The 60,948-nt window shown below is 37.2% G+C and overlaps 3 protein-coding genes across 6 annotated transcripts; all 3 read left to right on the top strand.

Moving 5' to 3' along the window:
- The first annotated feature begins 635 nt into the window (after positions 1–635).
- LOC110628225 (mitogen-activated protein kinase kinase kinase 3) lies at positions 636–5,783 on the top strand. Of its 3 annotated transcripts, none has more exons than XM_021774780.2 (11): positions 638–1,271; positions 2,052–2,435; positions 2,783–2,870; positions 2,988–3,050; positions 3,202–3,362; positions 3,487–3,562; positions 3,758–3,817; positions 4,016–4,123; positions 4,223–4,459; positions 4,950–5,044; positions 5,128–5,783. In XM_021774780.2, the coding sequence occupies exons 1-11, from the start codon at positions 877–879 to the stop codon at positions 5,387–5,389; spliced, it is 1,929 nt and encodes a 642-aa protein (XP_021630472.1). In that variant the 5' UTR covers positions 638–876; the 3' UTR covers positions 5,390–5,783. The 3 variants fall into 3 exon arrangements, with proteins under 3 accessions (XP_043804875.1, XP_021630472.1, XP_021630471.1); XM_021774779.2 differs by having other exon boundaries at positions 4,947–5,044; XM_043948940.1 differs by lacking the exon at positions 5,128–5,783 and having other exon boundaries at positions 636–1,271; positions 4,579–4,969.
- Positions 5,784–6,667: 884 nt separating this feature from the next.
- Positions 6,668–15,879, top strand: LOC110628217 (5' exonuclease Apollo). 2 transcript variants are annotated; one of them, XM_021774763.2, is made up of 4 exons: positions 6,668–7,108; positions 7,206–7,311; positions 8,859–9,070; positions 14,379–15,879. In XM_021774763.2, the coding sequence occupies exons 1-4, from the start codon at positions 6,920–6,922 to the stop codon at positions 15,483–15,485; spliced, it is 1,614 nt and encodes a 537-aa protein (XP_021630455.1). In that variant the 5' UTR covers positions 6,668–6,919; the 3' UTR covers positions 15,486–15,879. The 2 variants fall into 2 exon arrangements, with proteins under 2 accessions (XP_021630455.1, XP_021630456.1); XM_021774764.2 differs by lacking the exon at positions 6,668–7,108 and having other exon boundaries at positions 7,201–7,311; positions 8,817–9,070.
- Positions 15,880–34,710: 18,831 nt separating this feature from the next.
- Positions 34,711–56,281, top strand: LOC110628216 (callose synthase 5). Its single transcript, XM_043948615.1, has 42 exons — positions 34,711–34,911; positions 35,073–35,173; positions 36,163–36,284; positions 36,394–36,490; positions 36,618–36,728; positions 36,839–36,967; positions 37,087–37,179; positions 37,527–37,618; positions 37,732–37,858; positions 37,957–38,094; positions 38,191–38,267; positions 38,368–38,446; positions 38,535–38,660; positions 38,757–38,871; positions 40,494–40,828; positions 42,946–42,998; positions 43,101–43,161; positions 43,251–43,332; positions 43,426–43,475; positions 43,575–43,661; positions 46,487–46,609; positions 46,696–46,786; positions 46,888–46,976; positions 47,551–47,711; positions 48,493–48,616; positions 48,712–48,806; positions 48,907–49,024; positions 49,107–49,258; positions 49,528–49,637; positions 49,738–49,863; positions 49,945–50,013; positions 50,734–50,923; positions 51,021–51,132; positions 51,215–51,334; positions 51,416–51,531; positions 51,625–51,708; positions 52,250–52,362; positions 52,665–52,894; positions 53,769–54,581; positions 55,248–55,298; positions 55,387–55,572; positions 55,817–56,281. Exons 1-42 carry the CDS (start codon positions 34,731–34,733, stop codon positions 56,045–56,047), a joined length of 5,760 nt encoding a protein of 1,919 aa, XP_043804550.1. The 5' UTR covers positions 34,711–34,730; the 3' UTR covers positions 56,048–56,281.
- Positions 56,282–60,948: the final 4,667 nt, after the last annotated feature.

The following is a 60,948-nucleotide window of genomic DNA, read 5'->3' as shown; positions in this document are numbered from 1 at the left end:
GACTGAATTACTTTTCGCTGAATCTATATTTGCGATCGATCCAACCTGCCCCGTATGTCTAGACTTAAAATATTAGATCGATCGGTTAAAGAAATATTTTATGAGTTTTGGGTCAACGTTATTTTTTTGATCTAGTCTCATTCAGAATAAAAAAAATTCGGTGCTCATTACTATTAAGATTTTTTTTATCCAACATGCTATAAAATTAATAAAACAGATTGTAAGTTGAAAAAGTTATACATTTATCTTTTTTTTTTAATGAAAATAATCAAATAAGAATAAAAGATCTAACTTTTCAAATAATAAATTTGAATTTAATTAAAATAATTGAAAAACATAATTAGGTTCATTTAGTTTAATTTTTAAATATAATTATTTTTTATTCATATCATTTAAAATTTTAATATAAATATTTAATTTTAAAATAAATGTTTTTCGTGTACAATTTTTTATTTAATTCAATAATTAGTAAATTCTTTTACTATAAAAATTTAATTATATTAAATCATTTTAAAATTATAATGATATGAGTATTATTATTATTTAAAAAGTTACCACGTCATCGCTCTCCTCTTTATCCAACCACCGCCTGCCGTCCTCCAAATCCTTCCTTAGCTGTTCTTCACTGTAGACTGTGGTCTTCTCTCTCTCTCTTTCTCTCTCTTTCTCTCTCTTTAAAAAATATTTTGTAAGAAGTCTTCATTTTCTCTTGTGAATTTCCTCTCTCTTTCCTCCTCTTATAAATCTCTACACAAAACTCGAGTCGCAATTTTTCTCTCTTGAGAGTGCTCTCTGTACACGCGTTTCTATAGAGGAACGTATCTGCGTCTCCTCTTCTATTCTCTTAATTCTTCCTGAGGTTTTATCGGATAAAAGATGCCTGCTTGGTGGGGGAAAAAGTCCTCCAGGAACAAGGAAGAGAGGCTGCAAGATAACCCAAATGGGAAAAACGATATTACCAAGAAGAAATCCACTAAAGAAAAGCGCAGGAGCCTTGATGAGGCCGTTTCTACCCGGAATTCGCCACGTGGGAGCAAAGATTTCGCGGGTGGGTCTTCCGGGTTTTCGGGTTTCGAGTCGGATTCGGCTTTGAAGAGAGGGCTTCCACTTCCTACGCCGTCTGGGTCTGGGAGTGATCATGGGATTGTTGGGGTTGGGTTGGGATCTGGGTCTGCTTCTGGTTCCATGTCCAGTGTGAGCTCTTCTGGGTCATCCGGTGAGGATCATCCAATTGCAAACGATCATAACAGTAGTCTTTTTGGTGGCTACAGGTGGGTCTTTTTTTTAATCCTTCTAAGTTGTGGGTTTTGTTCTTGGATGTCTTTTGGTGGTTTGGTTTTGGATCAGCAGGTTGTAAGACATATATTTTAAATTGTTGAAGCGATCATAATTGATAATTTTGCGTGAGAAGAAATGGTTTTGAGTTCATATCAATTGTTGTTGTGAGCTATTTTGTAGATGAAAATTAGTTTTTTTTTTTTAAATATCTAATTTTGTTGTTGTGTCAGAGTTTGGTTTCTGTGCTTGCTGTGTTGTCTGTTCTGTCTCATGCCCTCTTTTCTGTGTCTCTGCCCCCTTCTTTAGCTATTTTCCTGTCAGAGTTGCTTGATTTTGTTTCTCCCCCTATTTCCTGTCAAATGCTAGATGTAGGTATTTTACTAGGCTTCAGTGGATCTAGGTTTACTCCCTGCAGCAGTGAAGCCAGGTTTGAAAGAACTTGGTTTTTACCCATTTTGGTTTTCATTTGGGATTAACTATTAAGAGTAAATCTATCAGGTTCTTCTTTGGAAATAGTTTATGTTAATTACATGTGCTTATTGATCGTTACAAGATTAGGAGCTATGACTTTTCAGCTTAAGTGTAAGCTCTTAGCCATTGGCATTTCTGCTTCTTACGCCTGCTACAACTGAAGATGTTTTATTTCTTTTCAAAACCAGCTAACTTTAGAATCTAATTGGTTAAACTACATGACTAAGCATTACAAGAATAGTTTCCTTTTGAATTCTCAAGTGCAACTACTAATTGAAACCCATGTCATCTGTTGATCACAGAGGACATGGTGATATAAGGTTCAATGCGAGGTCAAGGAGCCCTGGTCCAGGATCAAGAAGTCCAGGTCCTGGGTCTAGAAGCCCTGGTCCTGGATCTAGAAGTCCGGGTCCTGCATCAAGGGGGGCCAGCAGGTCTGCATCACCTCTTCATCCACTTCTAGGAGGTATGAATCTAGAGTCTCCAACAGGAAGGCTGGAAGATGGGAAGAGCCAATGTCATCCACTGCCTCTTCCACCGGGTTCTCCTAACAGCCCTTCCTCTTTTTCACCGAGCACAAGGACTCCTGTTGCAACTGAAAATGCAACTGTTCCAATGTCAAAATGGAAGAAAGGAAAGCTACTAGGAAGGGGAACTTTTGGACATGTGTACCTTGGATTTAACAGGTAATGGCAATGATACTTGCAAACTAATTAGCCAAGTAGTGAAGTTTTAGTCATCAATCAGTTCCACTTCCTTGATCATTATTATGGTTGCACATACAGTTTATTTCTTGTCAACTACAGATCACAAATTTTTCTTTTCTTTTGGTACCTATTACAGAACGCAGTTATTCTACTTTACACAAAGTGATGATATCTAAGAAAAGAAAATATTTTAGCAGCTCTTTAGAAGAGATGAAAAAGAGAAGTCAAGAAGTGCAATTATATCAATGCAGACTCTCTCTCTATATATATATTGGTTTTAACTATTATGTATTGCACTTCTCTAAATTTTGTGGCAACTTAAACAGTGAGAGTGGGCAGATGTGTGCAATAAAAGAAGTCAGAGTTGTTTCAGATGATCAGACGTCAAAAGAATGTCTTAAGCAGCTGAACCAGGTAATCTCTTTATGGCATTAGTTTGAGGCGTAAACAAGAATGTAAAAGTTTCCATGTTGTCCTTTCGGTGTTTGGCAGTTGACCGTGCATTTCTAACTGCTTTCCTTTGTCAAACAGGAAATAAACTTGCTTAGTCAGCTTTCACATCCAAACATCGTCCGATATCATGGAAGTGAACTGGTATAATTTACTTACTCTCCTGTATTAACATATGATATGACCGATAGGGATTAATGGAATCCTTATCGTGATGTGTTAAAACTGCCAATCCAAGTGGTTGAGTGAACATTGGACCTGGCTTTGGTAACTATTTTGCTTTCCATTTCCTCAGAGTGAAGAAACACTTTCAGTTTATTTAGAGTATGTCTCTGGTGGCTCCATTCACAAATTACTTCAAGAATATGGTGCCTTCAAGGAACCTGTCATTCAAAATTATACCAGGCAGATCCTTTGTGGGCTTGCTTATTTGCATGGAAGAAATACTGTCCACAGGTACTTATGATTTATACGTTTAATGGTGTTGCTAATTGTAGTTGCTCAATCCTTTCTATCCAAAAATCTGATTTTCTTTTTATTTTTTTTTTATCTTATATACTGTTTGTTCTTGTCCTGACAGGGATATCAAAGGGGCCAACATATTAGTAGATCCTAATGGTGAAATCAAGCTGGCTGACTTTGGCATGGCCAAACATGTACATCTCATATCAATCTGAAGAGTTCAATTCATGAATTTTGCAAAAATAGAATCATAATTCACTTGCTTACAAATTAGAGAGAATAGATAATTTAATCATAAATTTTCTTTCACCAAGTAAAATTCTTATTTTTTTCCTGCCATTCTATTTTGGCTTATTATTGAGATCCTTTTCAATTTGTGTTCTGATCAGATTACATCCTGTTCTTCAATTCTTTCATTCAAGGGAAGTCCTTACTGGATGGCACCTGAGGTATGCTTCCATTTTTCTTTACCCTTAACATGCATATGTGCATAGCCTTTTTTTCCTTGCTAAAATTAATGCATCAACCTGCCCCAACTTTCTTCTTTCCCTACATGCACACGCAGGCTCCTTCTCATTTCTTTTTTGCTTTTCAGTTTTCACTGACCAGCATTTGTTCTCATTCTTTCTTGGATTCTGTGATGTCAGGTGGTAATGAATACAAATGGCTATAGTCTTGCAGTGGATATTTGGAGCTTGGGATGTACAATTCTTGAAATGGCAACATCAAAACCGCCATGGAACCAATATGAAGGGGTGAGCTTTTGAAAATTTTGTAACTTATATCACCTTTGTCATGTGCATCTTTAAAGTCTTTTTAGGACCAAAGTCATTTAATCATGTTCAATTTAACAGGTAGCTGCAATATTCAAAATTGGAAACAGCAAAGATATGCCTGATATACCTGATCACCTGTCAAATGATGCAAAAGGGTTTATAAAGTTGTGCTTGCAGCGGGATCCATCAGCACGTCCTACAGCTTCACAATTGTTGGACCACCCTTTCATTAGAGACCAATCAACAACAAGAATTGCTAACATCAACATAACCAGGGATGCCTTTCCATATACTTTCGATGGAAGCCGCACACCGGTATGGTTTTCTTCTTGCTCTATGTAGTACTAAACATGTTTTAAATTGCAAGATACAAGGTACAGTTTTTGTTTGTAATAAAAATTGAGAGCATTTGCATCACATGGTTATAAAAGCAGAATTTGGACATATTCAAGGAGTAAATGGTGGAAAATTGATTAACATGAAGTCTACTGCGAAGCTTTCTTATGGGTTAACAACTATATTTGATTGAAGAATGTATGTAAATCCAATTGGTCTTGGTGCAGCAATGCAGCACCACTGAGGGTCAGACCGAGTTCTCAAAATTTTTGAACCTTAATATTGTTTGGCAGTATGAAACGCATGGTATTATTTCCAAAGTTTAATTTGCTCACACATAACTCTTGTATGTCAATGGGCTTGTGTCTGTGCGTGCAATCTTTGGAAGTTTAAACCGTGTGCTGCAGTTTGACTAAATAACCTAAAACTGGGTATTGGCTAATTGGTACTTGTTTCACTTCTCAAGCAGCCCGTGTTGGATCTCCACTCCAACAGAACAAGTTTAACTTCATCTGATGGCGATTATGCAATGAAGCAAGTTACCAGAGGATTGAAGAACACAAGGTAAATCACATCTTGCTATTGATACTTCTGTAATGCTCGCCGACTGTATTAGTTTCTTGATCAACTCTGATGGCTGTATGCAGGGACGATGTAAGAATGATCACATCTTTACCAGTATCCCCTTGTTCAAGCCCTTTACGACAGCAAGGACCAGGACACAAGAGTTGTTTCCTTTTACCATCTCACCCAACATTTGCTTTGGTGGGACAAAGTGGTTACAACTTAAGTGACTACTCATTGTATTCAACAAGACCAAACACAACATATGCTCATGATCTTGGCTTTGAAACATCGTTTTTCAAAAGCCAAACACCTGGCACATCTCCAAGAACAAGACCCATTTGAGACTGTAAATACCATCACCAGATACTTTTCATACTCTCTTCAATACCAAAGTTCTCCTCATGGCTTGAATTGAAGAATGAATGGAGTTGGTGGATTCTTTTCCCTGCAGAAACTGAGGGGAGAAACTTTGAGCACATGGGATAGATGCTGAATTGGATTAATCTCATGGATGATATTGTTGTAAAATGGCCTGTGGGTCAATTATGTGTGTAACATTCATAGTAAATTCCATAAAAAAGATCATTGCTTATACCAACACTTGTAGCTACATAATGAAAAATATGTGGTTGAGGCTCCTTATAAACAACAGCAAAGGCAAGGCTGTGTCTGTGTCTGTGTGTGTAATGCTTCCCAACTATGTATGATGAGAATAAAAAGATTGATCGGAGTCCAATCATTTGTGCAACAGCTAGAAGGATGACAAGCTGTTGCCTCTTTTTATTTCCATATCATAGATACGTAGGGCTCTAGGTTTGTTTAAAAAATTTTAATAAATAAATGAATTGAAGGTTTAACATAATTCAAAAAAAAAAAAAAAAAGATTCAAATAGAACAACTTGAAAATTTTAATTTAGTTTTTAAAGTAGCATTACAACTAAAATTAAAATTGTAATTTGTGTTTAGTCTATAATAAATAAGCAAATTATAATCTATGGAAAACTTAAAAAAGTTGTGAATTTTTAGGGCAAAATTAATTAAATTAATGGGGCAATATTAAGAAGAAAAAATAATAATAATAAAAAAAAACCTATGTTTTAAAGGTAGGCATGCTAAATCCGCCCATGCAATGATAAATAAAATTGGAGTGGATTTAGTGGCATATGAAATCTATGGAATGTGAAGAGAAAGCGTGTGATCGTTGGGTGGTTTAGGTTGATGATTTCAATGCCAATTTTTGAAAGGCTGAGCCTGATGAGCTTGATTTTCATTATTATTTCTTTCGTCCATAAAATTACTTTTTGATAAATTATAGTTTATTTATAAAATTATTGAATTTTTAATAATAATTTATTATTTAATTTTTATAATATTAAAAAATTCATTAAAATATCATTATATATTTTAAAATTTATTAATTTATACTTTTGATGTTCAAATTCTAGGCTACTTAGCATATTAGAGTAAATAAATATAGTTAATATTAATAGGGATATATTAAAAACTTAATAAATAAATTGATATCTAAAAAAATGAAAATAAAGTTATCTTTATAAAGTGAGATGAGTATAAAATCACAAAATGTAAAATTTTGCAATGGAGACAACCATACACTTATATCCACGTGTGCTCGGAGGTCATCCATTAGAAGAGAGGTGGGCTACAGATTTTTTGAAGCTATATCTGTTCACAGAGAATAATTATCACAATTATTTTATCGACGAAAATCATCCCCACCGCTAAAAAGATTCCCTCTCGTTCCTAGTTTCTTTGGTTGGAAGCTTTGAGGAGGAAGAGGAAGTTTTGGTTTCTCTCCATTTCCCTCGTTTTCTCACGCTTCCCAATCGACAGACGCAGCGCCAATTGGAAAATATGCCGATAGAAATGCCCAGAGGGTTACCATTTTCTGTGGATACATGGACTCCAAGTTCGAAGAGAAAGCGGCACCATTTCTTGACTCATGCCCACAAAGATCACTGCTCTGGGATCTTAACTCACTCATCTTATCCAATTTACTGTACCCATCTCACTAAATCCCTTGTTATGATCAATTATCCCCAGGTTACCATCTTATACTCTAGGAATACCCATGAGTGAGATTTTGTTATTCTTAATATTATGATTATTATTATTTTTAATTTTTGTTTCCCTTGTGTAGATTGAGGATTCATTATTTGTGGGTATTGAGGTGGGCCAGTCGGTGGTGATTGATGACCCAGATGGGCATTTCTCGGTTACAGCTTTTGATGCGAATCACTGCCCTGGTAATTGATGATTCCCAATTATAAGTATATTGCATTGCTGTTGCTTTAGACATGTCGGTTGGTGTGTTTTGGGATATTATTTTGTGTTTTGAAATAATTTATTTCATCTTGGTACGTTCATTTATGCGTTTGTCCTGAGGTGCTTTAAAGTGGAAACCTTTTATGTATGCTTCTACTGGCTGGTAAAATATTACATGTCTTGTGCATAAAGAGATCCTTATGTGCGTCTATAACTTATGCATTACCTGATATATGTTTTTGATTACTCAGCTTATGAGTTTAATTGATCATCAATTGAACTTTACATGATTTGCTTGGCTGGTTTTGGCCGATTTATGGTTTGAAGTTCTGTGAGATTTGAGAACAAGAATTTGGCTCTTCAAAAAAAGAAATAGCCATTACCTATTTTCTATTTATGAATTGCACTTGGATTTGTTCAGAAATATATGTTACTGATTGAGTGTCATAGAATAGATTGTTGCCATGATAACTTAGAAATTTCTGTTGACTGGTGGAAGTTTAGAAGTAAGTCAAGTGATAATGAAGGAGGGGAAGTGGACAATGTGGGCTTAAGAAGCAAAAAGTGTCTTAGCTGTTGCTAGAAACTATCTTGGTTGTTTCCAGAAGCCTATGTTGATGAGTTTATGAGAAGTCAAATATGGGATGCTTAGGCTTTGACATTTAATCAGTAATTGCTGATAAAAAAATGTTAAATACTTTTTTTTTAAAAAAAAAAAAACTTATTTCTATGTTGTAAACTTGTAATTCTAGTGATAAAGTACTTTGAGTTGCAGCAGCAAGTGCAACTTGCAACACCAACTCTCATAAGTATTATGCAGGCGTATTTCATTGATCTAATCTAACAAAATTTCCTTGACTGCGTAGCATTTTACAAGCTGTGCTTCTTCAGTATGTACTATGTAAAAGACAATTAAAAGCTTTCTACTACCACATAGTTTATTTAAGTGTTTTGGTTTTGCAGGTTGTATGTATTGAAAGAGATATTGGTGTTTCTAATTGTCTATATAAGTCCCTTTTTTTCTCTTCTGAGTTCTGACTGATAGGAAGGATTGATGATCACAGAATGCATTTCATTGGTATCTTAGCTTGCTGATGTCATTGTAACTATGAATATTCTACTATGCTAGAATACAAATACAATTATGATATTTGATTTTAAAATATGCAATCAACTCAACTATCATAATGTTGTTTGTCTTTACACCCTTTTATCCTTGAAACTGATATATCTTTGAGAACAATCTTATATCACAAGGATGTCCTTGATGATATCTTGTGGTGCTTTTATACTGGCGTATAGTTACCCAATTACTAGTATGTTTGATCTTCAAAGTTATCTTCTTTCTGTTCTTTTCTCTCTTCCTCCTTTTTTCTTGGTTGTGTTCGCTGTATGCTTGTTCTGTGTCTGGGATGGGGTTTGTGTTGGTCTTGCTTTGTTCTACTTTTTTATTTTTAACTTACAATTAATTCTGGGACAACTCCAGTCACAGATGATCCATTTTCTGGCGTGGATTTATGAACTTCAGGAGCTGTTATGTTCTTGTTCGAGGGAAAATTTGGAAATGTCCTGCACACAGGAGACTGCAGGCTCACTCCAGAGTGTCTACAGTGTTTTCCTGAGAAGTTTATCAGCAAGAAAGGAAGAGATCCTAGGTGCCAACTCGATTATGCTTTTCTAGACTGTACATTTGGAAGATTCCATCAGAAATTTCCTAGCAAGAATTCAGCAAGCCAACAGGTGCTCTCTCGGTTGCCTTCACCTCATGCTTTTTTATGTTGTGTAAGCTGTTTTCACACGTGGGGCAGTTTTGCTTGGCCTACCACTGATGTCCATATTTCTCGTTTACTTTATAGTCGTCCATTTATCTTGATTAATTTATCAAAGCATTTACATCTTGATATATGTCTTTGTACTTGCTCTCCTTCTATAATGGGTATTTGCTGGAGTAGTTTTAAATAAATTGCTTAGTGACGAATTTTGGGAGGAATTTTTTATTCATTCTCAATTGAATTGATTTTTACAAGGTTAGGTTTGAGTATTTCTTAGTGAGGAATTTTGGGAAGAATTTTTTATTCTATTCCAATGGGAGTTTTTGCTGGTTTGCAATCTAGCATATCGGTTTCTTCTAAAAATTAATGATTCGCTTCTTTGACTTGACAACCTCGATTCGTAGGAAATATTGCAGTTTTCCTAAATATTTAATTTTGAACTCCTGAACTAAAATCTTTTTCAGCCGAGTTATCTCTTCAGTATCATTCCTTGTCATTATTATGTCATCAATATAGGCCATAATAAGATTAATTTTACTATTGTAATATCTTATAAATATGGTATGGTCAGCATTACTCTGTTCATAGATAGAGAAAATCACAGCTCTACTGAATCGATCAAACCAAGCTCTGGGTGACTGTTTCAACCCATACAAAACTTTTTTTAGTTTGCACACTTTTCCATATGTTTTTTCATCAATAAATCTAGGAGGAATTTTCATATAAACTTTCTTCTTTAAGTCATGGAGGAATGCATTATTGTTGGAAATCTCAGTCAAAGTTGACAGCGCAAGATAGCAATCTTCTGATTGAGTTCATTTTGGCAACAGGGACAAATGTCTGATGGTAATCTACTCTATAGGTTTGAGTGTATCCCTTGGCCACTAGTATAGCCTTGAATATTTCAATTGATCCGTTTTACAGTGAACACCCATTTGTTACCAACAAGTTTCTTCCCAGGTGGGAGAGACAAGTTTTTAGGTCTCATTTTTTGCAAATGCTTTCATCTCTTCAATCATTGCTCCCTTCCATTTACGATCTGCAAGAGCTTCTTTCCAATCCTGTGAAATAAATACAACAAGGCAAAAGCTCTATAGAATGGAGACAAAGAATTAAAAGAGAGGAAGTTAGAAATAGAGTGATTTGTGCAAGATCCAACTCCTTTTCTTTGAGCAATTGTTTTATTTAGATCATCAAAGGGCTTAAGGTTTAGGGATGACTCACCAAATGGAGAGAGGAAGATTTATGACGCTGAGTAGGTTGCACAATGACTTTTTCTGCTTTTGTTTTGTCTCTTTTTGAGTATCTCCTTAAATTTGTTTTATCCAAATGCTCAATTTGATCACCAATAGTCTCTCCCTGTATAATAGTCTCTTGATCACTAATAGTCTTCCCTGTATAGTAGTCTCCTCTAGAATAAAACGTTCTAGAGTTATAGGACTAGGAATCATCTCTTCTCTCATTGTCCTCCCCTGAAGAGGTGATGTGGTAGTACTCAAGTAAGATTTAGTCTCTCTAAATGTAACATTCTCTAAATGTAACATTCATACTGATAAAGTATTTTTTAGATGGAGGGTGTTAACACTTGTAATCCTTTCGTGTGAGAGAGTACTCAACAAACACATTTAATAGCCCTTGGATCAAGCTTCCCACCTGTTCTAGCATGAATAAAACACGTATATCTAAACACCTTTTGTAGAACAATATAAGCATTTTTTTCCTTGTAGCTCACTTTTAAAGGCAAAAGTTTTGAGAGGCATTCTATTAATGAGATAAGTTGGGGCTAAGACTGCATCTCCCCAATAGGTTTTTGGAAGAGATCGGGTTATTTTCAATAGGTGTCTATTTTTTCTTTCAACAACACTATTTTGGACACTAGTGTATGGACAACTAGTTTGATATAGTATCCCATTATACTCTAGATAAGTAGAAAAACGGACATCCATGTATTTTGTACCATTATCGGTTCTCAGAACTTTTATCTTAGCATCAAAATGAGTACAAATTATCTTGTAAAAAGATTGAAAGCAAGAAACCACATCACTCTTTACCTTTATCAAATAAGCCCAAATCATGCGAGTGCAACAATAAAAAAAAGTAACAAACCAACGATTACCAAATAGTGAGACCATTTGAGTAAGTCCCAAACGTCAAAATGGATGGTCACAAAAGGGATCATACTTCTACTACTTAGCATACTCATAAGTATCACAAACTAAAGAATCACATTGAGCTTTGGAAAATAAATTAGGATAAAGTTTTTTTAAAACAAAGAAGGATGGGTGTCCTAACCGTCGATGCCCCTGTATGATTTTGTGGTTGATATTCTGATTTCTTTCAAAAAGAATTCGAGGTAATTCAAACTTAGTGTGCAGTCTACCATTGTCAATTCTCTTTCCAGTTTGAAGGTCTTGAATAATATAATAGTCAGAAAAAAATTTTATTTTTTCAGTTAAGTGCTTTGGTGAGAGCACTAACAAATAAAAGATTAATAGGAAAACAAGGAATATGAAGAACAGAGGATAGCTTGATATTTGGAGTACAAACAATAGAGCTAGTTTTAGGTATAGGAGTGGAAGAACCATCTGCGATTCTGACAGTATCTTTTTGTAGACATGGAAGATAATTAAGGAAGCTTTTAGAGAAGCTCGTCATATGTTTATTTGCACCAGAATCAATAATCCATGAAGTAGAATTAAGAGATGAAACAAAAGTATTATTAGAAATCCTTACATTACTCACACAAGTCACTTTCATTTTAAGAAAAAACCATTATTTTTCTGTCAAAAATAGTAGAAAATCATTGTTATTGAAAAAAAGAATTACTGTTCACCAGCGAAAAATGTACGGTTCCAGCAAATCAGAAGCGTGACTTGAAGGCGAGTCTGCCGGAAAGGATCAGTGTCGGAAAAACTACCGGAAAATGTCTCCCATGCCGGAAAAAGATAAACCAAGTCACGGGTTCACACAAGTTAGAGGCGAGTGTGCTGGAAAGGATTGCTGTCGAAAAAGACCACTGAAAAACATTACGCGCTCCGGCAATGGAAAAGATGCAGAATCTTGCGAGGGTGCATGAGCCTCACGTGCGTGGCTTTCCATTGACGGAGGTGGATGGCTGGCCGGCGACGGTTCGGCAACCCTGCTGGTAGTGGCAGTGAGATGAAAAAAGATTCCTAGATAGGGTAGTACTAAAAAAATAGATATGGTATTTTTAGAAACCTTAAGAGAAAAATCAAATTTAAACTCTAAAATTAGAAAAAAAGCTTTGATACTATGATGAATTTTGTGAGGAATTTTTTATTTAATTCTATTTGAATTGATCTTTACAAGGTTTGAGTATTTATATATAAAGAATCAATCTAAATTAGAAATATTTACAATTAGAATAAAATATCTTAAATTAAGCCTAATTAGAATCTCAAAGATTTGACTCCTTCTAATTAGGAACCTTCTATGTTGATCAACACTTAGAGATGAAACCATAGTTGGATCCTGTACACAGGACTAAGCTTTGGTGCTAAATTAGTTGGTGTCTGCTGGATGTGTGTTTTTTCCCCTAATGAACCAAGTTTACCTAGACTTCCCTTAATTGGCGTCACATACTTTTTATTGCAGAATTCTATTAACTGTTCTCAAGTATATATCATTTAACCATTGCAACTAAATTTGTATTTTTTTACAGAAATAATGTGTGCGTGACCTTTAGGGAGCTTTATGATACTACTTCCTGAACTTTTTATAGGTTTGTTATTTGCTCTCTACTTTTAAAATTCTCTCTCTTGCCTTGACTTTTATGCTGTCATCTATAAACATGCATTTACATGTGTTATAAGTTATAGAAAGTAAATATGTTAATATAGGAAGTAAATATTGATAGATAGGTCAGTTGCTTAATCTTAGGGATTTAATAATCATAGGCTTGATTTTCCTTCCTGTTTAGATACTGTCTCTCATGTATAAATAGATTGTAATCTCTATTGTGAGACAATAACAAAATATTATATTTCTACAACATGCGTTGATAGGTTTAGGCAATTATCTATTTAACTTCAGTTAGAACACTATGGTCATCTTCAATACTTAACAAGGTATAACATGAAACCTTATGGTTAGTATCTATTGTGGGATTATGGCTTTTTTTTTTGTTAAGGTTAAAAAAAAAAAATCCAATTCTTTAGATGAGTCGATTGTAACAAAATTTGGAATAACATTCTAAAATTATCAAGTTGCTAACACAATATGTTTTACATAATCATGTTTCATTTTAGCATTTGACGTTTGAGCATAAGTACTAAAATAAGAATTGCTTATTTTTTAAAAAATACTCGTTTAACTCTTAAAATTAAAAAAAAATGATTAGAAGTTTGATATTATCTTCACTGCATTTTCTCTCTCTCTACTCCTCCCTCCCATGAGTATGCTTATGAGAAATTTTTATGAATAGAATATATGCCATGTCGACAATTTGGAATTTATTCTTTCTCTTACAAGTGATAGTATGCCTTCATAATTTGTCTACAATTGACACCAATATGAAATGTTCTGATCGATAAAATTGAAATGATAGGCTATGATTGCAAAAAGGAACAAAGGTTAGGATTGTTTTTTACTCACCAATTCTTAATCATAAAACATCTCTCAACTTCAATTGGCACATGGTTAGGAGAAATTGAATCTCAATTCTTGTTTTATTCTTTAAAGTAAAAAGCAGTGGTTATCAGCATTTTCACTCGTAGCCCATTAGTCCAGATTTACCTCATTGTAGGAGTACAATTTTAATTGCTTAATTCAAATCTTTTATCATTTGCCTTGTTCTGATCCATGCTTAGGCTGAAGGCTTTGACTACCACATTTTTACAACAATATATGTGTGTGTGTGTGTGTGTGTGTTTCTGCTATAATTATCAAATGCATTTTATATGCGTATTACAATGGATTCTAATAAAGGAATTCATGCAACTTCCTGCAATTTGAAGACACTGATTCAGGCACTTAATTTGATGAATAGAACACTTGGAGATCAGATGAAACAGTTTTGCTTGCATTTTATTTTGAAAGGGTTTGATTATGGTCAGCCTTGTTCTTGTACCTATGCCAATGTGTTGCTGTCTTGCATTTGACTATTGTTATGTACTATACAATTACCTTTTTTGTTTATTTTCCATGCATTCGTCTTAATTTCTAGCCTTCAAGGATAGATGTTAAACCTATGCATTATATAGCATTATTTACTAAGAAGCTTGTATAACATTTAAAATTGCATGTTCATGAAGCAGGTTATTAATTGCATTTGGAAGCACCCTGCTGCTGCTTTGGTGTATCTGACCTGTGACCTTCTTGGTCAAGAGGATATATTGGCTCAAGTGTCTCAAACTTTTGGTTCCAAAATATATGTCGACAAAGCTGCCAATCCAGAATGCTTTCAAGCTCTAACAATGACAGTTCCCCAAATAGTCACTCAAGATCCATCTTCACGTTTCCACATGTTTGATGGATTTCCTAAATTGTATGAACGAGCAGCTGCAAAGCTTGCAGAGTCCCAGGCTAATTCCCAGCCAGAGCCTCTGATAATCCGCCCTTCAGCACAGTGGTATGCATCTGGGGAAGAGGATTCATGTGTTGAAAGTCAAAAGAAACTGAGATTTAATGAAGCAGTGAGGGACCAATTTGGCGTTTGGCACGTGTGTTACTCCATGCATTCTTCCAGGGAAGAACTAGAGTGGGCTCTGCAACTCCTTGCACCTAAATGGGTTGTGTCAACAACCCCCAGCTGTTGGGCTATGGAGCTTGATTATGTTAAGAAGTGCTCCACTGGCACACAATTAACTTCGGATGATCCTGTCTGGAAGCTTTTGGACATCACTGTAGAAGCTCCCCCTGCAGCAGATACCTCAACCAGAACCATGGGCCCTTCTCCTATAGTTAAGAGGCCTACACAAATTTATGCAGAATCTCGATCACAATCGGTGAAAATATCTTCTAGTAGACTCCTGAGTTTGTCTCCACCGAGCAATAGGCCGGCAGTTACCTTATTTGGTAGAGCTAGACTTGCTATTAAAGATTCTAATTTGCCATCGGAGGAGCAAGTTTTATCCATAAATAATCAACCTCCACTAGCACTGGCAGTTGAAGAGGATAGTGAAGTGAAAAATGAGAATAAATTGGAGAATAAGCTAGAAATTTGTGTTACTGAAGAACAATGTCAGGAGTCGGTGAAGGAACAAAAGACTGCTTCTTATTCCTCCATTGGATCATCAAGGAACTTCAGTGAAACCTTGAAGAATTTATACAGATCAATGAATGTGCCTGTACCACGGCCTCTTCCCTCATTGGTAGAACTTAGGGGTGCCTATAAAAGAAACAAGAGGAGAATTGAGTTCTAATCATACATTTCTGTGACAACAAAATTAAGCTCTTAGCCCCGAGTTTTGACCAAGAGAAATGGCATAAATATTCCTTATGCCCGGATGGGCTTCTTCCTATTCTTTCCAGCAATATTTATTTAAACCATCTGCTCTTAGTGGGCGTTGGAGGTCAATGGCTGAAAATACGAGGTGACCAGTTACAGAAAATATGGCAGTGCGTTTATGCAAGTGTTGTATGATTCAGCTTTGCTTTCATGATCATGAACAAGGCATTGTCATTTCAGATTCCTCCAATGTAGCCAATACAGCAAACTGTTTGTTGGCTATGCACTCAGATTATTATGTATCATCTTCCTCCCATTTGTTATTTTCTATTCTTCAGAAAATTATATTACCATTGCATTTTCTTTCCCGGCTGGCATTCCTCCCACTGGTCTGAAAAAACTATTTAATTGTTTCAAGTTTTTATAATTAACATATTTTAGTATATTTTTAATATGATAACTCCAATTAAAATACAAAATAGGCCCTTGTGGTATAGGCTACATTTTATTTCAAGAATTTTTCTCTCATGTTTGGGATAAAAAAATTAGTTGATTTTTTTAGTAATCTTTATGTTAAAAATAAAACAAATATTTTTTAAAGAACAATATTTGATTTTGTTTAAATACTTTATTTAAAATAAAGCCCAAATGACACAAGCTTAAGTTATGTAATAAATATAATTCATTATTGGTTAATAAGTATTAATGTATCAATTTTTTTATTTTCCACTACTTTCTAATATAATAAATATAATTATTATTATATTTACTCTCACTATTATGTAATTTTTTGATGTTGTACTATTTTTAATATATTATATTATTAATATTACAATAAAAAATTTATTATATTTTTATTATTAAAAAAATTTATTGTATTTTTTATTTTAATAATAAATAAAATATTAAAAATATATTTATAAAAATTAAATAAACATTATATAAAAAATGTTTGGATAACAAAAAAATATTTTTACCATATAACAATAATTCTATAATAAAAAATCATATAAAAAGTTTTTTCTATCTCACAATATTGTTGTTAATATATTTGATAATTTTATAAAATCATAACTGATGACCGCTGGATTTCTTCACCCCAGAACAGGGGCTTGACCACAGCCAAAGGCCCATGACACAGAGGCCCACGTACTTGATACCCCCCAACAAGCCTGGCTCATTCCAGCTTCCGGGCCGGGCTCGACCAAGCTTCCTCACTCAGTCCAGTCTGATCCCTGACCAGCAGACCCCTCTCAGGCCCAGCGTCCAGCCCAACTCTCGGCCCAGCCCGGGGTCCAGAACAGTACTCACCAGACAGCCTGGCAGATCCGCTCGAACGTACGCATGAGGAGAATCAGAGGCCGTTACGCATGTAACAGGCAGCTGATACCCTAGTACACCCGAATCTGTATGGCAGAGACGCGTGGCCCAATCCTGGAGAGACCTTTACACGTCACCAGCAAGCAAGACAATGTATAAAAGAGGAGTCCCCTCCTCAGAATGTTTTAAGCCTCATTCTGTAACACAAAACCCTTGAAAAACCCTATTCTATTGGATCTCAGATCATCAATTGGCGCCGTCTGTGGGAAAACGAAGGAGATCTTTTCATCACCGGAGTTTTCACTTTCAAAACCCACTGAGATCCACGATGGCAAACCACCAAGACAGTAACCTTAATATTCCAAATGACCAGAGCTCTGCCCAAGATGGGCAGCAGTTCTCCTTTTCTAGTCCTGCAATGGTGAATAACCAAACACCTATTTCTCTTAACCCCTCGCCAAACCCGGCAGGGAATACTCACACCATGACCCTGTCTAACCAAGACATTCAAACCATGGCTCTCCAGCTACAAACCACTGCTCACTGGTTGGGCCAGATAATGCAACAAAGGGGACTTAGCACCCCAGCAAACGCACTCCCAGTAGTGGAGGAACCCAGAACCGATGAACCTCAACCTACCTCTGCCCGCCTCCGCACTAACAACCACGATACCGGAGAAGAGGAAGAACCGGAGGCCCGAATTCATGGGAGAAGGGCAAGAGAGTTGATAGAAAATGAAGAAGTGGACGACTATTCTGCTGAAACAACCAGGGAAACGGGAACTGAAACAGAAGAGGAAGAATGTAGTTTGGGCAAAAGAACCAGCCCAGAGGACGAGAAAATGAACCAAAAGCTGAAAAGGTTGAAGGAGCAGCTCCTAACTGAGCTAGGTAAGAAAGATCAGAGTCAAACCTCCTTGCCTACTTCTTCTCCCTTCTCAAAGTTAATACAGCAGGAGACCGTTCCCAAAAAGTTTATGATGCCGCCGATGGCGGCCTATAATGGGGCTGGAAACCCGAGAGAACATGTCATGAACTATAAGACCTTCATGGAGTTGCAAACTCTGTCAGATGCTCTGATGTGCAAGGTGTTCCCAACAACGCTCTCGGGACCAGCGAGGGCATGGTTCAACAGCCTGGAGGCCGGAAGCATTAAAAGTTTTGGAGACCTTGCCCTCCGCTTCATCAGCCGGTTCGTAGCCGGGGTGCCAGCAGATAGGAAGACAAGCTATCTGGAAACAGTTAGGCAAAAAGCTGGTGAATCTCTCAGAGAGTATGTCGCCCGTTTCAATACGGAGGCCCTGCAGATTCCCGAGCTCGACGAAGGAAGGGCGGTAGAGGCCATGCAAAAGGGAACAACCTCTGCCGAGTTCTTTGGTTCTTTGAGCAGGAAACCTCCGACCTCACTGGCCGAGTTGATGAAGAGGGCGGAAAAGTACATAAGGCAGGATGACGCCTTAGTAACGAGTAGATTTGCCAAAGGGGTGGCAGGAAAAGAGAAAGCCCCGGAGGAAGGAAGGCTGGAGAAACACGAGAAGAAGCGTGGGAAGAGGCCTGAGCCATATAAGCAGGCCTGGGAAAGAAGGGATCAAAGGCCCCCCCCTCCTCCTAGGGCTCATGAACCACGAGTGCTCCCCCCTTGGGTTCCTGAGAAGCCTACTCCCCTCAACGCTTCCAGAGCCGAAGTGCTCATGGCAGTCCAGGATAAGGAGTTCCTCCAGTGGCCTAAACCCATGAGGTCGGAGGCAGATCAGAGGAATCCTGACAAGTATTGTCAGTACCACCGGACACATGGCCACGATACAAATAACTGTTTTCAGTTAATTGCGGAGATTGAAAGATTGATAAAAAGGGGGCATCTCAAAAATTTTGTGAAGAAACCGGAGGGGCAGAGGCCTCCGCCCAGTCCAGCAGCCCAGATGCCCAGAAGAACCGGAGCTGGACCAGTGAATGATGGGTCTAGTGGACTATTAATATGATTGTTGGAGGAACTGGAGGACGGATGAGCCGTCGAGGAAAGAAGAGAAACCGGGAAGGAGAGATCAGCAATGGCGAGGTCATGCAGATCGTTGAACACTCACCCATGGCCATCGTTTTCTCTTCAGAAGATGCACAGGGCATTCAGATGCCCCATGATGACGCGCTTGTTATTGAAGCAGTCATTCATAATTTTCGGGTGAAGAAGGTTCTGGTGGATGATGGGAGTAAGGTCAATTTATTACCATATCGGGTTTTCCAGCAGATGGGAATCCCGGAGGAACAGCTGGTTCGGGACCAGTCACCCATCAAAGGGATCGAAGGAGCACCGGTATTTGTAGAAGGGAAGGTGAAGCTGGCCCTTACCTTGGGAGAAGCACCCAGAGCTCGCACCCATCATGAGGTGTTTTTGGTGGTTAAACTCCCACTGAGTTACAATGCGATTTTAGGGAGGCCGGCGTTGTTTAGCTTTGAAGCTGTCACCAGCATCAGGTATTTAGCACTCAAGTTCCCAACGGAAGAAGGAGTGGGAATGGTTCGGGGCAGCCAAGAAGAAGCAAGGGCGGTATACTTGGCCACAGTAACAGAACCGAGCTCAACTGGAGAAGCACTCGACTCGGAAGTTCTGGAGGTCAGAGATGAAACAAAAGAAGCCCGGACAGAGCCAGTCGGAGAATTGGAGACCTTCCCCTTATCAGAAGCAGATGCAAGCAAGGTTTTCAGTCTTAATGCCAACCTCACCAAAGAACAAAAAGGTGAAGTCATGACTCTGATCCGAGGTCACGCGTCGACCTTCGCATGGAAGCCCTCAGACATGCCAGGAATTGACCCCAAAGTGATGACACACCGATTGAATGTCCTCCCCGAGGCCAGACCAGTGAAGCAAAAGAAGAGAGTAGTAGGAAGAGAAAAACAGCAAGCCACCCGAGAGGAAGTGCAGAAGTTAGAAGAAGCAGGCTTTATTAGGGAAGTAATGTACCCACAATGGTTGGCAAATCCTGTGTTAGTCAAAAAAGCCAATGGCAAATACAGGATGTGCATAGATTTTACCGACCTAAATAAAGCCTGCCCCAAAGATTGTTACCCCCTCCCCGATATTAATAAAATGGTCGATTCAACGGCCGGATTTGATTATATGTCTTCTTTGGATGCTATGTCTGGTTATCACCAAATCCCAATGGAGAAGTCGGATGAGGAGAAAACCTCATTTATAACTGAAGACGAGACTTACTGCTACAAAGCTATGCCTTTCGGATTAAGAAACGCCGGGGCAACTTACCAACGATTAATGAATAAAATCTTTAAGAACCAGATTGGCAGGAATGTAGAAGTGTATGTGGATGACATGGTGGTTAAAAGTTCAACTTTTCAACAACACATAGCAGATCTGAGGGAGATATTTGGGGTGTTAGATCAATACAGAATGAAGTTAAACCCAGCAAAATGTGCTTTTTTCATCAGGGGAGGAAAGTTCTTGGGATACATGGTGAGTGGAAGAGGCATTGAGCCCAATCCGGAGAAAGTAAGAGCCATATTGAATATGCCAGAGCCGACCTGCGTAAGGGACGTCCAGAGATTAACCGGGAGAGTGGTGGCGCTTAACCGATTTATGTCGAAGTCAGCAGAAAAGTGTTTACCATTCTTCAAAAAGTTGAGAAAGGTACCAAACTTCGAATGGACGGAAGACTGCCAAAAAGCTTTCGCGGAACTTAAGAAATATCTTAGCTCGCCTCACGTGCTCAGCAGTCCCATAAAAGGGGAAGAGCTTCTGATATATTTGGCAGCCTCGGAACAGGCAATCAGCGCGGTACTAGTAAGGGTAGAAGGAGGAGAGCAGAAACCTGTTTTCTACATCAGCAAGATACTTAGAGACACTGAGGTCAGGTACTCGAACATTGAAAAATTGGCTTATGCCTTGTTGTTAGCAATCCGGAAATTCAAAGTTTATCTGGAAGGCCACCAAGGAGTTGTGATGACGAACCAACCCTTAAAGAAGATCCTACGTAGGCCGGAAACTTCAGGACGGATGTTAGCATGGTCCGTGGAAATCAGCCCCTACTGTCTGGAATACCGACCTCGGACAGCAATAAAATCTCAAGCGCTGGCTGACTTCATAGCAGAATGCTCATTCAACGAGGAGAAGGAAGAATCATCCTCGGAGATGCCTAGAAAGGAAGGAGAGCGAGAGCTTTCCCAAGAATTTAGCTGGAAGCTATATGTAGACGGAGCATCGGGATCTGAGGGCAGCGGCGCAGGGATAATGCTTAAGGGGCCGGAGGGCTTCAAAGTGTGTTATGCTTTACGGTTAGAATTCAAGGCTTCTAACAATATGGCCGAGTACGAGGCCTTGGTGAATGGGATGTTGGTAGCCTCGGAAGTAGGGGTAACCGACCTCGAAGTAAATAGTGACTCTCAGCTAGTGATCAACCAGGTAACGGGGGTATATCAAGCCAGAGACCCCATCATGCAGAACTATCTCGATAAAGTAAAAGCCATAGAAGCCGAGCTCACAGAGCGGGGAGTTATTGTCAGATTTCAAAGAATACCTCGGGATGAAAACGAGGAGGCAGACCTGCTTAGTCGATTGACCAAAGAAGAGTTAGAACAGCTCCCTGACGAAGTATACATACAGCATATCCGCACACCTGCTTTCCAAAAGACAAACACAGTACTGCAAGTGGATCAGAACCCAACGTGGATGAGCCCCTATCTAAAATATTTGGAGAAGGGCGAACTCCCTGAAGACAAAGACGAAGCCAGAAAGATAGCAGCTCGAGCTGCCAACTACCAAGTAATAAGGGGAACTTTGTACAGAAAAGGGAAGTCCAGCCCATGGCTCCGATGTGTGAGTCCGGAAGAAGCTGCAAAGATAATGGAGGAAATACATAGAGGCCTATGTGGGGCTCATGAGGGAGCAGGGACATTAGCTAACAAAATATTCAGGCAAGGATACTACTGGCCTACTGTTAAGAAAGAAGCAGAAGAGTTTGTCCGAAGGTGCGACGTATGTCAGAGATTTGCTAATGCCATCAGGACCCCTGCCACTCCTCAAGCAAGCATATCCAGTCCATGGCCTTTCTCACAATGGGGAATTGACATCCTGGGACCTTTCCCCAAGACTACGGGGCAAAGGAAATTTGTAGTAGTGGCTGTGGAATACTTCTCGAAATGGCCAGAGGCAGAAGCAATAGCAACAATCACAGCCAGAAAAATGATAGATTTTGTATGGGGGCATGTCATCTGCAGATTTGGCATACCTAGAGTGCTTATCTCAGACAACGGCAGACAATTTGACTGCAGCACCTTCAAAACCTTCACGACGAACATGGGCATATGGCATAAATTCTCCTCCGTGGCCCACCCTCAGACCAATGGTCAAACGGAAGTCACTAACAGAGCAATCCTCCAAGGATTAAAAAAGCGGCTGAACGGTGCAAAGGAAAACTGGGCAGAAGAACTCAATAGTATCCTATGGGCACTCCGAACTACTCCCAGAGCACCCACTAAGGAAACACCGTTCGCACTCGCTTACGGTACAGAGGCCGTAGTTCCAGTTGAATTACAGATTCCCACTCATCGAGTTCAATTTCTCAGTGAGGACACCAATGGGGACAAGTTAAGAAGCAACCTGGATGCTCTTGAGGAAGTTAGGGAAGAAGCACAAGTCCGAACTGCTGCTTATCAACAACGAGCGGCAAGATATTATAATCAAAAGGTCAGAGAAAGAAGCTTAAAGGTGGGAGACCTGACTTTAAGAAACTTGGAAGCTACAGGAAAAAGAGCAGCCGCAGGCAAGCTAGCACCGACCTGGGAAGGTCCCTTCAAGGTGACAAAAGTGGTTAAGCCCGGGGTATACCGAATTGAAGATATGCAAGGAAACCCCGAGCCCCACGCCTGGAACATCCAGCACTTAAAAAGGTACTTCCCTTGAAATATATGTAAAGAAAAATATTGTACTATGAAAGGCACAAATAAATAAAATAACGCCATTCTTTACGCAATGATGTTGTCCCCATTAAGAATGTTACTTCTCTTTGAAAAAGAAAGAACAAAACTAAAAGACCGGGATCCCCAAGATCTCCCGGATACAAGACCAGGATCCCCAAGATCTCCTGGCACTAGACAACCCTACTGAGACCTCCTGGAGGTAGAAGACCGGGATCCCCAAGATCTCCCGGACAGAAGACCAGGATCCCCAAGATCTCCTGGCGAAAGTAGACCTCCTTGAGACATAGAGACCTCCTGGAGGTAGAAGACCGGGATCCCCAAGATCTCCCGGACAGAAGACCAGGATCCCCAAGATCTCCTGGCAAAAGTAGACCTCCTTGAGACATAGAGACCTCCTGGAGGTAGAAGACCGGGATCCCCAAGATCTCCCGGATACAAGACCAGGATCCCCAAGATCTCCTGGCACTAGAAAACCCCACTGAGACCTCCTGGAGGTAGAAGACCGGGATCCCCAAGATCTCCCGGACAGAAGACCAGGATCCCCAAGATCTCCTGGCGAAAGTAGACCTCCTTGAGACATAGAGACCTCCTGGAGGTAGAAGACCGGGATCCCCAAGATCTCCCGGATACAAGACCAGGATCCCCAAGATCTCCTGGCACTAGAAAACCTTACTGAGACATAGAGACCTCGGCGAGGCAGAAGACCAGGATCCCCAAGATCTCCTGGCGAGAGAAGACCTCACTAGCACACAGATACCTCAGTAAAAAAGAGGATTGGGATCCCTTAGAACTCCCAGGAAAACAAAATAAAGAACAGTCGATGGGACCCCGAGGTCACCCCAGCACAACCAGGATTTCGCAAGATCTCCTGAAAACAAAAATAGTTGGCGAAGGACTTAAGAGCCTCCCAAAAATAAAAATTTCCCATACAGGAACAATTTACAACAATATATTTCCGACCTCACAAAAACAGAGAGGCCCGGAGCTGCTAAGAAAATTCAAGGTTCCGACCTAAAAGCTAAAGAAGTGCCAAGGACGAGCTCCCAGCTCGGATAAACTTATCTCAAAAACTCAAGGTACAAAAGAAAAGGTCGAGCTCCTAAACTCGCATCGATATTCTTAAAAGCCCAAAACCAAGCTCCCAGCTCGGATAGGTTCATATTCTCAAAAGATCAAGACATAAAGGCCAAGAAGAAAGGCCGAGCTCCCCCCATAGAAGGACTCATAAATGAAGAAATCCTTAGGAAGATACTAAGGCTGTAATCAAAGCCTAAATCAGTTTATCTGGAACAAGTATACAAAGTCACGGCCAAGAAGGCAGGGCTAAAAAGCAAACATGCAAAGTCGCCAATAAAAAGGTATGAGATTTGCTCTCTCTAACTATCAGCTGAAGAGCTGAGTTCGCAACCTAAGATAAATTCAAAGATACATAAAGAAGACACATGAAGAGCAAGAATAGTAGGGGAAAAGAGGAAACTGATATTTCATTAAGATGATAATTACAAATTATCCCTCCGGCGAGGTGGGAGGATAAATAGTCCTTAAAGGACTTACACCAGTGAGAACACCCTCGCCTACAATATCTCTATTTACAGCCCCCTCCGAAGGAAGCTCGGTGTCCCTTGGGCCAGAGCTCTCAACATTAATGGCAGGGGCAACATCTGACCCAGGGTGAAGGTTTTCTTTCACAGAATCAGGGTCGTCTTCCTCCGACCCTAGCTCGGATCCCTCTGAAGAAGACTCAGCTGGCCGATCTCGGTCCCTCCGGCAATCTCCTCGGGGCAAAGGGAAATCATCCTCCCCGTATAGCACTGACTCGCCATCTGAGTCCACTTCGCGCCTACGAAGCTTGGCCAAAGGAATATCAGGAGCCTGTCTAGCTTCTCTTAAACCGCGATTGTAGCCAGTTACATACATGCGGTAGGCCTTATCAAAGATAGCCTGTTTCATTTCACTAGAAGCTTTATACTCATCAAGATGTTCTTCACAAGCCTCGGCTACAAATTCCTCAAACTCAGAAGAATCTTTGTAGTCCTGAAGATGAGCTTCACAGGCCTGCTCAATTTTACCCTTTAGCTCATCAGACTCCTGATACTCCGCTATGTACTGATCGCGCTTCAGCTGAGCCTTCCCTTCGGCATACTTTACCACCTCAAGCAGGGCTAAACATTTACGTTCCAAAACTCTGACTTCATTTTTCAGCTGTTGTTGGCGAAGGTCGAACTCTTCAGCCGAGGAAGTCAAGTCTCTGATACGGTCAGAGCTTGTGCTCAACTCCTGCTCAAGGACCTGCACCCGAGCTAAAGCCGTCTCTCTCTGAGCCTTTACTTCCTCCAGATGAGTCTGAAGTCCTTCGAGATCAGCCTTTAAGGCATCAAATTGGCGCTGGACTTCAGCTTTCTGGCTAACGGCCTCATCTCTCTCCTTGAGAGCCTCTGTCATAGAGGACAGCTGCTCTAGCACTCCTCTACAGCGAACCTCCAAGGTAGCTGCCCTCTCATCAGCCTCCTGGAGAACATTGCGAATCCGAGACAACTCATCTTCTAAGAACGAGGTATGCTTTGCTGTCTCGGCTGTTTTCTCTTCAGCCTTTCTGAGGGCCTCCAACGCAGAATGCAATTCCACCTGGAGGGACTGGATCTGCTCCCGAGCAGCTACCATATTGCCCCTCGCATCACTGGTGGCAGATATATTCTCCTCCAGACGTGCCTCTTCAATTCGGCGATCTACGGACTCTCGGAGGGAGCGATCACGGACATCCACCTCCATAAAGAGGCCCGTCACCTAACATGAAAACGCAACCATCAAGAAAAAGAAACAAAGCAAACTGAAAGGAGGGGGAAAAATGACTTACCATTAGAAGCATCTCCCTAATGGACGATCCGAGCTCCTCACGAGAGCGAGACTGGAAGGATGCTTGCTCCTTGGTAAAGCTGGCTAAAAGGCCGGTCAGAGCAAGAAGGCGTGGATCCGAGGCCTCTGTGGCTCCACCAAACATTTGCTCCCTAAGAAGGTCGGCAACAGCACTGGCCGGAGACTCGGATGTAATACCCGACGTCTTTAGAGAATCGCCAGGAGAAGGCAATAACGGGTCAGCAACAACACCTTTCCCTTTCCCAATGGGAGGAAGAGCTGGAGAAGATCCTGTTGCAACCCTGGACTTCTTCCGGACAGGAGAAGAGACAGATTTTCCAGAAGAGGCTGGGCGCTTGCCTCCGATCTTTGCTGGAATGCCCTCAGAACCCTCAGGTTCAGTCCTCACAGGGGCAGGGGCACCTTCACCAGAAACCTCTGGACTTTGATCCCCTAGGAGGATGATCTCCATCCCCGTCCCAGAGGTCTCCTTGTCTTCAGCAGGGGACTTAAACTTTCCCCTTGACACCTCCTCAGTAGAATGGGCAGCACCCTGTCCCACTTGTTCAGTAGACTTTGAGCTCAACCCACCACGGCTAGATGGCTGAGCTGATTTAGTGCTGTGAGAGCTCGGCTTGGAAGCTCGAGAAGAAGCTTTACCAGAAGGCCGGCTGACCTTCTCGGAGGAAGCAACCTGAGCTAGCTCTATAGCAATCTCAGTTATAGAACGCCCATCCCTGAAGGCGTCAAAAATTGCGTGCATGTTCTCCCGAGACAGGTCAAGGTTCTTGGGGAATTTGATGCCGTCCATTTTAACCTCAGAAGCTGCAAAAAATAAGAAGTTATACAGAATCAGCATATTACCTGATATTCTTAACAACGAAGAAACAGAGTAGCCGGACAAAGCACTATACCCGTGTCCTGGATATCCCTAAGGTTGGACGCAAACATACACTTCTCGACATCATACTTCCTCTCAACGGAAGTCAGTCGAAGCAGCCCAACCTGCTCAATAAGACTCAATTCGGGCAGATCGTTACAGCCCGAAAAGATCTCCCCCCAACTTAGGTCCACATCCCAGGATCGGCAGGACCCTAGTTTCAGCTCCGCCACAAGGAAATTCTCTATCCACCCCTTTATAGAATCCTTGTAGCCCGTAAGAAGAGATAGCCCATTGCGGGGGGAAAAATAATAGAAGTTCTGCTTCGCCCTAACCAGGCGGAAAAAAGTAACAAACAGACAGGCCGTAGGTGTGAAACCCCAACACAGACAGATAGACTCGAAACAGGACATGAATAAAATGGAATTTGGGGATAACATTCGAGGAGTTACCCCAAAGTATTCAAAGACCTCAACAAAGAAAGGGGAAAAAGGAAACGGTAGACCAAATTCTCTCTGCTTTAGGAAAAACACTATGCTACGACCCTCTTGGGGATCCACTAAACCAGGAGGGGGAGGGTAGAGAAGAACTATCCTCTCATTTGGACGAGGTGCTCGAATAAAATACAACGGAGTATCTAGAAGCCTCCGGGAGATGTAATCAGTTATATTGGAAGACGTAATACGCGACTCAAGGTTAATAACATCAGGAAGCTTTGAACTTGCCATTGAAGAACAAGGGAGCGTACCTGAGAACACAATAAGGTGAACAACGCAAAGGGAGTCGCAGGAAGACAGAGAGCAGAAGAGAGTTAATTTCTTCAGAAGACAGAAAGAATTCGAAATGAAAGGCAATGATGAGACGGAACGTTGATCTGAACAGTTTTGTCTTGGAGCGGTGCGATCATTAATTGCTCTCGAAGTTTACCCTCTCAACGGTTAAGTAATAACCGGAGAGAAGGTAAAGGGGCAAAAGGATGATCGAGTAGGCTTGTCTGCATCTATCAAGGGCCATGCCCACAATGATAGCCCATCACTTAAAGGCCCAGGCAAGCCCAACTTGTTCAGACCTGATCTCCAGCCAAGACAACGTAACCCACAAGATTCATCACTTCACCACATCCATGGCAAGTATCAAGGAAATGGAAAGAAAAACTCAAAGATGCAAGCAGATGAAAGCATGATAAAGGTTAGACCTACTCATCACATAGAATATATAAGACTTGACTTGTTAAAGACTTGACTTGTTAAAACGAGGGTACCTCGGATCTATACTGAGCTGAGTGCTTAGAGTTCAACTTATCAGAAGCCGAGCTCATAGGTCGGAATAGTCCAGCTCGGACAACATGACCTGAGAGCCCGGCCAGCTAACCCAGAGCTCATTTCACTAAGCGAAAGACAGAGCTCTCAGGTCGGCTAGCCTAGCTCGGACAACGCACCTGAGAGCCCGGATGAAGGAGACTCAAAGCCCAATTCATCTAAGTAGAGACCGAGCTCATAGATCGGTCAGACAACCCAGTTCGGAAATATGAAAGCCCAGTTGGCTAAATGGATCCGAAGTCCGGCTCACGAGTACAGTTAGTTCAGCTCGGAAAAAACAAATTTCAGTTAAAGCTACGAAGAAAAGCAGTTTCGGTACTCCATCCATGGTAGAGAAAGAACAACTCAAGTATGAACGAAAACGAGAACTTCATTAAAAGAAAAGCACATTACAGCACATTACAAAGGCCTACACTACGGGACGAAAGACTATCCTTAAAGGATTTACATAGCCACATGCATCATCGTCAACAATTACATCGTTATCACCTATCCTACTACTTCGGCCTTCGGTTCGGAGAAACTCTCGCAGCTCGATATGTGAGTTTGGCAGAAAGAGCTGCAGAAAGCCAAGAAGTTAATCCTCATAAGCGTTTCCCATGGATCCTCTGTAGGTCGGCATTCGGTTGCCCAAGTGTGATACGCGTGACAAACTCACATGTCATATGCTGTGTGTATATCACGCATAAAAAAACATGGGCTTCAGATTACGACCTCAGGAGGATCGCCGGGCTAACGTGTGAAGGTACCAGCAGAAGCTTGACTGAGTGTAGCAGATCTCAGTCTCGCGTAATACTGGTACTTCACATCAACGAAACTAATAATACTGGTGCTTCACATCAAAGAAAACAACAAGCCGAGCACTTGAGCCCCTTCCATCTATATCCAAAGAAGGCAGCAGCGGGGGAGGTCGGCCAGAAGATCTGGGCAAAATAATTTCAGCAACTTGCCGAATGGTCCTACCCATCGACCGCCCTACCAGACGGATCCCCAAAGCAACATTCAAACTCCTTAGAGGTAACATCCACTCCTCTGAAATTTTGAATTGACTCATCTTCGTCTCAGGTACCACGAAAGAGTCCCAAAACAGAGATAAGTTAGCACAATTTTCCGTCAAGATGATAAAAGTAAGATTAAAACAAATTCCTGGGGCAACACAGCAATGTAATATCAAGCTCGCCTTCGCCCGCTTGAAGAAGGCACCAAATGGATCCTTCACAGATAAAACAAGAAAATCTCTCTGTTCCAACAAAGTGCCTGGGAATGGTAAAGAGGTGAGGTTAATATATATATCCAAAAGTTTATGTTTTGCAGGACAAGGCAGAGCCGAATTCTCAATTAATGCTGTCAGAATCCTTAAAAGATGTTCATGAGAAAGGAAAGAAAAGACATGTCCAGATAACAATGACAGGAAAGCAAAAATAATCAAGAACGCGGAGAATAAAGAAAAGTCCGAAAGAGGAAAGAGCAGATAAGATTCAGAAACCGCGCAAAGACAAAAAAATGAAAGAGTATTATAAAGACACCTGGACACGAACAGGCGCGGCCATGATGGTTCTTGATATTCACCCCCTCGGCAGTTGGAGCAATAACTCCCGAGAAGGTGAAGGGGCAATTGATGACCGCTGGATTTCTTCACCCCAGAACAGGGGCTTGACCACAGCCAAAGGCCCATGACACAGAGGCCCACGTACTTGATACCCCCCAACAAGCCTGGCTCATTCCAGCTTCCGGGCCGGGCTCGACCAAGCTTCCTCACTCAGTCCAGTCTGATCCCTGACCAGCAGACCCCTCTCAGGCCCAGCGTCCAGCCCAACTCTCGGCCCAGCCCGGGGTCCAGAACAGTACTCACCAGACAGCCTGGCAGATCCGCTCGAACGTACGCATGAGGAGAATCAGAGGCCGTTACGCATGTAACAGGCAGCTGATACCCTAGTACACCCGAATCTGTATGGCAGAGACGCGTGGCCCAATCCTGGAGAGACCTTTACACGTCACCAGCAAGCAAGACAATGTATAAAAGAGGAGTCCCCTCCTCAGAATGTTTTAAGCCTCATTCTGTAACACAAAACCCTTGAAAAACCCTATTCTATTGGATCTCAGATCATCAATAACTAATATAATTTAATTATAAATACTCTATTATATAAGAATAAATATATATCATCGATAAAAATTATTATATAAAATATTAATTGTAATAAAAATATAAAATAATTAAAAAAAATTATCAAAGCTAATGGTATAAAATGTTATCAAATTAAAATTTTATTAATTCAAATAACTATAAAACGTTAATAAATATAAATAGATAAAAAGTAAAATCGTGATTCTAATAATCTAAATAAAGCCTTATAAATATTAAACAATTAAAGTTATTAAATTTAAATTATTATAATTTATTACAGTAATAATTGTAATAATTTTAATTCTTTATTTTTCATAAATATGTAATATTCTGTATTTATTTTATATAAAATTTATCAGCATAATCTCTATTTCGTATATTTCTTTACACAACTCTCTTTTTCATTTTCAAATAATTCATATTTTAAAATTTTTTATTTTTGTTATTTCTTTAACATTTAAATGAAATGCATGATTGCACAATTATGGACAGCTAATTTAATTCTATTTACTAAATTAAAGTTAACAATGATTATCTAAATGTTTTAAATAAATCATTCTATTTCTTTTTACAGTGAAATATATTTATATCATAATTATTATAAAATTATTCATATTATTACAAAATAATATTCGTCTAATATAATTGATATACTAGATTTTACTTTTAAAAAATTAATATAGTTATATTGTATTATTACGTTATTATCGTCCGCTAAAATTAGTAAATTTATTTTTTAAAAAATATAATTCCTTAAATATAATTTATTATTAAATATTAATAATATATGATAATTATTATTAAAATTTTTATTTTTTATTTTATTTTTAAAAAAATATAATTCCTTAAATATAATTTATTATTAAATATTAATAATATATGATAATTAATATTAAAATTTTTATTTTTTTGTTGTAATTGAGTTTGATAATATATAAATTTATACTTGATTACTATTTTAAATTTAAAATTTTAGAGAAAATATTTTATTTTTTTAATAAGTAGAGTAAATTTATAAAAAAATTATTTTATAAAATAATATCATATAATAATAATATAAAAAATTTTAATATTCAAATGATGGGTTATAAAATGATAAATGAACATTATAATATATATCAGGAGAGCTTAACGAATGATAAATGAACGTTATAATATACATCATGAGAGCTTAACGGAGTTAGCAAATTAAAAAAACAAAAAAGAAAAAAATTACTTTTTAGTCTCTGAGATTTAACATAATTAACACTTCTATCCCTCTGTTTTGGCGACCCAATACTTAAGTCTTTCACTTTCTTTTTCGTCCAAATTTATAGACCTTCCGTCCAAAATAACTGTTTGGTCAAAGAGTCAAAGGTGAGAGATGAGAATTTTTTCCAAAAATGCTCTTAATGAACTTATTAAAACCCCTCAATCTAAAATCTCTCAATCTTTCTTCTCTTTTATATCCTCTCCGTTTCTTTTTGCCCATGTTGATTCTCTTTTTTTTTTTTCTTTCTTTTTTTCATCTTTTTGTCTCCATCATATCTTCACTATTTCCATATCTTCACTATTTCCTTTTGGCATGATATATTTACTCACAATCGAGGCGAATGTCATAATTTGCAGGAACATTCGGTCTTAGTAAGAGGAGGTAGAGTAAAGGATTCAATAGGTGTGAAATCTCATTGTATTCAAGGAGTCAAGGATTTGCTGGGAATTCCAGATCGAAGAAGAGGCAGATCAAAATATGGTGCGGAAAAACCCAAATCGATATGAATGGAATATACCTCTGGAACTTATTTTTCTTGGTCAGTCGAGTTTATTCGTTCCAATTCATTGGTTTAATCTGGTATAAATCTCATAGTCGAAGAGTCCGCTTTTGCCTTAGCTTAGGATGAGTTCATAAGCACAGTACAGGTTACGTAGTTAGAGTGCAAATGATCCAATGTTCTAGATCCAGATCCACTGCTACTCTTTGGTTCACTAGTCCTTGTTTCAGTTGGTCTACCTACTATTTGTAAGATCCAAAGTCGGGTATGACACTTTGGCTCAGTAGGAATGAAGCAATTGATAGAAGGCTGAATCTCATTCCTTTCTGAAAACCCATTCTTTGCAACTAAAAGAGGAGTTTTGGGGCAAAGGAGAAAGCCGATGAATTGGGGTCGGTTGGTATTTTTTTTTACCAACTTTATGACCTCCTTCTGGATTCCAGCAATTACTGCTTCTTGTTTTTCTTTGCTGTGATTGATTCTCAAAACTACTTCTAAGGCTTGCACTTGTTTCATTATTTCAATATTCATTTGACATAACAAACATGAAGACTAAGGACCATTGAGTTTGGGTTTCGTGATTTTAAAATAGCGGCATTTTTAGTAAAAGTTAATTTTGTCAATTTACATGTCCCAAATAGTTATTAGATGGAAGGACTACGAATTTGGATGGAAGAAAAAGTGACGAATTTAAGTATTGAGTTGCCAAAATAGAAGGATAAAAATATTAATTACGTTAAATTTCAGGGACTAAAAAGTAATTTAAAAAAAAAAAAAGGAAAAAACTGTCAATAAATTCCGCCTCCAACTGTTGGTGATATTTGGACCTAGGGATGTAAACGGGTAGGGTACCCGCGAAATTGAGGGTATCCAAATCCGAACCCGATTATATATAAAATTTCTGAACCCGTCTCAAATCCGTTTAGTATTTTAATTTTACTATCCGTACCCGTTCCAAATCCGTTTAACAATACCCGTACAATACCCCGAATCCGACCGAACCCGATTTTTTTAAATTAAATTCAATGAAAAAAATTTAAAAATTTAGATCTTATAACCCAAATTTCAAACCCTAAATTAAAAAATTTGCACAAACTCAATTAAAAAATTTGCACAACCTGAATATCAACCTCAATTATCTATTCAACTAAAACTATTCATAAGATATGCACAACCCAGTAGAAATATTGAAGACATACCCAGCAGTAGAAATATTGGAGAGCAATAATCAAATAGCAAATATCCAAATAATCAAATTAATAGTTCATAAATTTTAAAATTTTTTAATAGCAATTAAAAATTCTTTAACAATATGTACATAAAAGATCTGATTATCAAAAAATTTGATTACAAACCTATTCCAGCCAAAGGAGATGTCGCCGACGCCGATTGTGGAGAGGCGGGGAGAGGGAAGAGTTATCTCCAACTGAGAAGTGGGAGATGTGGCCACTGGAGAGAGGAGATATCGGGAGAGAAAATTTATCGTCGACTGGGGAGAGAAAGGAGACATCGCCGGTGTCGATTGGACTGCCGGCACTCGTCAGTGAAGTAGAGGAGAGAGGCCGATTGGGAATCGAGAATTATAGGAAGGGAAGCAGGAGAGGCGCGGACGGAGAGAGGATAGTGAAAATGAAAAAAAGGAATTATGGATCAGGGTTAGGGTTAGTTTTGTTATATACTAATCGGGTTCGGATAATGGGTATCCGATAGTCTAATTCCGAACCCTACCCGAATCCGAGACGGATAAAATTTTTCAAATCCGAATCCGCCCAAATCCGTTTTGTAAAAACACAAATCCGTTCTAATAGGATTTGGACGGATCGGGTACCCGTAAAAATCCGCCCGCTTGACATCCCTATTTGGACCCATTTTCGGGTGAGGGAAAGCCATTATTTTGTACAGGATCACAAGTAATTATAAAATAAACTCAAATTACAATTATTGTATTTTATATAGAATGGCAATTGGGTTTATTTATTTTTATCTAAAAATTGGGGGTAAGAAAATTGACCAATAGAAGACCCAAGAACAAAACAAAAAACTAACAGAGAAAAACGGACTTCCAATCATTTTTCACCATTGAGAAGCGTTCAAATCCCCCTCCCTCCCTTCTCTTCCCTCCGAAAAAGCCGCATCTCCATCATCCGTTCACCCTCTCATCCATAGCCACGTGTCCCCCTCCCAGCACTCAGCTCTTTCTCATTTTCCTTCTTTCTAACTCCCTCTTTCCCTCTCCCGCGTCTTCTCTCTCTAAACAGACCGTCACACACACTCCCTCTCTCTCCTTTCAGAGAAATTATTGTTTCTCCTTCCTTCCCTCGTTTATTTCTCTCTACTTAACCTCCTCACTTTCTGTTTGCCTCCGTCTCTCCTCGCGAAAGGTTTAATTCTCTCAATCCTTTTTCTTTTCTATCGGAAAATCTCAGTTCTCAACTGTCATTGATCTGTTTTTTTTTTTTTTTTCCCGTTAATCGCAGGCGAAGGCGATTTCATTCGCCATTTACACTTCTTGAATGGATAAGAGCACTCGTAAGCTTCTCCTACTTTTCTCCGTTCTTCTCTTCCTTTTTGTTTTCTTTCTTCCTACTGTTTGGTTGCCTAGAAATACAGCAGAAAAATGAGAATGAGATTCACGATACCAATTTCTATAATGCTCTTGTTTTTTCACCCTCTCTAATTTGGTTGGCGAGAAATCACTGGAAAGAGAAGAAGAGAGTTTGTAATAAAATTAAAAGGAGATATGAATGAAAGCAAACACAATGAGGAAAAGAATGAAGCAAAGATATGTCGGTTTTAAGATAATAAAATTTTAAAGAAATTCAAGTGTATGGAGCAATAATAATAGATAGACATTGTGAGAAAAGCTAATGCATGTAATGATCGATTTTCTCTGGCAGGCTGTTTGCGTATATAGAAGGCTTGCTACAAATAGCTTAACCAGGGTCTGAGTAAAGGTGAGACGAGACGTACATTCATATTTACGTGGAGAGCTAGCTAAGGAGCAGAGAGGGCTATCTCCCGAGCTAGCACTTAATTAATCATCAATGTCGGCTCAAGAACCAAACCTGCAATCGCTGACGCGGCGGCCATCCCGCAGTGCCGCCACCACCTTCTCCACCGAGGTCTTCGACAATGAGGTCGTTCCCTCCTCCCTCGGCTCCATCGCTCCAATCCTCCGCATTGCCAACGAGATCGAGAATGAGCGTCCTCGCGTCGCCTATCTCTGTTCGTATATTGCCTTATTTATTTTTATTTCTTAATGAACTTTTATTTCTCTATATTTTTTTGAAATAAACTTTTTTATTTTTCTCGATCATAGAAATTTTTTTTGTTATATATATATATATATATATATATATATATATATTTTTTTTTTCTGGGTATAGGCCGGTTTTATGCGTTCGAGAAAGCGCACAGGTTGGATCCGACCTCTAGTGGACGCGGCGTGAGGCAGTTCAAAACATCTTTGCTGCATAGATTAGAGAGGGTAATTTTCAATTGATTAATTTTCTAGACCAGTTTAACAACTTATGAGTTGGTTTTACCATCTAATTGAGATTTAATAATTGTTTTTTACACGTAGAACAATAGCGGGCTAATAAAAGTTACCAAACATTAGTGGTACATTTAAATCAATAAACTTCCATTTTTTTTGCACATAACATGAATATATTCATTTTTAAAAGATGAAAGTAAATTTCTTGCTAATCAAGGTAGCTTGATTTCTCTCACTTAAGTGGATGAAATCTTTTGAGATATTCCTTTTCGTGGTAAAAAAGAAAAAAAAAACTTTTAATTCAAAATGAATGAGTGTATAGTTCTAAGTGTATTTTATGATTTATTAAAATTATCATATGAATAGTTGTAATTATTTAATTTTTTATAAAATCTTTTTTAAAAAATTAGAAATTTGTAAGTAATTTTAATTTTGAACATTCACTTTTATTGGAATGACGAATTTTTATTGATCTCTTTCTGTAATTTTTATTGAATCACTACACCAAACTGGGGTTCCCATATGATAGAACTACTATTATATTGTTTAATTTATCATATCAAACGCCTTTTCCTTTGCAAAAGAACAGGGTAATTGGTGTCGGTAAAGTCTCTATTCAGCTGTTTATTTTGATATATTCACTATAAAATGTACATTATTGTCTAATATTAATATATTGGCCGAATATATATTTAAGCCCCTATATTAATTTTAAATATCTGAATTAAAATAATAATTTATTCAACTTTTAAATTTATAAAAATTATATACAGTTATATTATTGATAATTTATTAAAAAAATAATATTGATCACACATATTATTGATTATATTCAAAATTTTATCTAAATTTATAGAATTAGACAAATATAATTTTATCATTTCATAGAAATTTAGAGTTCAATTAGCAAAATTTCTTGTGATATGGTTAATATTGTTATAAGGTTCACCGTTATGAACCTTACGTAAATTTCCATTCAGGACAATGCATCCAGTCTTGCATCTCGGGTGAAAAAGACTGATGCGCGGGAAATAGAGAGCTTTTATCAGCAGTACTATGAACACTATGTTAGAGCACTTGACCAGGGAGAGCAGGCAGACAGGTTAGCGCATAATTATTGTCATTTTTTCAAAAGATAATTTCGCAGTGTCCTCCCATTTTTTTATCGTGCTTTGTGTGAATTGAAACATTGTGTTCATATTTCCTCACAGAGCTCAACTTGGCAAAGCCTATCAGACAGCAGGAGTTCTTTTTGAAGTCCTTTGCGCTGTCAATAAGACAGAAAAAGTTGAAGAAGTTGCCCCTGAGGTTAGATACCATTTTAATATTTCCATTCTAGGTTGTTGGGCTAGTAGCCTTGCTGCTACGTTTATCATTTTTGATGCCATTCTGAAGTTTCGTGGAGTATGATATTTGCAATGACTTTACCGGGCAGATTATTGCTGCTGCTAGAGATGTCCAAGAAAAGAAAGAAATATATGCACCATACAACATTCTTCCCCTGGACTCTGCTGGGGCTTCACAGTCTATCATGCAACTTGAAGAGGTAAGACCGCGAGACATCTCCCTGTTTCTGCTGTCGTGAGTTATTCCTTCATCATGTCTTTCGGTGCTTGTCTTGATTCTGCTTAAGCTTTCCCTGTTTATCTATGCCAGGTGAAGGCTGCTGTTGCTGCACTTTGGAACACTCGTGGCTTGAACTGGCCTACATCATTTGAGCAGCAGAGGCAAAAAGCTGGGGATTTAGACCTTCTCGATTGGCTAAGAGCCATGTTTGGCTTCCAGGCATGTGCTTGACCCAAAAATTAAATGAGCAGTACATAAGCAAAAGAAATCTTCATAGCTAAGAAATGATGATGGTATTCAGAGAGTGCTTAATGAGCTATTTATATTGGTGAACGCAGAGAGACAATGTCAGGAACCAGAGGGAGCATTTGATTTTACTACTTGCTGACAATCATATAAGGCTTAACCCCAAGCCGGAACCTCTTAATCAGGCATTTACTAATCTTTCATTTTACTTTTGTTATCATTTTGGATCTTGGACAAATGTTATGCATTCTCCTGATAATTGAAGCATCCAAGATGTAATCGCTTTTAAATGTTTTTGAATGTTGAATTCATAGCTTGAGCTGAAGAGAATCATGCGGTGTATACATAGTAAATAATTTGTCCTACTTTCTAGTCAATTTCATTTATTTTTAGTTCTTTATTATATTGCTTGCTAGAAGGTTTCGATGCATATGTATGCTTTTGTTCTTTTTTTATATATTCTTTATGAGGAGTTTCAAACTGCATATGTTATTTATTGACTGAGTCTTGGTAAAAATTTTCCTCTACGCAGCTAGATGAACGAGCTGTTGATGCTGTGATGAACAAGATTTTTAAAAATTACAAAAATTGGTGCAAGTTTTTAGGACGAAAACACAGTTTACGGTTAGATATAAGAATCTGTTTAATTTTCCCTGCGGACTTTTCAATGCGTTCATAATTCAATGGGAGCTTCTTTACAACCTTCATAGTATTAAGATCTGTGTCATTTCTTATAGTCTCCCTCAAGGTCAGCAAGAAATACAGCAGAGAAAGATTCTTTACATGGGTCTATATCTTCTTATCTGGGGTGAAGCAGCCAACGTTCGCTTCATGCCAGAATGTCTATGCTATATTTTTCACAATGTAAGTGCTCATACTGCTACCAATGGATTTATTGTTTAGAAGAAGCAGAATATGCTCTAATTTATTAACTGTTCCATAATTTTGTTATAAATGTTTAGATGGCATATGAACTTCATGGCCTATTAGCCGGAAATGTCAGCATTGTTACTGGGGAAAATATCAAGCCTTCTTATGGGGGAGATGATGAGGCCTTCTTGAGGAAGGTGATAACACCCATTTACCGTGTCATTCAAAAGGTATGTTCGATCTAGTAGTAACGCTAGTTCGACTGCTGTGGTCAAACTTGAGGTTTCTCTGTTCTAAATATGAAAAATATGCTTTAATTTTTCCAGGAAGCTAGTAAGTGCCAAAATGGAAAAGCTTCTCATACAAAATGGTGCAATTATGATGATCTAAATGAGTATTTTTGGTTAGTTTTGATTTAATAGATTTCTTATATCATCAGAAATAATTTTGTTTTTATGTTTACTTGTGTGGTTAAATGCTCGATGTTGGCATACGTTGTACAGGTCAACTGACTGCTTCTCCCTTGGTTGGCCCATGCGTGATGATGGAACATTGTTCAGATCAACTCAGGACATGGGACAGGTGCTTTTAATATTTTTGGCGGTTGCCAAAACTCAACTCGTAAACTGAATTGATATTCTGGTCTCTTTCTAATATAATTGCCATACAGGGAAGAAAGGCTTCTCCAAGAAAATCTGGAAGCACTGGCAAATCGTATTTTGTTGAAACCCGAACTTTTTGGCACATCTTCCGAAGTTTTGATCGCTTGTGGACTTTTTATATACTCGCTCTTCAGGTACTCTGTTTGACATAGTAGATATCCTAAGTTGGTACAATTTTTCTAATAATTTTGAGCACCAGAGCAAGTTAATGAATGAACTGCATATTGCAGGCAATGGTTATCTTTGCTTGGAGTGGGGCCTCATTTTCAGAAATTCTTCAAAAGGAAGTCGTATATAGCGTATCCAGTATCTTCATTACGGCAGCCTTTCTTCGCTTTCTTCAAAGTAATGTATTTTGACTTGATTGTTCATCTAAAATTGTTTGTCTTTCTCATCTTTCAAATATCAAGTGCATACGAATTTTGCATTCACTACGTGCAAGTTTTTCACATTTCCTACACCGCTCTATTTTTTCTCAAAACCCTTACGATCAAGGGTAATATTGTGAACTTCTCAAATTTGGCATCATCAGATGTGGTAAATGAGTAATGGATAAATTTGTAAAACCTAACTGAAAATGCTCGACTAAAAATTCAGCGCGGAGGGAATAGCTGGAACGATTGATTTGAAGCAGTTGTCTGTTTTCTTAATGCAAATATGGCAGGGTGTGCTTTGGACTGCAACGTTCGACACTGTATAATGATACTATGCCCCAAGGCAGTGGTTTCCTAGATACACGTGCATACTGTAGTAACTAACATTCAAAGTTTAAGAAGAATGACCTTATGATGCTTTGGCTATAGTCCTTGAACCCCTGTCAATAGCTCGTGCAAACGAGCTAGCAACAGTGGAAAAAGGGGAGAATTGCTAGGTGAAAATTTTTTTGTATATTAAATGGTTCATTAGAAAATAAATAAATGATCAGCTATGTCATATAATTTTCTTACGTTTTGATTGAGTAGTGCTATATCACTCATTCCCCAATCACTTTTTATAAAGTCATGTCATAATTATTATTTTCCTATATGTTTTATCTTATTTTGATGTAATGATTTGCTATGATAAAAATTAGTATTATTATGAAATCGTAACAAATGTGAAACTCTCATATTTCTGAATAGAATCTATTTAAAGTTATAATTAACTGAATGATTTCTAGAACTGGAATATATGAAATGAACGTATTGAAAGCTTTGGAAAATAAAAATTTTTCACAAACTGTTCTCTCTTGTTGCAGATATCTATATATTATTTATCACAATTTATAATGAGTATGGAAAAACTTATCTGAATTCAGTCTATATGGACCCAAGATATATAGATGTGAGTCCCATAATACTCATATTTATATGTATTGGGGCAATAATGGGTTAAGTCCATCTAACAATTTTCCTAGCGGCATTGTGGTTTTAAACAGTCACCCACCTAATAGTACCTTAATTTTGTTCAATCAACTTCGCATTTAGTGCTTTGAGCCTGTTTTTTCAGTTCTTCGTAAAAGAGAGAATTCAGTATAAAAATTGTACTAGCTATGGGTAGCAAAATTTTCTATGCCTTCAATAATGCAGTGCTTTTATGCCATTCTCATTTGCTTCTTTGATAAATTTCTGACTGTCAACCTTACCTTTTCACTGCTCGATTTCTGTCCAATTTGCTTCTTCTTATGATTATGTATGTATGCATGCATGCGTGTCTAATGCATTAATCTGTTTCTTATTCCACCTTTTATGTTTGGTTGCTACTGATAATGGTTGCCTGATTTATCATGGATTTGAGAGAGAAAAAGCTTAGCTGATAGTATCGCAAAAAATTCTGGTACTCTTCTGGAATTTTTTGTTCCTTAAAGCTCATAGTATCCAATTTTAACTCACCATCTGTTTTTCTGGCACTATTTCAGGTGAACAGTGCTTACATTTCAAGTCTACTGTTCATCTCATTTTATCTCTTTCTCTCTCTTCTTTTTTTAGGTATTCTGGACCTTTTTCTGAATTTTCCGGGGTTCCACAGATGGAAATTCACTGATGTGTTGAGAAACATTCTGAAGATAATAGTTAGTCTTGCATGGTTGGTTATTCTTCCGTTGTGTTATGCACAGGCCTTTAACGTGTCCAGGAAAAGAATCAGAAATTCATTGTCATTCCTTCGTGATGTAAAGGAAATTCCTCCGCTATACATTATAGCCGTGATAGTATATTTGATTCCAAATATTTTGTCTGCTGCTTTGTTTATCTTTCCCATGTTTCGAAGATGGATTGAGAACTCAGACTGGCTTGTTATAAGATTCCTTTTGTGGTGGTCACAGGTATTTATGCTTCACTTCTTCTTTACTCTTCTTACTTGATTCTGAAGTACTGAATTGCATTAGAACTGAAACTTAAATTGGCTAATAAGAATATCACCATATCTCTTTCTTGATTGAACTTCGAAGTAATTGGAAAAAAAGCTTAATTATGTAATAGAATAAAGGAAAACATAATTCTCATTGTTTGCACTGAGAAAGACCATTATCAGTGAACCATGAGCAAGTTAGTGGTGTAGAAGGATAATATTTGTTATCAATAGAGATTACAACCTATTTATACATGAGAGATGATATCTAAATAGGAAGGAAGATCAAATCTATGATTATACAATGCTAAGATTAAGTGACTGATCCATCTATCAATATTTACTTTTTATATTAACATATTTATTAATCATGTCCAACTTGTTACATATATATAATCAATTTCAGTCATAAAAACAACCAACCCAAAATAATCAAAATAAACAAAAAATAAGAAGAACCCGTGAACAGTAATTGATAAACAGTAGCCGTGAACAGTTTCTATGAACAATATCCGATAAATAGTGCCCGATGTCTCCAAATGTTACCTTTTATGGTAACCAAAATGCACAGAACCCTAAATCTCTAAACGTTAACCTTTATGAGTAATCCAGATGAACATATCCCTAAGTGTCCAAATGTTAATTGTTATTGATAATCCAAATCTCTAAGTCTCCAAATGTAACTCGTTATGAATAACCTAAATGAACAGAGTTCTAAGTCTCTAAATGTTATCTTTTATTGGTAACCCCGATGATCAGAGTCATAAGTCTCTGAATGTTACCTTTTATGAATAATCCAAACAGAGCTCTAAGTCTCAAAATGTGGATAACCCCGATAAACAGAGTCCTAAATCTCCATATATTATCCTTTATGGGTAATCTCGATGAACAGAACCCTAAGTCTCCAAATATTATCCTTTATGGTAACCCAAATGAATAGAGTCTAAATTTCCAAATGTTACCCTGGTAACCCAAAATGAACGGAACCCTAAATTTTCAAATGTTACCCTTTATGGATAACTCGAGTGAACAGTCCTAAATCTCCAAATGTTGCTATAAGTTTCCAAATATTATCATTTATGGTTAACCCAAAATGAACAGAGTCCTAAGTCTTCAAAATGTTACCTTTTATGAGTAACCCAAAATCACGTTTTATCTGACTCAACCACTACTCTCCAAAAATTTTAAAACTTGACGAGAGAGAAATTAAATCTCTATGAGACTAGCTCTGATACTATGTAGAATGATAATATTTATTCTCGATAGAGATTACAATCTATTTATACATGAGAGACAATATCTAAATAGAAAGAAAAATCAAGTTTATGATTATACAATTCTAAGATTAATTAACTGATCCATCTATTAATATTTACTTCTTATATTAATATATTTACTTCCTATATGAGCAAGTTAGTGGGAAATGGATCATAATATGGCTAAAATTAAGCAGCCCTGAACTTTTTGCTAAGCTTTTGTGTATCATATATATATACTCGGTGCACGCATGTAGAATCGTTATATTTTAGTGTAATTTTAAAAACCAGTGAAATTACAATTACAAGATCAAAAGAGGAAAAAAAAACAAACGAGTACTAGCTGATACAGTGTAGAGTTTTAAACTTAGAGAGCATCTTACTTGCTTGAAAAATTAGTTATTGGTTTGACTTGATTTCCGTAAGGGCAAGAACATAATGTCTTAAGGGAGGATATGGAAACGGTTTTTTTTCCCAAATATGGTTGAGTTGCATTTCAATTAGTGGATTAAAGCTGGCAACTGGGTGTGATTTATATTTTTTCGCTTTATAGTTACTGCAATTCAAATATGCATATGGTGCTGCAAGCCGTCAATCTTTTATCTATCTAGTTTTTATGTTGCGACTCTTACAGTTATAGCATGCAATTTTTAGATTAAACAATTACTATGTTCTCAGAATGACTCTTCACTATTCATTGGCTTACTAAATTTCAAAAGTTACGTCACGCTTGTTTATTTTGTTAGATACAATTAATCCAAGCAATTTCCAATTCTTCTTCAAATTTCTGAGATAGAAAACTATCCCTTGGTTTAATTCATTTATTTGTCTGCAGCCAAGAATTTATATTGGGAGGGGAATGCACGAAAGTCAATTTGCACTTATAAAGTATGTTTTCAGAAGAGTTCATGATATATAGTGATTGTATTCATTCATGAATTTCTTTTATTAGAATTTTGTTGATTGTCTGAATCTTCTTTTTGATCGCAGGTATACCTTTTTCTGGGTGCTACTTTTGTGTTCAAAATTTGCATTCAGCTATTTTGTCCAGGTTGGCTTTAACTTTTTAGGTGCCATCGTCGATATTATTACATTGCAAAATAGATAAAATCTCTTCTAACACAGATATTCTTTCTTCAGATAAAACCTCTGGTGAAGCCAACAAAAGACATAATGAAAATTAAGCATGTAGATTACAGGTGGCATGAGTTCTTCCCAAATGGTATTTGGCTGCTCTCACTTTCTCAACTAAATTTTCGATCTATTTTAGCAATTATCCTGTGAATCTATGCTAACAATTCTCTCGTGATTCTAGCTAAACACAATTTTGGAGCAGTTTTGTCGCTCTGGGCACCAGTAATCTTGGTGTGTACTCTCCATCATTTCTAATTTTAATTTAATATTGATCAAAAATTTTTTTTCTCAGTTGTTCAATGGTAAAGATATATGTGCATTGTAATGTAGGTCTATTTTATGGATACTCAAATTTGGTATGCTATTTACTCAACTATATATGGTGGCTTTGTTGGAGCTTTTGATCGCTTGGGAGAGGTAACCCCCTCAAATAATTTTTAATTTGTTCTTCTTGTTGTTTGTGCTTAAAACTTTGAAAGCATAAACCTTACCTAGTACATTATATGGAAGAAGTCATGTGGACATATTTATCTTGCTTCGATATCGTACATTCCTTTACCATTCATGCACACTTTTTTGGGGGGACACTATGCTTTGTTAATAAAACTAGAAATGGAAAAATTATTAAAACTTCAATATAAATTTAGACTTGTGCAGTAGGCTATCCTGTCTAGCTACTTTCATCACCACCCATATCAAAATTTTGAGAATTGTTAAATGGCCGATAACTTCTAGAAAAGCAGGTATGATTATGTTGTATGTTCTTTGTTACTGCAAACTAAATATTGCTTAGATATTTGGAGGTACATTGTTAAATTGATTAAAGTTCACCACTGATGTCAACCCTGTTTTTAGTCTTCTCATAATAGTGACCTTTATTTATTCTCGAAGCTCATAATAGTAACCTGAGAATAGCTAAATGGCCTTTAATGCTACAGAAGTAGGCATTCACCGCCGATGTGAACCCTTTTTTTAATCCTACGTTGTGCAAGACATGCTTTAGTTGGTGAGAGTATAAATTCATTTTACATTCAAAAAGGATGTTCAAATTTCTTAGCACAGGAAAGTCGCACAAACTCACGTCAAACACAAATAAAACAGAGGATCTCTACCTCATAGAATACAGTAATGGCAATATAATTTTTAACATAGATTCATTAGGTAGGCTGCTTACGTAATAGCAAAAGTAGTACAAAAAGAATGGCCATATCTACAACAACAGTTTTAACTTCTTTCTAGTCAGATCTCTTTAACTCAAGAAGGGACATACATTCACCTAGCAAATATTGATAGCAGGATTTCAGGATTGCCAACAAGCAAAATTTTATTTTCAAGCCTTCTAGAAAAATTACAATGCAACAAGTCATTACATACTTCTTAGCGAATTGTGCCTTTCATGACCACCGTCCTGCTATTAATTGACCAACACCCACCGTGAATTCTACGTTACTGTTTAATTGGGCGCCGTAACCCAACTTTGGTTCATCCTGCATTTCTAATTCTGCTTACCAAAAATGGTCTACAGTTCTCGATTTCGTAACGGCGTCTCAGCTAGTAGCCACGCCATCCTACCTATATAAAGCTTGAGAATGGGTCACGGGTGTTGTGCCCTCGATACCTCTAATAATTGGCTTTAGCCAATAGAACTCAGTCCTGAGCTTCAGCTCTAGGGAAACTTCAAAGGGAACCAACTACTAGATGATACTATTAGTCTTTCGCCCCTATGCCCAAATCCGAAGAATGAGTTGTATTTCAGTCCTGTAGGCCTCCACTAGAGTTTTGCTTTGGAATTTTTTTTCATATAACGCAGAAAAACAAAAAAAAAAAATTATGCATTACTAATAATTATTTTCAGATTTAGGGGATAATATACTTGTTCAACAGGCGAACAAACATAACAAATTAATTATTCAACACTCAAAATATCTAACAACTAGCTTGCTGAAATAGCACACTTGTTCGACACTACTCAAACCAGTGTGCTGTGTTAGCAACATAGTATTACAAAGCCATTTCATCATAAGTGTAAACAAGTCCCTCTTATTTGACATTTATAGACTCAACTATTTAAAAGTCGCAGCGGTTACATTTCTCGATTCTCCTGTTTAAATCTAAATCTAGATAAATTTCTTGCTTCAACTACCATTAAAGAAAAAGGCAGATAAGTTTTATGTATTTTTTTTACATTAAATTTATATAAATATTTTTTATTAAATTTAATTATTAAAAAATAAATATTTAACATTAAATTTTTTTATTTTTAGAGAAATTAAAATATTTCATTTCATTGATTGAATTTATTAAAAAAACTATTTAATAATTTATATAATAAAAATAATTTCTTAATTTTTAAAAATAAAATAAATTGATGTTAAATATTTATTTTTAAATAACTAACTTAATACCAAAAATATAAAACAAATGTAACGTTAAAAAAAAACATGCCATATCACTTATGCTGCTGAGATGGTTTTGTAACACCAGTTTGCTTGTTTAAGTGGCACACTTATTTGTTACTAAGCAAGCTGGTTAGACACTTTTAAGTGTTAGACCAACTAGTTTGTTCCCTCAATTCTAAAATAATTTTTGGTCATGCAGGTTTTTTTTTTTTTTTTTTTTTTTTTCTGCATGATTTTAGAAAAAACATTAGGTTTTGCTCCTCTCTGGCATAGTCTTCTAGGTCCCGATAGACATGTTTTCACTTGAACGCTTCACAAATGATCGAGGTTGGTCAACGGTGCAATTCTCAAGAGACTCACCCGTCAGATTCCTTGCCCGTTGACTTGCACACGTGTTCCTTTGTACAAACTATCCTCCTTACTTATATTAGCTTCCGTATGTGCTCTTTTTTCCTCAGTTCAATCCAATTTGTTGAACTACCTTTCTGTGTGAAGGCTGACTTCACCATTGGTAGGAGACTACGTGCTGCGCAGTTGAAGGCAATTGAAGTCCATTTACGCTTCTTACTTGCAAGAGTCGTGACGAACAACATAGGAGTGGCTTCTTAGTTTTCATAATAGCACCCACTAACCTTGGACTAACAACGGGATAGCCATCTTCTTTCCCATAAATTTCCGTCCCATTTAATGGAAGTTGAATTCAAAACATCCAATTTAGATTTGCACTATCAAGCAAGCATAAAATTCTCAGTGAAATAACTATAATGCTCGACTTAATTTTTGTGAACTTAGAACATAAAATATATGGTGTGTTGATTTGTTCATTTCTTTCTTTCTTTACAGATAAGAACTCTAGGTATGCTAAGATCACGGTTCCAATCCTTGCCCGGTGCATTTAACACATATTTGGTGCCTTCTGATAAGACAAAAAAGAAAGGGTTCTCTTTCTCAAAGAGATTCGCAGAGGTTATACTGATAATTTGAAGTTTTTGACACTAGTATTTGTGGTCATTTGCATATACTTCAATTATTATTAATTTATTTCTATGTAGGTCACTGCAAGCAGGAGAAGTGAGGCTGCAAAATTTGCTCAGTTGTGGAATGAAGTTATATGTAGTTTCCGTGAAGAAGATCTCATCAGTGATAGGAAAGGCTCCTTCACGGATATATATTATTATTGCTACAGCCAACATCATTTTTTTTTTTAAATTTCCTGTTAAGAATAATACGGTCATTCTTCTAATACAGGGAGATGGATTTGTTGCTAGTTCCTTATTCATCAGATCCTAGCCTCAAATTAATTCAGTGGCCACCATTTCTGCTAGCGAGCAAGGTCTTCATATTTGCCTCTGAAGATTTAAATACATCCTTTTTTTAAATTTATTTTACATTTGTTAGAAAAGAGGGTCTGAATCCTAAATTGAATGGAACACATGCAGGGTCCTCTGACCCCTGCTATTTCCACCAACAGAAAACTCCCAATAAAAAGGATGGAAAATCATGTATCTTTCCAAATTAAAAACATAATTTTCCGTCCAATCAACTCCAAATTCCCTTCTGCTAAATGTGGTACAACTTGATAGTTCAGTTCTTTGCAATAAATTGGCGGATACTCTTTCCCATATAACCACTGTGGTTGCTCAAATCATGTGAAACTTAATAATCAGGCTCCATGTGAATAATGATATACGCCAACAGCACTAGGTAGGCCAGAGGAGGCTATAAAATCTCCTCCTATATTAATCTTGATCCAGCTAACGACCAGGAAACCAGCCCTGTAAAAGCTCTTGCCTTCCAGTAGCAACCTTTATTACACAAGACATTCACTTGCATCTGTTGTCCTCTGCGATATCTCTCAAATTGTATATTGGTTGTTTTTAATTATTGACATCTTTCTTCATTTTCAGATCCCGATAGCTTTGGATATGGCAGCTCAATTCCGGTCAAAGGATGCTGACCTCTGGAAACGTATTTGTGCTGATGAGTACATGAAATGTGCTGTGATAGAATGCTACGAGTCCTTCAAGCATGTCCTCAATATCCTGGTGGTTGGAGAAAATGAGAAAAGGTTTTTCTTGATACTCTATTACTCTGTATGGGATAATGCATTTCCATATTCTGTATTTTATATTTCCTTTTATTGGTAGCTTGAGATATTGGCAATCGTAACTAGGGGCTAGCTTGTCAATTGTTATGGCTTCATAAAGTTGGAAAGGGCAATTTGCTTTTGCTCTTTAGATTGGCTCCAGAATGAAAAACTAAAATTTCGATGTGTTTTGTGCTTTAGTGGTTTATATTTCACATTTGTTGCTCCCTTAGATATCAGAATCTCCTCTGATGATTATTTTCTTTGTTCTCACCGTGACTATTGCTCTCTCCCCTCTAAAATGTGCACCTGTAGAATTGGTAAACCTACAAAATTGAGGTACTGTGCTACTGGCATAAAACAAGTGTGGGGTTCTGTTATAAATAAAGCATCGCTTAGTTTAGGAAGATGCCTTATCCTCCTGCTCCAAGTTTTCTTCTTCTTCATATATGTATATTGTGACGTCCCACTCTTGTCCCACACCGAGTGGTGAGGGGAAAAATTTGAGGTTTATATATAGTTAGTTAGAAACTAAATAACTAAGGTTAACCATTTTGGAAAAATGAAAAAATAGATCCAAGAGCTATTTAGGCCAGCTTTAGCTTGGCTGTTACATGCATATATATGCCTGAAACGCGTTAGGCTGAAAATCCTCTTTACTGTTTATGCCTTTAATTCCATTCTTTTGAAAATTATGTCTATTGAATTGTTATTCATTTTAGAGATGTGTGATTGGGTTGTAATCCATGCTACAACGTTCCAGGATAATTGGCATTATCATCAAAGAAGTTGAAAGCAACATTTCAAAGAATGCATTTCTTGCAAATTTCAGAATGGGTCCCTTACCTGCTCTTTGCAAGAAATTTGTGGACCTCGTTGAGATTTTGGTCAGTCATTTGTACTATTTATGACTCCATGACGCTTTTACTAAATCTGAATCTCTCATGGCTTAAAACTTGCTACTTTTTTTTCCATGTTGCAGAAAGTCGGTGATCCATCCAAACGAGATAATGCGGTATTATTGCTACAGGATATGTTAGAAGTAGTTACCCGTGATATGATGGTGAATGAGAACCGGTTGGTAAACCTTGTTTCATCCTAGTATGGGTGTTACAATCTATCTGTTTTCTCTAAGAAAACTGACAATCTTGCTGTTTCCTTATGTAATAACAAATAGAGAATTGGTAGACCTTGGACATGGTGGAAAGGATTCAGGAAGGCAACTTTTCTCTGGTACTGATACAAAACCTGCTATAATGTTCCCTCCTGCAATGACAGCACAGTGGGAAGAACAGGTATGATTGTATTGAAGAAAAATATAGTTTAATCTCTCATTATATGTAAGCATTGATGAAAATTTTCTTAATGTTGATTTAGATAAAACGCCTTCATCTCCTTTTGACTGTAAAAGAATCTGCCATGGATGTACCAACAAACCTTGAAGCGCGTAGAAGGATTTCATTCTTCACTAATTCCTTGTTTATGGATATGCCACGTGCTCCTCGAGTCCGTAAAATGCTTTCGTTCAGGTGCATTATTTATCAATAAATGATCTTGGAGTTGTTTCATAAGGTTGCTCTTTAGCAGGATTAACTGTTAGGAAGAAGTTCTTTGCATATAGCGCATTCATATCATCACCGAAATTAGTTTCTGCACTCATATTTCTGTTAGAAGTACATATGGGAAATCTAGATGTTGAATATATTATGAATCTTCTAGAAGTTGAAATTCTGTTGTGTTTCTTCGAGCAAAGCAAGCATATAGTGCTCAATTAAGGCTACTTTCATGCCATGGACAGTGTAATGACCCCATACTACAGTGAAGAGACTATATACTCAAAATCTGATCTTGAAATGGAGAATGAGGATGGTGTATCAATCATATACTACTTGCAAAAGATCTACCCAGGTAGTATAGCTTTTTAAACTATCATTGCGTGCTTTATGATTTGCTCTTTTCAGTAGGTTTTTGTATTACTTATTTAATAAACATCTTGCAACTTTGCTAGATGAATGGAATAACTTCATGGAACGAGTCAATTGTAAAAACGAGAGTGAAGTTTGGGAAAATGAAGAAAACATTTTGCTTCTACGTCATTGGGCCTCCTTAAGAGGTCAAACACTTTTCCGCACAGGTGATTTGATGCATTCTTTTTCTGATCCAAATTTGCTTATCATTGTATAGAGTCCATTACTAATAATTATATGTGTTACAGTCAGAGGGATGATGTATTACAGACGAGCTCTGAGACTTCAGGCTTTCCTTGATATGGCTACTGAAACTGGTAAACGATAAAGCTTCTTTCCAACATATTTGAGAAATTTTTATACACTTCAAACGTGGAACATTTTCTCATTTTCAGCAACTAGGCCTCATGAGCAATTGATTGTAAGAGAGAGTGTTTTTGCACAGGATTTTAAGTATAGTCTTTTGCCAATTAAATCTGCTTGTTTGCTTTTGATTTTGGCTTTCAGCTTTTATTTGCATCTTGTATTTGCTTGATTGGGCTAAAAATAACAGAACTACAAATCAACTGATAAAGGTCCACTAGGTATGGTTGGTTGCAGAAATGGCATCAAAGAGATTTTTCAGTTTAAGGTGAGGGAGGTCATGACACAAGTTAGCTTATAAAGTTAAAGATGGAATGGAAATGAATAATAGCCACGCAAATTGCTTTTTTTTTTTCCCCTTTTTTTGATAAAGCATTAAGAGTTAAATCATATCTTCAAAAATAATCAGAAGAGAAAATGAAAATGCAAATACCTGTTGTAAAGCAATTGTTTCTGAATCGTTTACTTCCAAAATTGAGATGATTACCTAACTTGAAGTATAATGTTGAAGACATGTAAGTTCTGTGAGGCCTGTACTTGGCACCTGTATCATTTGCTCATATATTTATTATTTTTCACTTGTTTACCTAAATGGGGATAAGCTTATGGTGATGTATTCACATTTTAGAGTTTTGATGTGGGCTTGGAGGTCAGACTTTTTCTTATATGTACAGAGATACTAGAAGGCTATAAGGCAATTACAATTCCATCTGAGGAAGATAAGAAAAGCCAGAGATCCCTGTATGCTCAACTAGAGGCAGTAGCAGACATGAAATTCACATATGTCGCTACCTGTCAAAATTATGGAAATCAGAAGCGGAGTGGAGATCGCCATGCAACAGACATCCTGAATTTGATGGTTAAGTATGTTCTGCCCCTGGCGTTTCTGTTAAGTGTCATAAACAGTTTAATCAATGAGTTCATATTGTTCAATACACTCATATCTGCTGCTGCTCTATAGCAATCCCTCTCTACGTGTTGCATATATTGACGAAGTTGAAGAAAACGAAGGTGGAAAAACTCAGAAGGTTTACTATTCTGTGTTGATCAAAGCTCTTGATAATCTTGATCAGGTGATCGTCATTTAATTCTGAATATTATTATATGCTACTAATTGTACCAAAAATGCTTACTTTTCTTCTATCTTCTGGAAAGGAAATCTATCGTATAAAATTGCCAGGTGCTGCAAAAATAGGAGAAGGAAAGCCTGAAAATCAGAATCATGCGATAGTATTTACTCGAGGTGAAGCTCTTCAAGCCATTGACATGAACCAGGTAAATCTTATGAAAGTTGTATCCTTATGGTTGCATTATGCATTTTGGTTCCTGGTGACTAATCATTTCAATTTGTTGCAGGATAATTACTTAGAAGAAGCATTCAAAATGCGTAACCTTCTTGAAGAATTTCATGAAGATCATGGGGTGCGTCCACCTACAATTTTGGGTGTTCGTGAACATATCTTCACAGGAAGGTTGGAAAACAAGTTTTGTTTTAGATCATTAGTTGTTCTTCATCAAAATTACATGTGTAATCACATGATATTTTGCTAACATATTTGTTGCAGTGTCTCTTCTTTGGCTTGGTTCATGTCAAATCAAGAAACGAGTTTTGTGACCATTGGTCAAAGAGTTCTTGCAAGACCGTTGAAGTACATCTCTCTCCTTGTTTCATCTTTTCATTTGATTATTTATGCTCATAGGACTAAAATCTATTGCACACCTTTCGGGTTTCATTATGACTAAACCCCTCCCTATGTCATGCTCAAGCGCGCTCATTCTCATGTTATTTTTTCTTGGCTATGCTAATATTTAGATATCTCCATGACTGATAATTGGGTACGTGTGATGTATATTTTTTAGTGAATCAATTTGGTTAGTTTGCTTTATTTGCTTTCTGCTATTTTTCAAGTTCTTTTTTGTTAATATCAACGAATCTAATATTTAAAATGCTAAAAAGTTAGTTTCTAAAAGCAGAAGGCAATTCTTTGGTGTATTCAATCTAAAGAAGAATTCAAGATTTGTTGAGTATATATATTTTTATGATGAAATTTAATTTATGCAAAAGGATAAGCCAAAAAGTGAACCAAAGGTGCCAAAATTAAAACAAACAGTTGGCTTATTTATATGCTACTATCAAAATGGATGCCGATGTTTAATGTTTCATCTTGAATTTGTATTGGCTGGTTTTAGGATCCGGTTCCATTATGGGCATCCAGATGTGTTTGATAGAATCTTTCACATAACCCGTGGTGGTATCAGCAAGGCTTCTCGTGGTATCAATTTGAGCGAGGATATCTTTGCCGGTAGTGTCCTTTTTTCTTTTGCCACCTTTTCTAATCTAGCAAAGGAATTAATTAGAGAAAACTATAAGATAGATGGTGCGATATAAAGATTTGCTTAATAACCATACATTAATTATTTGCATTTAGATTCTTGTATACTTTTTATATAAAGTTTAATACATAATATTTAACTAATGGTTGTTATGGCATTCTTACTTAAATTTGAAGTATTTATTTTGCTGAGAAATAATTTGAATAATTTTACCTATTTTCCCTGGAACACCACAGCTTCATTCACTTACCATCTTCATTTAAATATATAGGTTTTAACTCAACATTAAGACGTGGGAATATTACTCATCATGAGTATATTCAAGTGGGGAAAGGTCGAGATGTTGGACTCAACCAAATCTCTCTTTTTGAAGCAAAAGTAGCATGTGGAAATGGCGAGCAATCCCTCAGCAGGGATATCTACAGATTGGGACATCGTTTTGACTTCTTTCGCATGCTTTCCTGCTATTTTACAACAACTGGATTTTATATAAGTGCAATGGTAATTCCCTTTATACGCATAAATTCAAGTTGAAAACAATTGGACTAGTAGTTTAGTGTGGGCAAGAGAAGTTTCCGGGTTGCCCTTTTCTAGGGAGAAAATCTAAACGCCATGGAAGACAATTAAGTAGTTTCGGAGTACAACTTTGCTGACTTACTAGAGGAAATGACTAACAGATAAAAATATTTATGCAAGCGAATAAAAAAGCCAATATTTAAAAACTCATTTCAGTTTGCTTATAGCATCGATCAATTTGCTTCAAATCTCCATATGTTAAGCTGCATATAAGATCTATAAAAATTGCTCTTCAAATTTGTTTCATTAATCTCCTTATGAACTTCAATTAACATTTAAAAATTTTATCTTGCACTTCTTTTCTCATAAAAAAATTTATGAATATTATCCACCATTATAGTCGTTAGTCGCTTCAGAATATTATTTTGAGTATTTTCCTTTTTTTTTTTTTACTTAATGGGGAGGATGATAACTTTTGAGATAGTTTTCAGGAACGCAAGCAAGAGTTCAGTTAATGATCCATTAGATCCTCTTTGAAAGGGCAGTTTTACACGCAATATATCATTGTTAACTTGACTATTGCATAATGTAATTTCTCTCAACTTCTTAAACCCTACTCGAGGGAGTATTTCCTATTGAAGCAGAGAAGACATTAGCATTTGTACCTTGGAGAAAGTTATATGCGTCTGATATGCTGTCCTATATATTCATGAGGCGATTGTGAAACTTAAAATAACATTATCCTAGTATATAGATTGATGCTTATTTATATGTGTGTGTTCTTGGGCATGCGTATGAAGGTAAGGGTGTCTTCTTATATGGGAGGTTCAGCTGATACTGCCTCTTTGGTGTTATGCAGATGGTTGTCTTTACGGTTTATGCTTACTTGTATGGAAGACTTTACCTGTCATTAAGTGGATTGGAGGGTTCAATACTAAAATATGCAAAGATTAGAGGAGATGATCCGCTAAAGGCAGCGATGGCCTCACAATCCCTTGTCCAGATAGGTCTTTTGATGGCCTTGCCCATGGTCATGGAGATGGGACTGGAGAGGGGGTTCAGAACAGCATTAGGTGACATGATCATCATGCAGCTTCAGCTTGCTGCTGTTTTCTTTACCTTCTCCCTTGGTACAAAGGTCCATTATTTTGGACGAACTGTGTTGCATGGTGGGGCAAAATACAGAGCTACTGGACGTGGTTTTGTTGTCCGGCATGAAAAATTTGCTGAGAACTATAGGATGTACTCCAGGAGCCACTTTGTCAAAGGGTTGGAGCTTATGTTATTGCTTATATGTTATCAGATATATGGAAAAGCAGCAACTGATGCAACTGCTTATGCATTGCTCACATTCTCAATGTGGTTCTTAGTGGGTTCTTGGTTGTTTGCTCCTTTCCTTTTTAATCCATCAGGATTTGAATGGCAGAAGATTGTGGATGATTGGGACGATTGGGCCAAGTGGATAAGCAGCCAAGGAGGCATTGGTGTACCTGCAAACAAGAGCTGGGAGTCTTGGTGGGAAGAGGAACAAGAGCACCTCCTATACACTGGATTGCTGGGACGAATATGTGAGATCATTCTTGCCATGCGCTTTATCATCTATCAGTATGGAATTGTCTATCAACTACAAGTAACCAGGCAAAGTTCCGCTGGCAAAAGCCGAAGCATTGCTGTGAGTATACATATTAGCTTTCTATTCTCCTACAATCTGTTACATTTTCAGGCATGCATAATTGTTGTCCAAAATGGTAAAGGAATATATTTTGTTTATTGTCTTACTGGCCATTTAAATTATCAAATATTTAATGTGCTGAACTCCAAATTTCAAAATCTTCCGCATCAGAAAAGATACTGGTAGCGTTATATTTTTGGAGCCTGATTCCGGTTACTTGAAACATAATTTTGTGTAGTACTGGAAATCTCTCATGTCAGAGGAAAAAAGTGCAGGTTAAATCTCATTGTCTCTAAAAAAAAACTGATTTTTTTAATTTTTATACAATAAATCACCTTGGATGTCTAGAAAAGAATACATAATATACTAACACAGTTTATTAATTTAGATTTCTAATTTTTCATATGACAGTATTTTTTTTCAGTCTGAACTTTGCCGTAAATTAAGTAGACTTTTGCGCTGGTCATTTTATTATTTGTTTCAAGTGACAGATCGAAATTTAGTGATTACATATAAAATTTACCTGTAAAACTGCTTACCATATGCTGCTGATTTTTTTCTTTTTCCTTTCTTTTTCTTTTTTTTTAAAGATATAGCTGAGTTGCTAGTCTACATAACTTTTTTGGCTTTTATATTCTTCTATCTAACCTGCTTTTGTGATTTCAGGTTTATGGTCTGTCCTGGCTGGTAATTGTTGCTTTGATGATCATCTTAAAGGTTAGTGTTCATAACTTCAAATCCATGTCAAGTTCTGTGGTCATGTGATGTGCTATATAATGACTCCAGTTCACCTATTAAATCGCAGATTGTTTCCAAGGGCAGAAAAAAGTTTAGTGCAGATTTCCAGTTGATGTTCAGACTTCTCAAGATGTTCCTGTTTATAGGATTTCTGGTGATTCTTGTTATTCTGTTTACTACCCTTCATCTCACAGTTGGAGACATTTTTCAAAGCTTGCTAGCCTTTCTGCCCACTGGATGGGCTCTACTGCAGGTAACGTCTATCTCCTCCAACAAGGGAATATTACTGGTTGTTTTGCTGCATGAGTTTGGTTGTGAATTTATATCTAGTACCGTGTAGTATCGCAACTTGAACTTCCAGATATTAAGAAAACTAGCCATCGATGCTAATTTTACTAAAACTCTTATTTACTCTGGGTTGAGAATCTTGCAAGTTTATATTGCTAATATTTCCGAGTACAATCGAGTCATTACAAGGCATGGTTTTGCATGATCAGATGTCACAAGCATCGAGACCATTGTTAAAGGGTGTGAAAATGTGGGGGTCCGTGAAGGCTCTTGCTAGAGGATATGAATACATGATGGGATTGATCATATTCACACCAGTAGCCGTGCTGGCCTGGTTCCCTTTTGTATCGGAGTTCCAGACCAGGCTTCTCTTCAACCAGGCATTCAGTAGAGGGCTTCAGATCCAACGTATTCTGTCGGGCGGGAAGAAAAACAAATAGGTTCTACCTCTACTTGATCTTCATTATAATTTTGGAAGGTCATGGCCATGGCCACAGTTCATAAGTGCCAACATGAAAGTGTCCATTTTGTTTTATCTTTGGCCTTGCTCGTCCTTCGAAAGAAAGAATTTATAAGAATTTTGATCTTTGAGTTCCTCACCAGTCGATCATTAATAATTTGCCTAAATGATCATTTTTCATTTTTCTTGTTCATGTATAAACTCATCAATGTATCGCAGAAAAGCTCAAGAATTTGAATCTTCTTGATGTTATATGCGTTCTATTTCTTATGTCTGTGGCATTCATATTTTTCACACGGGAAAAAAAAAAGTACTAATTTTTTAGGAAGGAAAACTTATATATATATATATATATATATACACATCATCTTCTTAGTTATTATTCACGATTAAAATTCAGAAAAAGCTTGCAAGTTTAAAATTTTTTTGTCTTTCCACAAATATGCGTGGGTGCCGGCTGCCGGGTTCGAATTAATACAATAAACAAGTCTTAATTCAAATAATCTAAATATTTTTGCAATTTACATTTATATCTTAAATTTTTTTTATTTTAGATAATTAAACTAAATCTTTAAAATTTTTTTAAAAAAATTAACCAAAATTCATCCTACTTTGGCATTTTTATCATTTTTTACTTTGTATTTTTGAATTGTTGGATAAAATGATTTAAAATTTTTTGAACTCGCGTTTATATCCCAACTTTTTTAGTCTATTGTACAAAATAATCAAACTTTTTTCAGAAATTCACATTTATATCAACGCAGTAAACAATAAACAGGAGAGAGAAATGTATTTTTCATACTGAATCTATACAATGCATTCTCTATATATACAGGTGGAAGAATAATCTATAACACACTACAATCCTCTATAATAGAATATAGAGCTATCATATATACTTTTTGATGACCACTGGGCCTCACCACTCCTGGGTAAGGCCGGGGCTAAGAAGACAACGTTGGCCCAAAGTTTGTGAAGCCTTTTTCAGACGACTAGACCAGCACCTTCAGCCTTGACCCAAACACATGGGGCAGGCTGGGTAGCCCACGAGCCTAGGTCTAGTAAGGAGAAGTCCAACTCGGCGACATGACATGAGGAAGGACAGTAGGTCCAGTCATTTCACAGCCCTACTCGCACGGGTGCGGGGGAATTAAATGGCTGTCTGGCGTGGAGAGGAGTTTTGACGCATTCGTACATACGGACCTGAACGATAGGGACAGGTGGCACCATAGCAGAGAGGCCGTTAGGCGTCACTAGTAGACAAATAGAAAGGAATAAAAAGAGAGGAACACCCTTCTCTAAGGACAAGCTTATACAACTACTGTAAACCTTATTTTCTGAATCTCAGAACATCACTTTTATACACATATTTTGGCTTACATGTGCTGGGTAATTATCCCATACTTCTCAGCCCCTTCAAGCTAGAGATTGGTGTATTTGAGTCCTAGTTTGGATAACATGAAAAAGAAACTAGTTATTGTTAAGGACTTAGTGAAGACATTAGCAAGTTGTATGCTCGAGGACACATGAACTGTTTTGAGAAAGTTATTGGTGATATGATCGCGAACAATGTACAATCTATATCGATATGCTTTGTGCGTTCATGAAAGTTGGATTAGTGCTAATGTGGACAACCACTTCACAGTATAATGAAATTGGAGAGTGAAGTGAGATGTTGAAATCACGAAGAAGATAAGAAATCCATTTTAGCTCGCATGGATGTGTTTGCCATACTTCGATATTCAATTTCAACAGAAGATCGATTGACTATATTTTGTTGCCTTTTGATTTCCAGGATATGAGAGATGATCCTAAAAAATTACAAAACTCGAAAATTGAGCGTCTGTTGGTATGGCATGTTGCCCAGTCAGCATCACAATATGCTTGAAGTTGAAAGGAAGATGATGCGAGAAAAAATAGACCCATATATGGACATCCCCGTAAATATTTGAGAAGGTGGGTGAGAGCTTGCCAATGAGTGCTTCGTGGATTTTGCAAATGCTGACTGAGCTGTTGGACAGTGAAGGTGATGTTGGATCGAGTCATGTTGAGGTAAAGTAGCTTGCCCACTATTTTTTTGTATTTATCCGGTGTAGTTAGCAGATCACATGTAGTATCATCAAGGCGAAGGCCTTTATTCATGGGAAACAAAGTGGGTTTTGCATTCATGAGACCTGTTTCTTGAAGGATATCCATAATGTATTTGTGTTGGCTAAGAAGTCCATCAGGGGAGTGGGCAATTTCAATACTTAAGAAATAGCGAGCCTGGCCCATATCTTTAATTGTGAAGGTGGAGCTCAAAAATTACTTTATGCATTCGATCAATTCCTCACAATTGCCAGTGAGAAGGATATCATCGATGTAAACCAACAGAGCTTGAAAAGATGAACCATCTTTCTTCGTGAATAGACAATAATCAGAAGAGGATTGAGTAAAGCCAAATTCAAGCAATTTTGTAGTGAACTATTTATTCTATTAATGCCCAACTTGTTTTAAACCATAGATGGATTTGATTAAGCGACAAACTTGACCATATTGGGCCTTGGCATATCCAGCAGGGGGTGTCATGTATAATTCTTCTTCAACAAAACCATGCAGGTAGGCATCGTTAATACCGACCTGGTGTAATGGCCATTGTTGTGCAGATACAATGGCAAGAAACATCCAGATGGTTACTACTTTAGTCACTAGAGAAAAACTTTCATTGTAATCGATACCCGCAGTTTGATATATCCCTTGGCCATGACTCTAGCTTTAAATCGATTAATGGTGCTATCCGGATTATATTTTATGCGATAGACCCATTTTGAGGCAATAGGCTTTTTTTCAAGGGGAAGATTTGCTAATTGCCAGGTACCATTTTCCACAAGGGCAGTGAGTTCTTTATGCATGGCTTGGACCCATCACTCATCCATTTTAGCTTGGTGATATGAAGATGATTCTCAATTAAGTGACACATTAGCAAAAAAAGAATTATATACATGACTAAAAATAGGAGTGGTGAGATGATATTTGTAAGGAAGAAAAGTACATGTGGACCGTGTATGAGGAGAGACCATTGCTATTGGTAAAGTATCATCATGCGTAAGGGTAGCAATAAAGTCATTCATCCAAGATGGTTTAGAGATGTTGTGGTACTACATCTAAGAGGAATTGGTGATGGTGGGGATGGAGAGGAAGGAGAAGGGAGTGTTGAAGGAGATGGTGTAGGTATAAGAATTTCTTTAGAAGTGGGGATGGAGAGGAAGGAGAAGGGAGTGTTGAAGGAGATGGTGTAGGTATAAGAATTTCTTTAGAAGTTTGATATAATGTCAAGTGTATTTAGAGGAACAATAGGAAGAGGTAAATGGTTAGTGCATGGTGGTTTAGAAGAGAAAATGAATTATGTTCATGGAAGATGATGTCCCTTGATATTAAAATTTTATCTGTGATCAAATCAAGAACTTTGTAGGCCTTTTATCATGCAGCATAGTCCAAAAAAACACCTTTGATGGCATGAGGAGTAAGTTTATTTTTGTGTGATTGGATATTTAAGGCAAAATACAAGCAACCAAACACACGTAGGTGACTATAACTTGGTGGTTTCATATAGAGTAATTCAAAAGGGGATTTCCACTGTAAGGTACGTGAAGGGTACGTGAAGGGATACGATTTATGAGGTAGGTTGTAGTAAGGATAACTGTAACACCTCTTATCCTATCAAAGTGTAAACAAAGTAAGGACTGTCACAAACTATATATTTTTAAATATATAAAAAATAAATAATTTTCTTTATCTATAATTACCAAGTTATTAGATAGTTCAAGTAAATTTCATATAGTGATTAAAGTAAATGTGAGATTTTAAACTAAAATTTTGACCAAGTTTCTTCTATTTCATCAACATTTCAACCTGTAGTACATATGAAAATCACACGTATAATTATACTATCAACTGTCATTTGATATCTTACTATTTTTTAAATTAGCACACATTTTATAACAACATCCCCCCTTATTTTTCCATGGATATTATAACATGCAAATGCTTAGCTCTTTTACTTTATCCATATATAATTATATTATTTAATTTACATAACTTTCATAACCCACTCTATTTAATATGTACATACCAAAATATAACTGTTCTATGATGCGGAAACTCAAACAACCAGTTATGGTAATAGTCTTGAAGTCTGATACAAATCTTTGATGACCTCCGCTGTGCCTACTTTATCTACAACCTGTGTGAGGTAAAAACCAACACGCTGAGCTAATGCTCAGTGGGTAATTGCAAACAATTAATAAAAAAAGTAAGCGTATTCATATATATAGATAATTAAGTAAACAATTATAAACATGTAAAGTGTAGTTAATATGATACAAAGTATACTTGTCAAACTTATTGGTATAAGATATGAGTGACATATGTATCCTTATACTCGACAAGAATTTCCTTCACATTCAATTAAAAAAAAAATCTTCTTTTGCCTCTATTGCACATTTTATGTTTATAGCAAATTACCATAGCTTAGTGTATGCAATAGATGCAGACATGTTAACATTCACTGATAATTTCACAAAATTGATAATCAAACTTAAGTAGGTTCTCAGCCCTTATAAACACATTGTAGGGTCAACTAGGTAGATAAGGAGCTATAATAGTACGCACAGGGTGCCAAATGGTAGACTTAAAGGTCAAAACTATGATAGCAGGGCTCTGTGGCTATGCTTATAAGGTAACTAATGTGTAACTTCAAATATAAATCATGTATCGGTAGCAGTATTGCGAACTCTGTATGTTTATATAGTATGTCATACCCTTAAACTAACATCGACTCCTATTAAGTTGACCAGGGCTAAGTATCATTAATTCAATGTATCAATTGTTCAACGTAAATGC

The sequence above is a fragment of the Manihot esculenta genome, chromosome 12 (genome assembly GCF_001659605.2).
Source record: "Manihot esculenta cultivar AM560-2 chromosome 12, M.esculenta_v8, whole genome shotgun sequence".
Classification (NCBI taxonomy): Eukaryota; Viridiplantae; Streptophyta; class Magnoliopsida; order Malpighiales; family Euphorbiaceae; genus Manihot; species Manihot esculenta.
The sequence above is the reverse complement of the archived record's forward strand: the minus strand, read 5'-3'. Positions and strand labels throughout refer to the sequence as shown.

Bases quoted from the DNA above. Each gene is read 5' to 3' on its own strand.
- LOC110628225 (XM_021774779.2), top strand. From the start codon at position 877: ATGCCTGCTTGGTGGGGGAAAAAGTCCTCCAGGAACAAGGAAGAGAGG. The intron at 2,871-2,987 runs GTAATCTCTTTA...TTTGTCAAACAG, and splicing joins GTCTTAAGCAGCTGAACCAG to GAAATAAACTTGCTTAGTCA. The intron at 3,051-3,201 runs GTATAATTTACT...CCATTTCCTCAG, and splicing joins GATATCATGGAAGTGAACTG to AGTGAAGAAACACTTTCAGT.
- LOC110628217 (XM_021774763.2), top strand. From the start codon at position 6,920: ATGCCGATAGAAATGCCCAGAGGGTTACCATTTTCTGTGGATACATGG. The intron at 7,312-8,858 runs GTAATTGATGAT...TATGAACTTCAG, and splicing joins TGATGCGAATCACTGCCCTG to GAGCTGTTATGTTCTTGTTC. The intron at 9,071-14,378 runs GTGCTCTCTCGG...TTCATGAAGCAG, and splicing joins AGAATTCAGCAAGCCAACAG to GTTATTAATTGCATTTGGAA.
- LOC110628216 (XM_043948615.1), top strand. From the start codon at position 34,731: ATGTCGGCTCAAGAACCAAACCTGCAATCGCTGACGCGGCGGCCATCC. The intron at 49,025-49,106 runs GTATGATTGTAT...ATGTTGATTTAG, and splicing joins CAGCACAGTGGGAAGAACAG to ATAAAACGCCTTCATCTCCT. The intron at 51,133-51,214 runs GTGATCGTCATT...TCTTCTGGAAAG, and splicing joins CTCTTGATAATCTTGATCAG to GAAATCTATCGTATAAAATT.